Source organism: Pan paniscus, chromosome 4 (genome assembly GCF_029289425.2).
Source record: "Pan paniscus chromosome 4, NHGRI_mPanPan1-v2.0_pri, whole genome shotgun sequence".
Lineage (NCBI taxonomy): Eukaryota > Metazoa > Chordata > Mammalia > Primates > Hominidae > Pan > Pan paniscus.
The window spans coordinates 29063010-29135098 of record NC_073253.2 but is presented as its reverse complement, the minus strand read 5'-3'; the positions used below and the strand labels follow the sequence as shown (position 1 = coordinate 29135098).

The following is a 72089-nucleotide window of genomic DNA, read 5'->3' as shown; positions in this document are numbered from 1 at the left end:
AAATATAGTGATTCTTAAGGTTTCTTTTAAATGTCATATCCTATTAATAAGCTAGTAACATTTTTTTGATATTAAAAAGTATAATTGATTGGTATTATACTTTAAGTTTTAGGGTACATGTGCACAACATGCAGCTTTGTTACATATGTATACATGTGCCATGTTGGTGTGCTGCACCCATTAACTCGTCATTTAACATTAGGTATATCTCCTAATGCTATCCCTCCCCCCTTCCCCCACCCCACAACAGGCCCTGGTGTGTGATGTTCCCCTTCCTGTGTCCAAGTGTTCTCATTGCTCAATTCCCACCTATAAGTGAGAACATGCAGTGTTTGGTTTTTTGTCCTTGCGATAGTTTGCTGAGAATGATGGTTTCCAGCTTCATCCATGTCCCTACAAAGGACATGAACTCATCCTTTTTTATGGCTGCATAGTATTCCATGGTGTATATGTGCCACATTTTCTTAATCCAGTCTATCATTGTTGGACATTTGGGTTGGTATTTGTTATTGTGAATAGTGCTGCAATAAACATATGTGTGCATGTGTCTTTATAGCAGCATGATTTATAATCCTTTGGGTATATACCCAGTAATGGATAGCTGGGTCAAATGGTATTTCTAGTTCTAGATCCCTGAGGAATCGCCACACTGACTTCCATAATGGTTGAACTAGTTTACAGTCCCACCAACAGTGTAAAAGTGTTCCTATGTCTCCACATCCTCTCCAGCACCTGTTGTTTCCTGACTTTTAAATGATCACCATTCTAACTGGCGTGAGATGGTATCTCATTGTGGTTTTGATTTGCATTTCTCTGATGGCCAGTGATGGTGAGCATTTTTTCATGTGTCTGTTGGCTGCATAAATGTCTTCTTTTGAGAAGTGTCTGTTCATATCCTTCGCCCACTTGTTGATGGGGTTGTTTTTTTCTTGTAAATTTGTTTGAGTTCTTTATAGATTCTGGATATTAGCCCTTCGTCAGATGAGTAGATGGCAAAAATTTTCTCCCATTCTGTAGCTTGCCTGTTCACTCTGATGGCAGTTTCTTTTGCTGTGCAGAAGCTCTTTAGTTTAATTAGATCCCATTTGTCAATTTTGGCTTTTGTTGCCATTGCTTTTGGTGTTTTAGACATGAAGTCCTTGCCCATGCCTATGTCCTGAATGATATTGCCTAGGTTTTCTTCCAGGGTTTTTATGGTTTTAGGTCTAACATTTAAGTCTTTAATCCATCTTGAATTAATTTTTGTATAAGGTGTAAGGAAGGGATCCAGTTTCAGCTTTCTACATATGGCTATCCAGTTTCCCAGCACCATAACATTTAATGTATACATGTGTAACATATGAAGTTTAGAAATACTGAGGTAGTGTGTCTGTTGGCTGCATAAATGTCTTCTTTTGAGAAGTGTCTATTCATATCCTTCGCCCACTTTCTGATAGGGTTGTTTGTTTTTTTCTTGTAAATTTGTTTGAGTTCATTGTAGATTCTGGATATTAGCACTTTGTCAGATGAGTAGATTGCAAAAATTTTCTCCCATTCTGTAGGCTGCCTGTTCACTCTGATGGTAGTTTCTTTTGCTGTGCAGAAGCTCTTTAGTTTAATTAGATCCCATTTGTCAATTTTGGCTTTTGTTGCCATTGCTTTTGGTGTTTTAGACATGAAGTCCTTGCCCATGCCTATGTCGTGAATGGTAATGCCTAGGTTTTCTTCTAGGGTTTTTATGGTTTTAGGTCTAACATTTAAGTCTTTAATCCATCTTGAATTAATTTTTGTATAAGGTGTAAGGAAGGGATCCAGTTTCAGCTTTCTACATATGGCTAGCCAGTTTTCCCAGCACCATTTTTTAAATAGGGAATCCTTTCCCCATTTCTTATTTTTATCAGGTTTGTCAAAGATCAGATAGATAGTTGTAGACGTGTGGTATTATTTCTGAGGGCTCTGTTCTGTTCCATTGGTCTATATCTCTGTTTTGGTACCAGTACCATGCTGGTTTGGTTACTGTGAACTTTGAAGTAGTTTTTTTCCAATTCTGTGAAGAAAGTCACTGGTAGCTTGATGGGGATGGCATTGAATCTATAAATTACCTTGGGCAGTATGGCCATTTTCACAATATCGATTCTTCCTATCCATGAGTATGGAAGGTTCTTCCATTTGTTTGTGTCCTCTTTTATTTCGTTGAGCAGTGATTTGTAGTTCTTCTTGAAGAGGTCCTTCACATCCCTTGTAAGTTGGATTCCTAGGTATTTTACTCTCTTTGAAGCAATTGTGAATGGGAGTTCACTCATGATTTGGCTCTCTGTTTGTCTGTTATTGGTGTATAAGAATGGTTGTGATTTTTGCACATTGACTTTGTATCCTGAGACTTTGCTGAAGTTGCTTATCAGCTTGAGGAGATTTTGGGCTGAGACGATGGGGTTTTCTAGATATACAGTCATGTCATCTGCAAACAGGGACAATTTGACTTCCTCTTTTCCTAAATGAATACCCTTTATTTCTTTCTCCTTCCTGATTGCCCTGGCCAGAACTTTCAACACTATGTTGAATAGGAGTGGTGAGAGAGGGCATCCCTGTCTTGTGCCAGTTTTCAAAAGGAATGCTTCCAGTTTTTGCCCATTCAGTATGATATTGGCTTTGGGTTTGTCATAAATAGCTCTTATTCTTTTGAGATACGTCCCATCAATAAGTAATTTATTGAGAGTTTTTAGCATGAAGCGTTGTTGAATTTTGTCGAAGGCCTTTTCTGCATCTATTGACATAATCATGTGGTTTTTGTCTTTGGTTTGGTTTATATGCTGGATTATGTTTATTGATTTGCATATGTTGAACCAGCCTTGCATCCCAGGGATGAACCCCCCTTGATCATGGTGGATAAGCTTTTTGATATGCTGCTGGATTCGGTTTGCCAGTATTTTATTGAGGATTTTTGCATCGGTGTTCATCAGTGATATTGGTCTAAAATTCTCTTTTTTTGTCGTGTCTCTGCCAGGCTTTGGTATCAGGATGATGCTGGCCTCATAAAATGAGTTAGGGAGGGTTCCCTCTTTTTCTATTGATTGGAGTAGTTTCAGAAGGAATGGTACCATCTCCTCCTTGTACCTCTGGTAGAATTCAGCTGTGAATCCATCTGGTCCTGGACTTCTTTTGGTTGGTAAGCTATTAATTATTGCCTCAATTTCAGAGGCTGTCATTGATCTATTCAGAGATTCAACTTCTTCCTGCCTTAGTCTTGGGAGGGTGTATGTGTTCAGGAATTTATCCATTTCTTCTAGATTTTCTAGTTTATTTGCATATAGGTGTTTATAGTATTCTTTGATGGTAGTTTGTATTTCTTTGGGATTGGTGGTGATATCCCCTTTATCATTTTTTATTGCGTCGATTTGATTCTTCTCTCTTTTCCTCTTTATTAGTCTTGCTAGCAGTCTATCAATTTTGTTGATCTTTTCAAAAAACCAACTCCTGGATTCATTGATTTTTTGAATGTTTTTTCGTGTCTATCTCTTTCAGTTCTACTCTGATCTTAGTTATTTCTTGCCTTCTGCTAGCTTTTGAATGTGTTTGCTCTTGTCTCTAGTTATTTTAATTGTGATGTTAGGGTGTCAATTTTAGATCTTTCCTGCTTTCTCTTGTGGGCATTTAGTGCTATAAATTTCCCTCTACACACTGCTTTAAATGTGTCCCAGAGATTCTGGTATGTTGTGTCTTTGTTCTGATTGGTTTCAAAGAACATCTTTATTTCTACCTTCATTTCGTTATGTATCCAGTAGTCATTCAGGAGCAGGTCGTTCAGTTTCCATGTAGTTGAGTGGTTTTAAGTGAATTTCTTAATTCTGAGTTCTAGTTTGATTGCACTGTGGTCTGAGAGACAGTTTGTTATAATTTCTGTTCCTTTACATTTGCTGAGGAGTGCTTTACTTCCAACTATGTGGTCAATTTTGGAATAGGTGCATTGTGGTGCTGAGAAGAATGCATATTCTGTTGATTTGTGGTGGAGAGTTCTGTAGATGTCTATTAGGTCTGCTTGGTGCAGAGCTGAATTCAATTCCTGGATATCCTTGTTAACTTTCTGTCTCGTTGATCTGTCTAATGTTGACAATGGGGTGTTAAAGTCTCCCATTATTATTGTGCGGGAGTCTAAGTCTCTTTGTAGGTCTCTAAGGACTTGCTTTATGAATCTGGGTGCTCCTGTATTGGGTGCATATATATTTAGGATAGTTAGCTCTTCTTGTTGAATTGATCCCTTTACCATTATGTAATGGCCTTCTTTGTCTCTTTTGATCTTTGTTGGTTTAAAGTCTGTTTTATCAGAGACTAGGATTGCAACTCTGCCTTTTTTTGTTTTCCATTTGCTTGGTAGATCTTCCTCCATCCCTTAATTTTGAGCCTATGTGTGTCTCTGCACATGAGATGGGTTTCCTGAATACAGCACACTGATGGGTCTTGACTCTTTATCCAATTTGTCAGTCTGTGTCTTTTAATTGGAGCATTTATCCCATTTACATTTAAGGTTAATATTGTTATGTATGAATTTGATCCTTTCATTATGATGTTAACTGGTTATTTTGCTCGTTTGTTGATGCAGTTTCTTCCTAGCATCGATGGTCTTTACAATTTGGCATGCTTTTGCAGTGGCTGGTACCAGTTGTTCCTTTCCATGTTTAGTGCTTCCTTCAGGAGCTCTTATAGGGCAGGCCTGGTGGTGACAAAGTCTCTCAGCATTTGCTTGTCTGTAAAGGATTTTATTTCTCCTTCACTTATGAAGCTTAGTTTGGCTGGATATGAAATTCTGGGTTGAAAATTCTTTTCTTTAAGAATGTTGAATATTGGCCCCCACTCTCTTCTGGCTTGTAGAGTTTCTGCCAAGAGATCAGCTGTTAGTCTGATAGGCTTCCCTTTGTGGGTAACCCAAGCTTTCTCTCTGGCTGCCCTTAACATTTTTTCCTTCATTTCAACTTTGGTGAATCTGATAATCATGTGGCTTGGAGTTGCTCTTCTCAAGGAGTATCCTTGTGGCGTTCTCTGTAATTCCTGAATTTGAATGTTGGCCTCCCTTGCTAGGTTGGTGAAGTTCTCCTGGATAATATCCTGTAGAGTGTTTTCCAACTTGGTTCCATTCTCCCTGTCACTTTCAGGTACACCAATCAGATGTAGATTTGGTCTTTTCACATAGTCCCATATTTCTTGGAGGCTTTGTTCGTTTCTTTTTATTCTTTTTTCTCTAAACTTATCTTCTCACCTCATTTCATTCATTTGATCTTCAGTCGCTGATAGCCTTTCTTCCAGTTGATCAAATTGGCTACTGAAGCTTGTGCATTCATCATGTAGTTCTTGTGCCATGGTTTTCAGCTCCATCAGGTCCTTTAAGGACTTCTCTGCATTGGTTATTCTAGTTAGCCACTAATCTAATCTTTTTTCAAGATTTTTAACTTCTTTGAGATGGGTTCAAACTTCCTCCTTTAGCTTGGAGAAGTTTGATCATCTGAAGCCTTCTTCTCTCAACTCGTCAAAGTCATTCTCCGTCCAGCTTTGTTCCATTGCTGGTGAGGAGCTGCTTTCCTTTGGAGGAGGAGAGGTGCTCTGATTTTTAGAATTTTCAGTTTTTCTGTCCTGTTTTTTCCCCATCTTGGTGGTTTTATCTACCTTTGGTCTTTGATGATGGTGACGTACAGATGGGGTTTTCGTGCAGATGTCCTTTCTGTTTGTTAGTTTTCCTTCTAACAGTCAGGACCCTCAACTGCAGGTCTGTTGGAGTTGGCTGGAGGTTCACTCCAGACCCTGTTTGCCTGGGTATCAGCAAATGTTGATGTCTGATCGTTCCTCTGGAAGTTTCATCTCAGAGGGGTACCCGGCTGTGTGATGTGTCAGTCTGCCCCTACTTGGGGGTGCCTCCCAGTTAGGCTACTTGGGGGTCAGGGACCCACTTGAGGAGGCAGTCTGTCCATTCTCAGATCTCAAACTCTGTGCTGGGAGAACCACTACTCTCTTCAAAGCTGTCCGACAGGGACATTTAAGTCTGCAGAGGTTTCTGCTGCCTTTTGTTCAGCTATGCCCTGCCCCCAGTGGTGGAGTCTACAGAGGCAGGCAGGCCTTCTTGAGCTGTGGTGGGCTCCACCCAGTTCCAGCTTCCCGGCCCCTTTGTTTACCTTCTCAAGGCTCAGCAATGGTGGGCGTCCCTCCCCCAGCCTCACTGCCACCTTGCAGTTCAATCTCAGACTGCTGTGCTAGCAATGAGTGAGGCTCCGTGGGCGTGGGACCCTCCGAGCCAGGCGCAGGATATAATCTCCTGGTGGGCCGTTTGCTAAGACCATTGGAAAAGCGCAGTATTAGCGTGGGAGTGACCTGATTTTCCAGGTGCCATCTGTCACAGCTTTGCTGGGCTATGAAAGGGAATTCCCTGACCCCTTGCGCTTCCCAGGTGAGGCCATGTCTCACTCTGCTTCGGCTCACACTCAGTGCGCTGTACCCACTGTCCTGCACCCACTGTCCGACAAGCCCCAGTGAAATGAACCCGGTACCTCAGTTGGAAATGCAGAAATCACCCATCTTCCGCATCACTTGCACTGGGAGCTGTAGCCAGGAGCTGTTCCTATTCGGCCATCTTGGAACTGCCTCAGAAGGTTTCTTAGACAGTGGCCTAGGCAGCTTCTACATGGGCCTTTGTGGGAGCTGCCCAAGTTTTGCTCAGTGCTCAGTTTCTGTAATCTGCATCCACACCTGCTCTACCCTTGTTTAGGCTGATCTTGGTCTTTAGAAAGAAACTTGGTCGTAAGTTTATGGTTTCATAGCTTAATTGTCCACAAGAAAGAATGACCTGGATCAAGGATCTTCTCTGATTTTCTTTGGGAAAAGTTTGACATCTGACCTTGGACAACTGCACTCAGATTCTGCGGGGTGACCCTGTGACCTCACGTGCCCTGCACTTCCTTTTCCTGAGAGCTTTCACTGCTCTGGACTCTCCAGAACCACAAGGCAAGGGTTTGGCTGCAGGTGAAGGATGTGAACCAGTCCTGAAAGACCCAGTGGAAAAGGAAAGAATCCCCAGGATGAGGAATGGGAGGAAGGGTGAGAGGCTCTTCTTAGAGAAAGAAAGGTGGCTGGAGGATCAGAGAACTCTGTGTGTGTGTGTGTGTGTGTGTGTGTGTGTGTGTGTGTGTGTGTGTGTGTCCAGGATGAGGTTAGTGGAGTTCCAGAGAGACAGGGTTGCCTTCTGGGGCTGAGAATACGGATTCCTTGGTATTCAGGCTCTGGTCCTCTTCCTCTCCTGGCCCTACTCATCCTGCCTCCCACTCCTCCCTTCCTCCTCATTCTGTCCTTCAGCCTTTTTGTCACCACTCCTCCTTCCTCTTTCTGCTCCCGCTCCCTCATGTCCTGTCACCTCCTTTTCCTTTCACACACAGAGGATGCAGGTCAACACTGGAAAGGGTTGCTGCAGTCTGAGAAACTGAAGGAATGTTTTACACCAGCAGGAGAAGCTATACAGCTATGCAAATAAAGATCATGTGTATTGTTGAAAAAAATAGAACATATATCAATGGAAGAGAAGAGAGAATTCAGAAATAGATCCTTACATATATGTTTAACTAATCATTCTTAGACATGAATATAGTTATATGTATATATATAATCACGTTTTTGATGATTATCTATCTTTACCTCCAAAATAGGGAACATTAAGAGAACTTAAAAAGAAGCCACAATATAGGAGATACTATATTTATATCCAACAAAGGATTTTTTAATAGTATGTATATAAAGCAGTCTGATAATATAAACAGCACAATGAAACGATTTGGCAAAAGAATTGAATAGATACTTCAGAAAAGAAGATACGTGAATGGTCAATTAGCACATGCAAAGATGCTCAACTCTTTAGTCATCTGGGAGATCAGTCAATACAATGATGAGATACCATTACATATCCATGAGAACAATAAAGTTAAAAAGGCTGGAAATACCACATGTTGGTAAGGATATAAAGCACTTGGAAGTCTTACACTTGTGGGAATGAAAAATGGTCCGACTTCTTTGAAAATCTGGATAACAGTTTCTTCTAAGTTTAAACACATACAAATCAGATGGGCAGTCTTTCTGTTATGGGGGGGCGGGGGGGCAGGGAGTGGGGGGGGGTCCTTGCTCCCAGAGCTCCCAAGATGGTGGTGAGCCGCTTCCAAGATGGTGGCAAGCCTTGTGTTCTCTGACCTGGGGTTCTTGGCCTCATGGATTCCAAGGAATGGAATCTTGGGCCATGCAGTGAGTGTTATAGCTCTATTAGAAGCTGTGCGTCATGGAAGAGAACCGTGGAACCCAGTGACTAGTGTTCAGCTCGATTAGGATGAACCCAGGCACTTAGCCATGCAGGAACAATGGCAAGCCTTTAGCCCATTAGGGAGCGGCAATGGGTGCCTTGCTGGATCAGGAGCAAAGCAGATTCCCTGCCAGATCCGGAGGGATGGAAGTCAGTGGTGGGTCTGCGATGGTGGCAAACATCAGTGGTGGACAGTGAGTGAAAGCTCAGCTTGAGCTGTAACAAACACGGACTAGAAGAGTGTGCAGTTGCAAGATTTAATAGAGTGAAAACAGAGCTCCCTACAAAGGGAGGGGATCCAAAGAGGGTAGCTGTTGCTGGCTCGAATGCCTGGGTTTATATCCCGATAATTGTCCCTCCCACTGTGCTCTCAGGCAATAGATGATTGCTTATTTCTTTACCTCCTGTTTTTGCCTAATTAGCATTTTAGGGAGCTCTCTTTACTACCTGATTGGCCGGGTGTGAGCTAAGTTGCCAGCCCCTTGTTTAAAGGTAGATGCGGTCACCTTCACAACTAGGCTTAGGGATTCTTAGTCAGCCTAGGAAACAAGCATGGTGTAGCCACACAAAGGAATACTACTCAGCAATTACAGCGTATTAACTGTTGATGAAAATACTCATACAGATGGATTAATATGATGCATGAAAGAAGGCAGACACAAAAGAACACAGGTCTAATTTCATTTACAGAAAATGGTTAAAAACGCAAACTGACCTAACGTGACACTTGCTCCCTGGGGTGGAGGGTTGAAAGAGTGATGAACTGCAAAGCCTTACAAGAAACTTTGGGCTTATGGAAATTCCCATGTCTTGATTATAGCAGTTGTTCCATTTGTGTATACATTTGTAAATATGCATTTAATTATATATTTTAAAGTGCTGCAGTCTGTTGTACTTAATTTATACCTTTATAACATTGACTTAATAATCTTAATATCTCCATACTAGCAATTACCAGATAGAAAATGAAATTCAATAAAACATAATAGAGATTAATATCAAAAATCATTGCATGCTTAAGAATACATATAATGAAGCAGATACAAACCCCTGAAAGCTATTGGTGAGAGAAATTAAAGAAGAGTAAATAGAGAAATGTATATCATGTTCATGGATTGGAAGACTCAATTTTGTGAGGATATCACATCAACATAATTCTGATTAATAATTCTAGTAGGAGTTTTAAAGAAATGTAAATGCTAATTTAAAAATGTATTTGAAAATCAAATAATCTAGAATAGGCAAGTCGGTCTTGAAAAAGTTGGAAGACTTACTCTGCTCGATTTCAAAACTCATTTTAGAGCTACAATAATTTAAAAGCTATGGTACGGGTGTAAGTATACATAAATAAAGTAAAAGAATACAGATTCAAAAAATACACCCCCTATGTACAGTTATTTAAATTTTTTAGAAACAAAGACACCAATGCCCTTCATTGGGGAAATGAGAGACTTTTCAATAGAAAGTTTCTGAGTGAAATAATATTTGTTGTTTTAAAAAGTTAATAGTAACAGCCACTTTCTACCATACATTGAAATTAACTTAAGACGTGAAAGTTAGAATTAGAAACCTTCTAAAGGAAAAAATACAAACTATTTTCATGAACTTGACATAGGAAAATATTTCTTAGACCAGAAAATATTTCTTAGACTGTAGCACTGACCACAATAAGAAATCAGTTAAATTGTACTTCATTTTTAAAAAGCTTCTGCTTATTATAGGTTAGTGTTTAACAAGGCAAAACCTATCTGGAGACCAAGAATAATTATTTGCAACATATATGCATGTTGCAAATAAATATATTTTTATATATTAATAGAAATATATATATATATATATGTTAGTCTTGAGTGGGTCCAACCTCTATGGTCCCCTCTGTTTGGCATGGGGTGAGGAAGTCCACTCTGGCCTTAGAACAGCATGGACTGCCAGGCATTCTCAGAGAGGGTCTCAACTTCAACGCTTCACATGTACATATATGAAACAATGGACTCATTCAAAATATATAAATAACTCCAATAGATCACAAAGAAAATGATAAACAACCCAGTATATCAATGAGTGGAAAAATTTGAAAAGGTGCTTTACATAAGAAGATGTCCAAATGACCAATAAGCATGTGAAAACCAAAATATCCCTACACATCTGGTAGAACGGCTAAAATTTAAAAGACTGAAAATATTAAGTGTGTGGGAATGTAGACGACTGGAAATAGCCTATGTTTTTCATAGAAATGTAAAATAATATAATCATTTTGCAAAACTCTGTGTCCGTTTTCAGCCTTTCACCAAGAAATTCCATCCCTAGCTATCGATACCGAGGAGAAATGAGTATGTATATTCACAGAAAGAAGTGTATAAGAATATTCAGTTACTTATGCATAAGAGCCAACAAGTAAACCTGTCTACCATCACAAAAATGGATATCAAATTGTGTGATAATTATGCAATAAATAGGATATTACTAGGCCAAAACAAAATGAAATGAAAGAAAAACACAAACAAATTGGTAGCATACTGATATATCCAACTGATTAAGAGAAGTCAAAACAAGAGAAGATACTGAATGATTTCATTGTTATGAAGCATAAAAATAAGCAAAATTAATCAGGTGTGGCTGCTATAGTTTAGATATTTGTCCAATCTCATGTTTAAATTTGATCCCCAATGTTGGAGGTGGGGCTTAATGGGAGGTGTTTGGGTTATGGGAGTGGATCCCCCATGAATAGATTAATCCCCTCCCTGGGAGAAGGTAGTGAGTGAATTCTCATTCTATTAGTTCCTGCAAGAGCTGGTTATTAAAAAGAGTCTTGAGCTTTTCCTCTCTCTTTTGCTTCCTCTTTCACCATATGATCTTTGCACACACTGGTTCCCTTTCATCTTCTGCAGGGTGGGGAAGCAGCCTCAGGCCCTCATTAAGAGCAGTTGTTGGTGCCATTCTTCTTCTGCAGCCTACAGAACTATGAGCGAAATACATCTCTTTTCTTTATAAATGACCCAGCCTCTTGTATTCCTTTATAGCAACACAAAGGGACAAAAGGACTAAGATAGTGACAAAATTTAGAATATATTCTTCATTTGGGGGATGAGTATTGACTGGCAAGGAGCACATCAGAACTTTTTGGCATAGAGGAAAATGTTCCCTTTCTTGATGTGGGTGTTATTATATAAGGTATAGTTATATTAAAAGTCATAAGTCTGTACCCTTAGGTTTTTTGTAGTTTACTCCATGCAAATTATATCTTAGTGAATAGCTGTTAGCATAAAACAAAGTGACAGATGACAAACACTTAAAAAATAAAAATTGACAGAAGATAGGTAACAAATATTCTGCAGATAAATAGGGATCACTTGAGAAAAAAAGAAAAACAAAAACAATGGAATAGAACAAACACAAAAAAGTTTTATTTAAAAAAAGAGTTTGACATTTAAAAGTTTGAAATAATATTAAAGCGACACACTGTTTCCTTGGAAACACAATGCAGAACCACAAACTCTGAGACTTATTATAGCGAAAGTATTGTCATTCAGTTCAATCTAATGGTATAAGGTTAGCTTTGAAGGCCAAAAGAAATTAGTTTCTAATTCTTATTCTTCTCCCCACTAGACTTGTGGCCTAGGGTAATTTTGTAATCTTTCTGAGTCTGTTTTCTCATCAGGAGCAGGACAATTCCTAAGTAATAGATCGTATATAGAAGTAAATATGATCTCATGGCAGTGGACATCAACCATAGTTAATTATTAAGAATATATTTACATTGAGCTCTCCTTTATCTACTTTAAAATTGCAGACAAACAACAATTGACAAAGAATAGATAAAATGTTCTAACATAAACATTCTTCCATTCTTTCTAGGAAGAAGTCACACATACAGTAAAAATAATTAGAGAGGACCCAGTTCATATCGAACAACCTTCCCCAAACCCTGAAACAGGTCTGCTTTCTAACATCAGAGATGAAAGCAGTCTATTTCAGACAGAGGGGCTTGTAGGGGTTGGACCCCCTGCAGGCCTATCTACCTGGAATAGACTAAGAAAGTCTGCTCCAGCCTTAGAACAGCATGGGCTGCCAAGCGTTCCCACAGAGGCTCTCTACTTCAGCTCTAGATGTGCTGAGGAATACGTGCACGTGGGTCGGGTTAAGGCCAGCTGAATCACACGATCAGGGCTGTCATCAGCATCAAAGTCAGTGGAAGGATGCCAGTCCCCAGAGCTCTGTTCCAGGCCACAGGATGCTCCCTGGAGGGGTGGTGGGCATATCAGTACCAATCAGGGGAAATATCAGTAATAGACAAGAGGCATAAATAAACAATGTCTGTCCTCCACTAAAACCCAGGAAAGTTCTCATTCCAAAAGCGATGTCTTGAAGAAAACATAGGTATAAATCTTTGTGATTCTGGATTAGACACTTCTTAAGTAGGCACAAGCAACACCAAAATAGAAAGATAAATGGACTTCATTAAAATAAAAAATCTTTCATGCTTCCAAGGACTCTGTCAAGGAAGTGAAAAGATAATCCATGTAACGGGAGAACTATTTGCAAATCATATACCTAACAAGGGTCTAGTATCTACAGTATATAAAGAATTCATATAAGTGAGCAAAAAAGACAATTTAAAAATGGGAAAAAAGTTTGAATAGACATTTCTGTAAATGATACATACAAATGGCCAACAAGCACATACAGAGAGGTTCAATGTTTTTCCTCATTAGGAAAATGTAAACTTAAATCAAAATGAAATACCACTTCAGACCCACAAGGGTGACTTTAAAAAAAACACAACATATGTTTGGAAAGTTATGGAGAAAATGGAATTCTCATATATTACTAGTGGGAATATGAAATGCTGTAGCCACTGAGATTGGAAAACAGTCTGTCAGTTCCTCAAAAACTTAAACATAAAGTCATATATGATGCAGCAATTGCACTCCTGGGTATATAACCAAGAAAATTAAAATCAAATATTCACTCAAAAACATGTACAAAAATGTTCATAGCAGCATTATTCATAATAGTGAAAAAGTGGAAACATCCCAAACCACCATCAGTTGATGAACAGGTAAACAAAATGTGGTATAACTATAAAATGGAATATCATTTGGCCACAAAAAGGATTGAAGTACTGCTGCATGCTACAACAAGGATGAACCTTGAGAACATTGTGCTAAGTAAGAGATGCAGATGCAAAAGGCAATGTTGCATTATTCCATATACAGGAAATGCCCAGATCAAATATATCTATATATAGAGAAGGTAGATTAGTGTTTGTCAGGGACTGCAAAAACGGGGTAATTGGAGAGTGACTGCCAGTAAGTACAGGAATGCTTTCCAGCATTGCCAAAGTATTCTGAAATTAGGTAGTGGTGATGGTTGCAAAACCTTTGGAATATAGTAAAAGACGCTGAATGGTATGCATAAAAATGGTGACTTTTGTGATATATGAATTATACTTTAGAAGTAATAATAGCAACAGTAATAAAGAGAGGTATCTTTCCACACCTCCATGTCCTGTATTTTTATTAAGAAAGAAAGAAAAAAAAAGGCTTTTTAAGGCCAGGTTCAGTGGCTCACTCCTGTAATCCCAGCAATTTTGGAGGCCTAGGTGGGAGGATGGTTTGAGGCCAGAAGTTTGAGAGCAGCCTGAAAAACATAGCACCACCTCATCTCTACAAAACATTAAAAAACTTAGCCAAGATGGTGATGTGTGCATAGAGTTCCAGCTACTTCTGAAGTTCGGACAGGAGGATCGCTTGAGCCTGGAAGTTTCAGGTAGCAGTGAGCAGTAATCACTACTGCACTTCAGCCTGAGTAACAGAATGAGACCCTGTCTCACACAGAGCCATGTCACATAGTAAGTGGCCAGAATAGGTTGCTGACAGCATGTCTAGAGGAAATGTATTAGATGAAACAAATTAAATTCAAAAACTTTTTTTGAGGTGGGGGGCAGAAATGAGGTACAGGGGAGAGAAACACCTACTTGGAAAGAACCACACAACTGAATTGGAAAACTTGGAATGGGGCTTGTGGGAGGGGGATTCTACCTGAGATCTGGCTCCAGTACTTACAGCAAAGGGAACTTGGGTGGGTTACAGACTCTCTGTGCCTTGGTTTCTTCATCAGCAAAACAGAATCATCCCATAAACTGTAAGGTCCGTGGTATCAGAGGGTCCCCAAACTGACTGCACATCTGAGTCATGTTAACAAACACATTCCAGGCCCCACCTGAGCACGCTGAATCAGAATCCCTGCAAGGAGGACACTGAACCTGTATTTGCACTGACCTTCCAGGTGTTTCTTACTCTGATCAACTTGGGGGTAGGAACCATTGAGCTGCATCACATCATTCCAAAGCCCAAACACAAAAGCAGAACAAGAATATATTCAATGCAGTCTCCAAAGCAGAGAAATCTCTTGGGGGAACCTAGAAGTGAAGGAGACCTGGCTTGCTGGGCTCCATCTTAACTTTATCCTGACTACGGCAGAGACACGAGCCCTTCGGGACACATGTCTGAGGCAGTGACAGTCCAACTTTGGAACAGTGGAAGCCCTAGTTTCAAATTCAAGCTTGCTTTGAGTAGAAATTAAGTTTACATCTTTTTGTACAGCAACAAGGCCAGTCTTCTGCAAGCTGCTTACCTTACAAGGAAAAAAAACAAAATCCTACTACTAAGAATTCAAACTTCAGCAGACATGGGTAAGGAAGTCTTATAAATCTGTTCTAGCCACCTAAAAATAAACCAGAAATTTAGCAAGTTCTTTCACATTCAGGACAGTTGTGTTCACTAGATCAGAGGCACTGAGACATGAAGAAAAGACCCGCTAAAAAGGGAAAGCCTTCCTTCCTGCCCTAGGACATCCCTGCCAACTTCAGGGAGGTGGGAACCCAGCTGCGCTCTCTACAGTGTGGGTTACTTTTGTGTCTGGAAGGCGTCTGACATCCTGCGACCTGGACCCATTTCAAGGAGCTTTGGGAAGAGCCCAGATCACTGATGGAATTGGACAGTGCGTGGAAATAGTTCAGCAGGACGAGGGTAAGTGCAGGATCACGGCCAGGTCATTCTGAGAGACAATGAGCGGCACTGATGGGGTCAGACAAAGATTAAAAACAAAAGTTTGTGCTTCGACTTCAGAAACTCAAATCAATAACTAATTTGCTCTTGTAAGTAATAAGCAGCATTTTTCTATCTACATGAGAATTTAGTCTCAAAACAGAAATCAGAAAAAATATCAAGTCCAGGGCATAAAACCTAAACCGGTGCTTAGATTTATTCATTCTAAATAGAGCTAAGAGTAAAATCTTCTCCATAAAATATAAATTGTATCTATACATAAAATATATATTGTATCTGAGTTCAGGGTGTGATGAGTGTGACCATGGACTACCCAGCATTCATGTGAAAGTGAAGGAAGAGGACTGGATGAATCCCAGTGGAAAGCGTGCCTCTCAGCAGCCTGCACCATCCTCCACCTACACTGTGTAATGACAGTGCTTTGAGATGTAGCAAAGGCTATAAATTTATCTATTCTCTGGTGTCTCAGAGACCTGACATTCTGTGTCAGAATGAAAAGTTATAAAAAGGCAAAAGTCTTAATGAGAATCATTGGTACTCAATAGAATAGTGAATTAAATACAGCCAAGGGAAGACCCAAGTCTCATATTTCTCTTGTATATTCCAAAGTTCCAGTGAAATTCCAGGTAATAGAGGTTATTTCCCACACTGTTAAAGCAAGGTTGTAGACACTTCTGAATTTCGGTCCCAGTGCTGAAGGAGGGCACACCTCTGTCCTGGAAAATGACACAGGAATGAATGCTCTTCCCATGACTCATTCTGGTCATTCTTCCAGCATCACAGAAACCAAAAAATAGAAATATAGCCAAATACATGATTTGCTATCCCTCTTCTTCAGGTTTCTTACCTGTTTCTTGTGGATAATAACATTGCCTTAAGGATTATGATGAAAATATGATATCCAAGTATGTGTACAGTTTTGAACAAAATGCCTAGTATGAATTTGTCAATAAATAATTATGTGACTATTTACTGAATTACATGGATTCTATAAATAATTACTGAATAATTATTGTGATTCCTTTTATTGGCAGTGCTCAAAATGCATCCCTGTGTGACCTCAAGTAAACCAGTAACTTTGTGAACCTACAGTTTTATCATTTTTAAAATGAAGAAACTAGACAGATTTTCATTCTGACACAGAATGTCAGGTCTCTGAGACACCAGAGAATAGATAAATTTATAGCCTTTGCTACACCTCAAAGCACTGTCATTACACAGTGTAGGTGGAGGATGGTGCGGGATGCTGTGAGGTGCGCTTTCCACTGGGATTGATCCAGTCCTCCTCCTTCACTTCCACATGAATGCTGCGTAGCCCGTGGTCACACTGATCACACCCTCAACTCAGGCAAGTCAAGCAGCCACACTTAGGAGACCTGGGCTACAGGACAATCTCCCAAGTCCTAGCCTCCCAAAACCTAGTTGAAGATGGAAGCTGCGAAAGTGAGGAGGTGGTTTGAGGGAGCACGCTCCCCTACTCATCCCTCTCATCTCAAACTCACCTTCTACTGCACAGGAACACTGAGGATCACCAACCACCCCTGACCATGAGCTTGATCTTGCCAGGTTCTGTTAGTGGAATGCAACCACACATCAACAGTGTTAGAAGCAACTCAATATATATATATCTCCAACAATATTCCCTGAGAAGCATTCAATGCCCTGTTCTTTTCAATGTACGGGAAAACTAAAAACAACAAAACACCATCGGGTTTACAAGACTTCCCAAGATACATGGTCACACATGTTTTCAGGGATATATACAAATGATTCTGATCACTTGATATCTTGAAAAGAGCTATTTTGGGACCAGAATGATATTCGTAAGTGACAAGTATGAAATGAGCGTTCAGTGACATTAAAAAAGCAAACCAACCCACACATAGAGGAAGAGCTTTGGACGTAGGGATGTGAAACTGGTCTTAAGTGTAATGAAAAGCCAAGATACTGCCCCAGTAAGAGAAAAGAAATCAACATAACAATGGGATGCAGCAAGAATACTGAGACAGGGTAGAAAATATTTTTTAAAAGTGAATTATTCCTTCATTTTCAGTCGATACAGAAAAAACTGCAGAAGACCCAGAGGGATATCATAGCAGACTAAAAGTTTGCTATCTTTCACTTGTGGAAAAGCATTAAGATCATTTTACCTTAAAAAGAAGGTGAGGTGACTTCATGACTACCACTAAGAAAATATAACCTTCTGGAAAACTATCCCTACCTTGATGATTTTATATACACAAGAGATGAACAATGAGGAATATGCTTATATGTATTGAGAAAGAGGTGGGCCTGTAGCATTGTCACAAGGGTGCACAAATACTGAGAGTGACTGCTGAAGAAATGGTCCCCATCAGTGACCCTCAGGTGAGACCGGGGGCCTAGTGTTTCAGCACAGCCTGGGCAATTGGAATGCAGGGATCCTAAGATTCCATGACACCCCCACCTTCTAATTCTGTTATTGCAACTGCAGACCGTTACCTGGCACACTGGCTGCTACCTCCCTCACTCTTGTCAGAGTCGGAGCTACAGGCAGTGCCTTCAGCTCTGAGCTCAGGCATCCTGGTCCCTGTTTTTGCAGTTAAGGACTCTAAAGTGTTGTGACGTGTTCATCAAGTTTTTCTCAACCGTAAGTTAACAATTCCAGTAATTGTCATCTCTCAGTCCTGATTAAACCTAATTGATTTCACTAGTTTTTGACCCATCATGTGTTTGGGTTTCTTCTCCCCAGTCCCTGGCTCTACCTTTTCTGCCACAAACGTCAGCATGGTGGTATCTGCCGACCCTTTGTCCAGCGAGAGGGCAGAGATGAACATCCTAGAAATCAACCAGGAATTGCGCTCCCAGCTGGCAGAGAGCAATCAGCAGTTCCGAGACCTCAAAGAGAAATTCCTTATATCTCAAGCTACTGCCTACTCCCTGGCCAACCATCTGAAGAAATACAGTAAGTTCTATAGATTCACAATGATGAATGTGATGAATGATCACCTGTGTTCTGAGAAACTGAACGGTCTTTTCATCGAAATTAATTTCTTCCTTCCCATACTTCTAGGAAAATAGAAGTGGATGTTTTAACCTCATTTTGTTAAACATGGAAAACAGAGGCACAAAGTATTTAGCAACTTTTCCACATTGGCAGTCTGGTGTGAGGTGGAACTAGAGTTAAAATCCTACTTATTGTCTTCTGACACAGGCACAGAACCACCTGTTTTCCTCAGTAAGAGGCTAAATCATGTGTATGAGAATCCTCTCTGTACCATGTAAGATTCTACAGACAAGTAACGTCTAGTCTGTTGGTCTAAATGTTTGGGACTAATGAACTTCCATTCAGTTCAAGCTTCTTTGAGGCCCAATAGGCAAAGCTCCATCCAGGGGACCCTGGGGGAAAAATGGCAACTGTACAGAGTACCCACTCTAAGGAGCTTAAAGAGGAGACTGCTCCTAACAGAAACTGTGATATCTGTGACACCCTTCAAAGCAGGGAGTGTCCCGGTGAGAGGGAAGTGCTGCTTCCTGGGGCACAGGCTCTTATTCCTGAAGAGGAAGAAAGATGGCACATAAGACATTGTGGAGGTAGCAGTGTAGTGTGCAGAGCAGGGACCCTGGGCCAGTCTCCTGGGCTCCATCCAAGTTGCCTATCTTCTCTGTGCCTCAGTTTCCTCATCTGCTCATTGAGTACTATAATAATACCTATCTCTGTAAATTACTGCAATGAATTACATGACCTATTTCTTGTAAATTTCCTAGAACAGTTCTTGGAACAGAGTAAACACTATCTATTAGTTCTTCATTCTACTATTTCTAACTTAATTCAAACTTTATTAGTATTTGGGCATATTTCTATTATAGCCTCACGGTCTTGTGCCTCATATTTTATGCAATCATATCCAGATATGATTTTTTAAATGTTTGACATATTTACACTTGAAATTCCCAGTACAAGGGAAACTTTGGGTCCCATAATCCTAGGGCCTTCCTGACTGTATAGAAAATCACTACTTCATGGACCAGTCCAGTGTTTTACAGGAGAGGCTGCAAGGCTTGGGAAAGTGGCCCAGGATTCAGAGTCAGACCTCAGGGGCTGTGAATTCTGACTCCACCTTCTTCCAGGTGAATCATCTTGTCAAGTTACTTGATGTGCCCTTGCGTTTCTTTCTCCCTATCCCTGAGTTGGGGAGTATCAGATGCCAGAAAGTTGGGAGGTTGATAAATAAAGATGTGGAAATGCCTGCCTGGAGCCTGGTACTGGAGCTGCTTTCGTCCTTGGGATGGATGGTGCCACCTGCCCTATAGGCAGTGACCCCAGCAGCATGTCCCACCTTCCACTGAGGCAGGCGTGTCTGTCTTTTCTCAGAGTGTGAAGAGTACAAAGACATCATAGACTCTGTGCTGACGGATGAACTGCAGTTCATGGAGAAGCTGGCAGAGAAGCTCAGGCAAGCTGAGGAGCTCAGGTGAGCGGGCCCCGTTGGGGGCAGGCAGATGGTCAGGGGTGTGAATCTCTGAAGTGCAGCAACTCAGCTGGGAGAACTAAGAGCTGAGCTGGGCCAGGACAACGGCAGGCATTTACATGGCAGGCACGTGTAACACAAATATTTATAAAACAGAGAACAGTCATCTTAGTAAGTTATGGGTTGTAGTTGTTTCTTAAGCCTTGTTTTCTCTTCTTAAAACCACTAATTGTTGAGGTAAAATTTGCATAACACAAAATAAACCAAAAAAAGTGAACCACTCAGAAGCATTTAGGATACTCAGAATGGTGTGCGATCACCACCACCTTTACTCTTAGTCAGAATCACCTCTTGACTGACTGTGGCGTTTCATTTGTTCAATCAATATTGCCTTCTTAACCCTGTCATTCTTTTCTTCTTTCATCTTTCCAATTCACCCCATCTGCACCTGGCCACATTTCTGTGCATGGCTTTGTATCTAGTCACTGCAAGATGCGCTATGTGAATTTTCACATAGAGATGCTCATGGCCAAAGTGAGGAACTGAAAGGACATCCTTGTGGAACTGATTTAGGAAGACACTAACTTTTGTTTACAGAAGAAAAAGATGAATGGAACATCTGCGAGGATCTTACAGAAGCACTCTCTCATATATCAGAAGGCTGTGTGTGTGTGTGTGTATATACGTGTGTGTGTGTATGTTTGTATATGTGTGTGTGTGTGTGTGTGTGTGTATATATATGTATATATGTATATTCTTCTTTCTCTTGGCCACAGACATTTCCCCAAACATGTTCTGACCTTCTGCTTGGGGGTCTCCTTGAGGACATTCTCACAGAAACCTCTGTTGCAGTATTAGAACTGATCACTCATCTCTTTCCATTATTAAATGTTCTCTACTATCTCACCTTAGGCAGTATAAAGCCCTGGTTCACTCTCAGGCAAAAGAGCTGACCCAGTTACGGGAGAAGTTACGGGAAGGGAGAGATGCCTCCCGCTGGCTGAACAAGCATCTCAAAACCCTCCTCACTCCTGATGACCCTGACAAGTCCCAGGGTCAGGACCTCCGAGAGCAGCTGGCTGAGGGGCACAGGCTGGCAGAGCACCTTGTTCACAAGCTGAGCCCAGGTAAGGTGGCCATGGGCCCTGATGACACACAGCTTCAGGCTTATGAAAGTCCCCAGACCTCCACACCTCCACAATGACAATTTTATGGGTAGTGTTTCTTTCCAGTAAACTTTTGTGGCCATGACATGATCAGAATTTCTTGGGTGGGAGCAGAGATGGGAAACCCATGGGGTGGAGGTTACAGAATGGCAAATGTATCCTCCTTTCTTGATGGAATGTGGTCTTTAGAGCAACAGGCAGCATCCGTCCAGTTTTAAAGAACAGGAAGGAGGCTGTGACAGGAAGCAGCTTTTAGAGTGAAAGGAGCCCTGGACTAAGAATGAATGTTCCCAGGATCTATCTTCAGCAATGTCTTTAGCAACTGTGGGCAACTGATTAATTTATCCTTCCTGGGTTTCTGTCTCTAAATCTGTAAAAGCAAACAAATTGTCTCTTGCATTCAAATGTGGGAACACTTATGACTATGTTTCACAATGAGATAAAGCCCCTTGCTGTGTGGTGTTGGAGAAGGCACTTGATGTGGTGGCATTTGGTGGTAGGAAGTGGTTTAGACTGGAGCACTCCCCATGGAGAGATTGTCCCCGGTTAACACAGTGGAAGCCACTTGGAGGGCCCATGAAGTCCCTAATGTATGGAATACTGTGGGACAAGGTTGTTTGTCCTGTTTGAAGAGAAAGATATAGGTTCTAAATGCGAACTGTGACAGGATACAAAGCCTGTGCGTGGGAATCAGATCTGTGGCAGGATTGGGGAGACAGCTGCTGAAGTTCAGAGAGTGCCTGGACAAGCCTCCAGTGATATGAAGAGGAAAAGGTCTTTTCAATATTTGGCCACACCTTGATGGTGACCCTCCAGATCAGAAACGCATTGCCTCATGGATCAGGAAAACATGGCAGGGCATTTTTTTAGAGATAAAACATGAGAGCTTTCAGTACAGTGTGGACTTATACATATAGATGTTCATGTCCCTGTGCACATAGGGCTCACTGTGCTTGCAGTGGGTGAAATGGGAAATATTTCAATGGACACATCTGTATTTGCAGCAAATGATGAAGATGAAGATGAGGATGAAGACGACAAAGACGAGGAGGTTGAGAAAGTACAGGAATCACCTGCCCCCAGGTAACAATTGAATAATCAGGAGCGGGTAATGGGTGGTAAAATATGAAAAAGGTCTCAGAAAGAATAAAAGGGAGGTGAAGGTAGTCACAGATTCCAGATGCAGGATAAAGAAAGCTGCAGAGTGCACTGATTACATGTGCTCACCCAACAAGGAAATAGCCCCATTAACGTGCTTGTCCATTGTCTTCTTGGTGCCTGTAAGCATGATCCTAGATGAACTCACCATCCCTAGGGACTTCCTGCACACACAGAGGGGACCTGTTCTCCCCTGCAGTGAAAGCCAGGATGAGATGTAAAGCTGCTTTCTACACTGTTGTCTTTAGGTTCTTTTTAGGAAAGATAAATAGCAGAGAGGCAACAAGCAGAGGAAATAGGAAGCACCTAGCAAAGTTGAACACAAAGTATAGTACCTAGACAAAAAAAAATTACATTTCATGTCACAATATTAAAATTTTAAAAAAATCTAGAAGGCACACCATCTCTGAAGTCTACAATGGCTCAAACGCCTGTAAAGCCGTGGCCACAGGATGTTAACTAAAACCCAGCTTAGACACACCATGTGGCAGCTGTTTTTGGTTCTCTGTGTGTGCTGTCAAGACTGTACCATACAGAGACATCTGAGTCTTCGTCCTCCTCAGCTCCTATCTGCCCAGTGCAATGATCACTAGCTGCTGTCTTCCTCTCTGGTTCCCATGGCAGCCACGCTCTGTTGCAGACAGAAAAGGATTGCCTGTTCCCTCTTAAAAGGAACCTCTCCTTTGCATTCTGGGACCACTCTCTTAAGCCTTCTTTCACAACCACCTAGGACTTCTTGGGGTGCAATGCCTTTTAGATTAATCTTCTGTCATCTCTATCCCACTGGGCTCATCAGGGAGGTGCAGAAGACTGAAGAAAAGGAAGTCCCTCAGGACTCACTGGAGGAATGTGCTGTCACTTGTTCAAATAGTCACAACCCTTCTAACTCCAACCAGCCTCACAGGAGCACCAAAATCACATTTGAGGAACACGAAGTTGACTCTGCTCTCGTTGTAGAGAGTGAACACCCTCATGATGAAGAGGAGGAAGCTCTAAACATTCTCCCAGGTAGCCTCTCTATTCTTTGTCCCTCCTAGCTCTGTCTAGGCTGAGGAAGATCAATTCTGAGGACAGACTGTATACATACATATTGGTTTTAATCACAAAGTATAATGGAGCCGGGGGTGGTGGCTCACACCTATAATCCCAGCACTTTGGGAGGCCCAGGCGGGTGAATCACTTGAGTTCAGGAGTTCAAGACCAGCTTGGGAAATGTGATGAAACCCATCTTTACAAAAAACATGAAAAACTAGCCAGGCATGGTGGTGCGTGCCTGTCATCCCAACTACCCAGGCAGCAGAGGCGGGAGAATCAACTGAGCCCAGGAAGTAGAGGCTACAGTGAGCCACAATTGCACTCCAGCCTGAGTGACAGAGTGAGGCTGTGTCTCAAAAAAAGAAAAAGAAAGAGAGAGAGAGAGGAGAGAGAGAGAGAAAGAGAGGAAAGAAAGAAAAAGAAAGAAAGGAAAGAAAGAAAGAAAGAAAGAGAAAGAAAGAAAGAAAGGGAGAGAAGGAAAAGAAAAAGAAAGAAAGAGAGGAACTATGATGGAATATTAAACACAGTTATTTGAGGGTCAGAGAACATTCCTCTCCTCCTAGGCCCATGGCATGGACTTTGTCTTCCTGGCCCCAATATTAGCATACTGGACCACAGGCGGGTGTGACAAAGTCATAGCCACCTGTGTACAGGAGGTATCTGTCAGGCCTCCTGGCTCGGTTCCTATGTGTCTTGTCACATGCAATAATGATTTGTGTCCCTGAACAATGTCCGTGGAGTTTCTATGCCTGTCACAGGCCACTGACAGTCTTGCCTATGCATTTGGAGATGTTTCTCTGGATTCACTGTTCTCAGCCCCAGGCTTGGTCTCCTTTAGGTCAGCTTGTCCCAGCTAAGCAGTCACCTTGAAAGCAGGACATAAACACTTCTACCTTTATCTTGCTTATAAGTTTCCCTAAACGAGGCTGGGCCCTGAGTTCTTCACCCCATGAGTGGTCAATGTTTCTGTGTAGCACTGCAGACTCTTTTTTATGCAAGGATTGTTAGAATGTATCCATCAGTTCAGTCTCCTATACAAATTTCTCTAACCATTCGTTGACCATGATATATGATGAGATAAATCAGTATTGCAACAACACTTCTGGAGAGTGGTTAGGGCAATTTTTGAAAATCTTGGGGAAAAAGTTTTGTTTAATTGTTTGCACAGACTTAGGTCAGAGGATAGGTGATTATGATCTACCAGATGAGGGAGATTTTGTCCTATGGGTCTGGAAAGCAGGCACATCTACTTCTGAAAATAAGTCAGAATGATCCTGTCAAAATGTCACATTCTTACACTGAGGATATTTATGTTCTTGTGCTATGACTGGACACTTATTTGCTCTTGTGTGATTTCCTTACTGTGACCTGCTCTTCTGAATTTGTTTACAGAAAATCAAAATGATCATGAGGAAGAGGAGGGGAAAGTTCCAGTGCCCCCCAGGTAACTGTGGATTTGTGGGCTGTTAGTTCAATAGTGACATCTGGACACCACAGATCAAGGGAAAATAGGAAGTGACGAATAGAACTGTCTCATCCATTCATCCAAAGGCAAATTACCCCTTTAACAATGTTGTCTTCTTTTTTGTGGTACTTGAATAGGTTTCAATTTCTTAATCCCTCTCAAGCATAGGAACCGACAATCACTTGAATCAGGTGAACTGACCAACCTCACGGATTTCCTGATCTCACCTGTGGTCTCCCATGTGGCTAATCCAGGGTGAGATGCATATATGCTTTCTGTATGTTTTGTGACAGCATGTTGGCAAGTATTTGAATGCAATCGAGAAAATTAAAAATAAAAATTTCATATTATGTCAAAATATTGAAAAAAAAAGGGAGACCTTAAAAACACAGGATCTGTGTGTTGGGAATGCCTCAAGAGCTGTGTTCACTTGGATGCTGCATGTAATGTCAACCCAATTTGTGTAAAGGAAGTGAAGTCCCAGGTTAGTTCTCAGTGCTGCAAGTCATGATGCTTGATGCTAGTTTACAGGGAGAGTCTGGGTCCTCCTGCAGCCGCTCGTTTGTGGCAAGTGCACTGAGCACCTGCTGCTCATGTTTGCTCTGTCTCCAGGACAGTCATACTCCACCCCACATTTAGAAGGATAGATTTTTCTCTCTTGGAGGAGACCCCCCTTTGCTTTCTGTGACCACTCCCTTTGTGTCCTATCAAATCACCTGAGATACTATGGTGTTGAATCTGTCTTGGTCTAACCTTCTGTCGTTCTATCCTACCTGGCTCATCAGAAAGCTGCAGGATTCTGAAGAGAAGGGGGTCCTGCAGGACTTGCCAGAGAAATGTGTTTTGTCTCATTCTAGACACCATGACAAGTCCAACTCTTACCTGCATCGTGAAGTCTCTTCCTTGGCATTGGATGAACAGAAAGTTTGCTCCGCTCAGGATGTTGCCAGGGATTACTCCAATTCCAAATGGGATGAAACCCCACTTGGCTTCCTCAGTAGGCTCCCTATTCTTTGCTCCCTATTCTCCCCACAATTTGTCCATAATGGTGGATGTCATACCTTCAGGAAGACTCTATGCTTATATACTGGTTAGAACCAGGCTCTAGGATTGAGTTTGAAGGAAGGCATCCTATAAGTCAGAGTTTTCCTCCATTCTAGTCCAAAACCACACATTGTCTTTCATCATTGCCCCATTGGCAAATCACTGTACCCAAGGTTGACCTGACAAATTCATACCCACCTCTGCAGCCTGGGTGCAGGATGTATCCACCAGTCCTCCTGATTTAGATTTAATCTGTCATCTCACATGAAATCTAATTTTCCCTCCCAAACAACCTGAGTTTCTCTGCCTGTCCAAGGCCACTGGCAGCCTTATCTATATTCTTGGAGCTGTCATTTCCCTCGTTAACTTCTCTCAGGCTAGACTCCCTCCCCTTTTAGTAGGCTTGTCTTAGCTAAGAAGTCTCTGAGTACCAGAACATGAACACCACTATTAAATTTTGTATGTTTCTCTGAAAGGAGGCTGGGCCCTGGAACTCCCTGCCATATGAAAGGCCAATGTTTCCATGTAGCATTAGAGATTCTTTTGATTTAATCTGTCCCTCTAAATGCAAATTCTACAAAAACACTGACAACAGCTTATCAGAAGGAAACATGCTGAATACTGCAGTAACCTGCTAGGAAGCATTAAAGTAGATCCCCAGGATCTGTTAGTAAACAGGATATGGTTAACAGTTTGCTGTGACTCAAGACAGAAGGGACTGTGATGATGACCTGTCAGATCAGGGAGATTTGCTCCATGACTCAGGAAAGCAAACCTAGTGACTTCTCACAAGGCTCACCCTGAGACCTCCTGGAAAGTTTCTCTCACAATAGCCTGTTATCGCACTGCGTATATCTATGCCCCTATGTAGATTTGGACACAAGGTTGTGCATGTGTGAATGTGATCAAGCTCATCTGGCTGGTCTTCTCTTTATTTATTTACAGAAAAGCAAAATGATCTTGAAGAGGTGAAAGGACAAGAAACAGTTGCTCCCAGGTAACTGAGAAAAATCAGGGGCTGTCTATTCAGGGGTGATATCTGTGAAACTCATCTCCACAGAAAACCAGAAAGTCCTGAATATACCTAATTCATCCTTTCAGCCAACCGGAAATGATCCTTTTTAACCATGTTTTACATTTTCATTGTGAAACTTTTAATGTTTGCCATTTCTTATTAACTTCTCAAGTTCAGTACATAAAACCACTTGACCTTGTGAACAACTAATCAGTCACACAGATTTCCTTAAAGTAAGTATCTTCTTCTTATGGTGTCAACCAGCCTGAGATGCATATCTGCTTTCTGCTGGTTTTGCATTAGCACAGTGGTGAGCATTTCAAGGCAAGGAAATTAGGTAGAAAAAATTATTGTTATACCATGCACAATATTAAGAGGATTTGATGACATGCGATTTTGGGGATATGATTATGCCTCAAAACCTATGTTTACTTGGCCACTACACATAAAATTTAACATCATTTAAAAGAAAGGAATGAAACCACTGCTATGGGACATGATATTCAGTAAGTCACGACTCTACCATACAGAGAGACTCAGTCTCCTTCCTCAGAAAATCATAATCTGGCTGCTTTGCTGAGCACCTGATGCTTCTCTCTCTCTCATCTCTCTCTTTCCCTCTCTCTGTATTGCAACATACCCATGGCAACCACACTGTGACCACCAAGAAGAGGAGAATATTTAACTCTTTAATGGGTTGACCTATTTGTTTTCTGCGATCACTCCCTCATGCCTCACGTGAAATCCAGCTAGGGCTCTGAAACTCCTTGGATTAATCTTTAGTCCTTCTTACCCTACAGGCTCAGCAGGGGACCACTGAGAGTGGACAAGCATGAAATCCCCCAGGAGTCACTGGATGGATGTTGCTTGACTCCTTCCATCCTTCCTGACCTGACTCCCTCCTACCACCCTTATTGGAGCACTTTGTACTCTTTTGAAGACAAGCAAGTCAGCTTGGCTCTTGTAGACAGTGAGTACTCCATTGTGAACATGATAAATCTCCAATTGGTGTCCCAGGTAGACTCCATAATCCTTGCACTTCACATCCCTGGCTGGACTGAGATGTGTCATTGGTGTGGGCATGACTCACAGACACAGGATGATTTGCATCAGCATCAAAAATCAAGTTGGAAGCACAGACAGGGGTGGGTCAGTGAGCTTTGCTCTCTTCCTCATCTCAGACCATGACTGTGTCACCCTGCACCCACTGTCACGACATTGACAAATTCACACCAACCTATGCAGCACGTGCCCAACAGGTGTCTGTCAGGCCTCTTAATCTGAATAAGATTTGTCTTGCCAGCTATTGTGTTCCTTACAAGTTCCTTTCCCCAACCATGTCCTATGAGATTCTATGCCTGCCCAACGCCTGTGGCATTTTTGTCTACTTTTCATTAAAGATATTACCCAGGTTTCAAAGAACCCAGCCTCATTCTCTATGTCTTTGATGTTACCCTGTTTTAGCTGAGCAGTCCATTACCTTTTGTTATGTTTCTAGAAACAAGATTGGGCCTTGTCACTCCTAGATGTCACGAATAGCCAATGTCTCTTTGTATCACCAAAGATTCATTTTCATTCAAGGGTCTGTAGATTCCCTCCTACATTCTAGTTTCAGTGTCTAAAATCCTTGTAACCACGAGCAACGTGAGTATTTGATGATTGAAAGCTGAATATTGCAGTTTTCCTTCCAGAAAGCAGCTGGGGTATTTGCCTTCAACTGGTGTGAAAAATTTGCATAACTGTTTGCACAAAATCAGGACAGATGATGTTGGGATAATGATCTACCAGAACAGGGAGATTGCATTCCTAGGCTCAGGGAAGAAAAGCAAGGCATCTCTCTCATGACAGGACCTCAGGCCTCCTGGAATATTTCTCTCACAGTGTCCTGTTCTCCCACTGAGGAAACTGACATTTCTATGTTAGGATTGCACAGTGGATTGTTTATGTGTGTAGGAGAACCTGCTTAATCTGTCTGTCCCTTTGTGAATTTATTTACAGAAATTAAAAAGGATCAAGAGGAGGTAGAAGACCAAAGCCCAGCATGCCCCAGGTAACTCTGAGGAATCATGGACAGTTAATTCAGTGTTGATATCTGGAGTCTCAGATGCAGGGAAAATCAGAGTGTGTTGAATATACCTGTTCCATCTGTTCAGCCAACCATGAAATGCCATATTCATAAGGTTGACTCTTTTCATTGTACACCTGTATTTCTAGTTCCTCCTTATTAATTCCTTTCAATTCGTCTAATCTGCATTCAGTTGACTCTGTTGAACTGATCACTCACAGACATTTTCTGCAGTCCCCTTTTCTGTCCTTTTTGCTTAAAGTGAAGTTGAGTTGCACATCTGATGTCTGCCTCTTTGGCATTACCATGTTTGCAAGTATTCGATAGCAGGGAAGTGAATGAAAATAAATCATGCCATGCTACAATGTTGAGAACAAGAGCTGTTGAGGATACAGGAACTCTGTGAAGACTCAAGAACCTGTATTCATTTGGCCACTGATGCTAATTTCAACAAAATGTATGCAAAAGTGCCGAATGCACTGTGTCCTGGCAGTTCCCCACAGGGATCACTCCATCTGCTTCCTCCCCAGCTCATTGCTTGCCCAGTGCACTGAGCCTGTCATGCTCTGTCTCCTACTCGAGACAGGGAAGGATGGTTGCATCTCTCTCAGGGGAATGTACTTTGCTTCCTCTGGGCCTTCCTAAGGGCCTCCCTATAGAACCAGCTGGGTGTTCGTTCTCTCTGGTGTTTATCTTCTGTCTTCTTTACCCCAGGCTCAGCCAGGAGCTGCCAGAGGTGAAGGAGCAGGAAGTCCCAGAGGACTCCGTGAATGAAGTTTACTTGACTCCCTCAGTTCACCATGACGTGTCTGACTGCCACCAGCCTTATAGCAGTACCTTGTCCACATTGGAGGATCAGCTTGCCTGCTCTGCTCTGGATGTAGCCTGTGAGTACTTCACCCTGGAGGTCACAAAGCTCCACTGTCCTCCCAGGCAGCCTCTGTATGTTTTGTTTCCTGCAACTTGTGCAGCTGAGACAGACCATCTCTGCAGCAGGCTCTATACACTGAGCTTGTTTTGAATCTGGCTCTTGGATCCAGTTTTAAGCACAGACATCCACTGGGTAGAACTTCCTCTTCTCCTGTTCCAAGTGCCTCCTCTGTCACCTGGCTCCTTCTCACAGGAGCAGGCTTTGGCTATCAAAACAGGCCAGAGAAGGGAGTGGTGAGGGCTTATGGCAAATTCTTGGCCACAGTAGCTCAGCTGGAGAAATTTATGTAACAGACCTCCTTCTTTAAGATAGGGCATCTCTCTTTTCTGAAATTATCTTGCTAATTCCATGTCTTTATTTTTTCTCTGGCCATCCACATATGTTGGGAGTTTTGAGCAATTATTTGGAGGCCTGTTTCATGATTCCTGTGTCCCAAGCTAGATTCTCTTCTTCAGGGATCCCCAGCCCTGGGGCCATGGGCCATTATGGGTCCATGACCTGTTAGGAACTGGGCCGCAGAGCAGGAGGTGAGCGGTGGGAGAGCATTTCAGCCTGGATTCCACCTCCTGTCAGATCAGCAGTGGCATTAGATTCTCACAGGAGCTCGAACTCTATTGTGAATTGTCCATGCCAGCAATCTAGATTTGTTTTCCTTACGAGAATCTAATGCCTGATGATCTGTCACTGTCTCCCAGTAACTGTCACCCCCAGGTGAGACCATCTAGTTGCAGGAAAACAATCTTAGGGCTCCCACTGATTCTACATTATGGTGAGTTGTATAATTATTTCATTATATATTCCAATATAATATTTATAGAAATGAAGTGCACAGTAAATGTAATGTGCTTGAATCATCCCAAAACCATCCCCCCCAACCTGGTGTCTGAAAAATAGTCTTCCATGAAACCAGTCCCTGGTGCCAAAAAGGTTTGGGACTGTGGCTGTACTTCCTCTGGGGTGTCTTCCCTCCACTGACGCAGTCCAGCGACCCTTCCTTTATGTGTGGCCAGGCTTGCATCCTCTGCAGAGCTCCAGTGGTTTTCTCCATGTGTGGGTTTGTAGTGTCAATCAAGTTTTGGTCTCAGTGCTCTATTCTCATGAAAACCATCGACAACTAGTGTCCCTCATGAGGCTCTGGCCTAACCGATGGGCAAAGCAGAGTGGTTCCTGTCCCCATGATGTCCAGAAAACCCTTCTTCTGAGCAATTGCCCCTTGAGATAGAAGCTTCACAGGATGTGTAAAAAGAAAATCCAATTTTCATTTCTTCTTGCTCATTCTGTTTTTTTTTCACTTCAATTCTGGGAATTTCATGTGGATTGTTGGGGGTTTTACCCATTACATTATCTTCTAGTAAGAGCAAGTAACTCTGTGAGGTCCCCCAGTATATTGGATTATGTTGTAATGAGATTAGCAAAAATGCCAGGTGTGTTGACTCATGCCTGTAATTCCAGCACTTTGGGAGGCTAAGGAGGTGGATCGCATGAGCTCAGGAGTTTGAGACCAGTGTGGGTAACATGGTGAAACCATATCTGTAAAAAAAAAAATTAGCAGAGGATGGGGGTACACACCTGTAGTCCCAGCTTTTTGGGAGGCTGAGGTGGAAGGATCACCTGAGCCTGGTTAGTTAAGGCTGCAGTGAGCCACGATTGCACCACTGCACTCCAGCCTGAGCAACAAAGTGAGACCCTGTGTCACACACACATAAAGAAAGAAACTAGCAACAAAAATGTTGGCCTCTATTCTATTTTGGTCAGTAAGTGCCTTTCATACTGGGACCAGCCCCTTTCCCATTTTGCATTTCTCCCTGAGTTTCAAAAAAGCAAATGCCTTTCTAGCATCACAGTGATTCATGAAACAATTAAAATACACACTGACCTTGCACCTGCTGTAGGCCCTGCCCCTTTGCAAGCAAGCTCTGTCCTGCTATAAACCATTCAGGGATCAAGGGACACTCCCAAGTGGGCAGTGGCATCTCCATGTTGGAGCTGAGAACAATGAGGCATTTTTAAGAAAACTTAGAAAACCTTGGAGAGAATGAAGATGTGGAGAGGGGAGGAGAGAGAAGAGCCCCACAGCAACGTGGATCCGGTCTGCAGGCCCCGTCCCCATCCTGAGCCCGACCTGGACTGGCGTGAGGTCATTGGAAGTCTTTTCTTAGTCCACTCAGAATGTGTATTCCTCTCCCTGTGGAAATGGAAATAATTTGTTTAAGGGGTGCCACCCGAACCCCACTGGAGGAGTGGGTAATGTGAGGATCATGTCCTGTGTTGCCTTCCTAAGGAACCGCACGTGCTGATCTGTAGCACTTGTGGCCCCTGAATTTGCAGGAAGGGACTGGTCCCTCTCCTACATTGCCTATGTCTGCTGACACCCACTATATGGCAAGAGGATGGATATGTGTGGGTAGGGGGTCAAACCATTATAGTCAATGGGAAATTCAAAATGTCCCCGAACCCAGAAAAGTTTGCCTCACTTAGTGTTTGGTCTGTAGCATCCCAGCCCCCTTTTTCGTGGTTCTTTCTCAAAGCCTCGCAGCTCTAACTCTTGACCCGTTCTTACACCCCTGTGTGTGGAGAAAAATAACCACTCCTCTCCTGTGCTCCGAGGCCTCTCTAGAACTTTCCCTCTGGGCACAGGAAAGAGATGAATAATAACAGAATAATCGGGATGGTCTTGTTAGACAATCCAAAGCCCTCTGGGCTGAAGCAGAGGTTTTTCACCTCAAGGACACCCCAGCCTGGGCCCCTACCATGTCAGCGTCCCCAGGCACAGGCAGGAGAGGTGACGTTGCCTGCATTTACATGATGTCTGTCTGTGTGGTGTGGGTCACTGGGTGGCTTTACTGAGAGCAGGGACATCAGGGATGGGTGTTCTGGGATTACTTAACAAAGGGAAAACTGAGATTGTTCCTACTGAAGCCCCTTCTCCTTTCAGCCCCCACCGAGGCGGCCTGTCCCCAAGGGACTTGGAGTGGAGACTTGAGCCACCACCGGTCAGAGGTTCAAATTTCACAGGCACAGCTGGAACCAAGCACCCTGGTGCCCAATTGTCTGTGACTACAGCTGGATCAAGGGTTCCACTGTGGGAACGGCTTGCCCCAGCGGGGCCTTTCCTCCATGACCTGCAGCTTCTCAGCCAATGCTGATTCTGGGAACCAATGGCCCTTCCAAGGTAGGGAAGGAAACGGCGTCATGAAGCTCTAATCCAGGTGTTGGTGGTCACGACGGTGCTGTGGGTGGAGGAGAGAATGGGGCGTCCCATGCTTCCTCAGGGTCAAGTTGAAATCCATGGTGCTCCAACCCAGTGAGGTGAGCAAAGGCCTGGAGCTTAGGACCAAATCTGCTCTCAGGACCTGGGTTTGCCACTTTCTGCTTGTTGACTTTGACCAAGGTTTTTGTCTTTTTGCTATTTATATCTCTGTTCCCTCATCTAAGATACCTGAAGAATAATATCTACCTGCAATCATAATTTCCAAAGGGTCTGATTCCATAAGAATTGCCCAATAAACCTATGAGTAGGTGTTATCTAATCCTTTTATCTTTCTGCTAAATTTACACTTAGCAAGTGACTTCACGGACGATGTCTCCTCTGAGGTAGAGCAGTTATGAAGATCTCTGCTTTCTAGGGCCCCTCTTCCTTTCCTTTCTCACACAGACTCTTCTGCCAGTTTTCTTCCTCTCCTTCCCCATCCCTCATGAAGCCAATTTTCCCCTGTCAGGCACTTTCAATAACAACCTATGAGGCACATTGAGTAACAGTGTAAATCCTGGGCCCACACTCAGTCTCCTGACATGTCCAGCTTCTTCTGCTGTTTTTACTGCTTTTTTTGAAATAAAAGGGCAACTTTCACATGGAAAGTGTTCACATCAGTCTCTTTTATGAAATTCCATTTAGTTCACATTCTCCACTCATGTCCGTGGCCATGTCCTCTGTTTCCGTCTCACAGGCATCCATTTCTGCTCAGATTACCTTAAAATCCTGGGTCGTGTTCATTCTCACTCTCCATCCCACTCAATATCTCCTCCTGGAGCCCCTGGGGCTGCCTGGTGCTCATCTGTCAGGCGATGCCCTCAGCTGAGGAATGAGGGAACCCCTGTCCTCAGGGGGAGGGAGGGTTGCGTGAGATAATGAGCACCATCTGGGCCAGTGGAGAGGACACATGGAAGGTGCTCAGGGAGTGTCGGGGGATGCGCAGTCCCTGACACGTGCCATGATAACTTATTTAGACTGATTTCTTAGCACTGAACTCTCTTTTGCTTCTCTGTGGATTCTCACACCCCCAGCCAAGACTCACCCCACTGGCTCAGACACACTCCCTCTTGCTCACTTTCCCTGGAGTCCAGAGCCTGAACCAGGCTCCAGGTAAGAGGACAGAGTGAACGCCTTTTGTTTCATTAACACTTTCCTTCACCTGGTGATTTCTCCCTGCTGTCTACCAGGTCATTTGTTTCTCCCATACTTATTCTTTCTCATTCTTCTCATGTCTCCAATTATTTTTCCAATTTCGATGGACCAGAATAGTGACTCTACTGTTACATTCAATCCCTCCCAAATCCCTATTTTTTTTTCTTTAATGTGTACAGATATATGCATTTGTATAATTTGTCCTATTATGTGTGACTATGTATATCTGGTGTGTATGTTATATAGGGTGTATATATATATGCAGTAGATCATATAATGATGCAACTTTTGTAAATTCTCTAGGTTTAGTCTTCCTGGTTCTTTTCTCTCATCAGTTGCTGTCACCTATGTCTGGTCTCACCTCTGTGCCACATGGGCTGCCACCCTGCCAGGCCCTTCCATTCCCATCTCCTGTTTGAACCCAGTTCTGATTTAACTTTGATTTTTGTAATCTCTTCTCTCCCCAAAGCATAGCCTACATACAGTGTTATTTCCTTACCTTTGCCTTATCTACCTGGAAGCTATTTGTGTTTCTGAATCCTAAGTTTCTTGAATATTTTTGTGAATTGGCAGTGCCTTTGGCTCCTGGCAATCTTGTCGTTACTGAGTAATGTAGGAAAGATCAACAAAAAAGAAAGTATTAAAGTGACTCTATCGGCTTCCCCTCGCCCTTTGGACTTTCTTTTCCAAGGCCAGTTTCCTGATTTGATGTCCTCTGGGTGGAAGAGAAAGTTACGGTAAGATCATGGATGGCAGCGGATCCCATTGGCTGTGGTTTTCTTTTCAGAGCTGGTTTTAGAGCCCTCTCTGGGGATGAAGAACCCTCCCCAGCTGGAAGATGATGCACTTGAAGGCTCAGCAAGCAACACACAAGGGCGTCAAGTCACTGGCCGGATTCATGCCTCCCTTGTCCTGATACTGAAGATCATCAAAAGAAGACTCCCATTCAGCAAGTGGAGACTGGCATTCAGATTCGCTGGCCCGCATGCTTAGAGTGCAGAGGTAATCACATCTATGGCTGATAGCTGCACTCACTTATTTCTCTGTCTATGGTGACAGCTCATTCTCTCACTGCTTTTTCTCTCCCATTTGTTCTCTCCAACAGCTGCTCTAACCTCTGTCTGGTCTTAGCTCTGTGTCCCATGGGCTCCCACCCTGACTGGCCCTTTCTGTACCCATCTCCTCTTTACTCTCTGAACTCTGCTCTATTCCCTTTTCTACTGTCTTGAGAGTCCCTCTCATGGCCACAGGAGAGCCAAGCCTCCTTGTCCCCATCCAAGTGCATAGTTTAAGCTGCTGAACACAGGGTTGTTTGCCCGGAATCACACACTCCTTTGGGAAATTTACCTTTCCTTGCTGCATCCCCAACTCCATTGCCTCTTTTTGCAGAAATCATTGCTTTAATACATCATTTACACGAAGATTTTCCTCTTGAGTCTTCTTTTGAGCAACACAACTAATTCAACTCTTAATCATCACTTGTTCCTCTGAATGAGAAGTGTTAAAACTAAGCACTAAGAGCCCCCCTAGGAAACTAAACTAGAACCAGGGTCACAGGTGGGAGTTCCCTACTGGCCTGGAGTCAGGTTTGTCTTTAGCCCCAGATGTGCAGCCTAGTGCCAACATGGATGGAGTTGCCAGGGTCTCAGTGTTCTCACCTCATGGACTCACTTGAGCTGATGTTAACTGGGGAACATTTATGACATTCTAAAGGGACATCACTCCAAAAGTACATGCAGAGGGCAGGACTTGAAAACTGCATACCTCATGAGGTACATCATTCTAACCTCTCTCCTTTTTATTCTCATTTCCACTTTTCAAGTCCAGTTAAGGGTCTGAAATGCAAGTCAGATGAATCTTGAGGCCATTGTATATGAGAGAGCATTTTATGAATTAACTTTGAGAAAAGTGACTCCAGGACCAGCTTTATGCATACACTGGATGACAAGAATCTGTCTACAGGACAGTCTTTGCTTTGGTGCAGCCCAATTGATAAGACAGAGATTTAACTGAAATTGTCAGAGAGAAGGCTAAAATCCATGGAACCACTGGGAACAAAGCCAGTCATGAGATAAATGGGGAAAGGAAAGAAAATGATGGGAAATTGGGCTGGTCCATTTAGTATCTCTAAATCCTGCTGCCATGTAATAAGCACCTGGTGAGATTTCAATTAAGATGAATGCCTTCAACTTACACTTAGAGATTCTCACTTACATGGCCTGGGGTGTGGTCTGAGCATCTGTAGTTTCAAAATGCTCCCATGTGATTCTAATATGTGGCTAAAGATGAGAAGGACCCCTGGTCTACTATGACCTCAGGTTACCAACATGGAAGTGCCACATATGTGTGGCTACTCCACAGAAAAGGCTGAGCCTCTATCAGACTTTGATGGGATCTGTAGTCCCCTCTCAATAGTACTCTTCGTATAGCATAGAAAAAAATCAAGAAGAAAAACAAGAAAATTAATAGATGAGACTTTTAGCCTCTGCTTGAAGCACACTTGCTGAATTTTGAATACAAGATAAGTAAGAGTCATGATATTAACACCTAATGTATGGAAATAATACCTGCCATATTACATATAGTGGAATTTAGTATTTTCTTTTGCATTTTAAAATAAAACTTCCAGTTTACATTTCCCCACACCCATTTTATAGCCCACCAATGGTCTCACCACTGCAATGTGAAAATTTTACTTTTGGTCAGTTATTGTCCTTCTGCAAAATCCCTAAAGAGAACTCATTGGTCCCCCTGTCCTGACGAGCATACAATAACAAATTAAGACTGAAATGCTGCAAGAGATTGTATATGAATACTTCTTCATGCCTCTCTTCACACTGGCATAAAATATTAAAAAGAAACCTTTCTCATAATGTACTTGGGGAAAACAATAAGTGGGACGGGAGACTGTAGTAAAACACAAACTAATCCTTTTCACTTTGTACTTCAGAGTTTTCTTGGTCTAGATATTGAGAATATTTCTAGAAATGCCTTAAGGTGGAACCGGATGTGGAATCAACTTCAGGGCATTAGGGAAAATAAGTTGGGCCATGGTTACAGTCCCTGTTCTCACTTTGCTAACTCCATTTTGAGTCTCTTTTTTAAACTCCCTTTCTTTCCTGATGACCTTTGGACAAAAACTTATAATTATATATATTTTTTTATTTTTTTAACCAACCAAAGAAACAGCAGCAACATCATATTTATCTGTAAAACCTTATTCCTGTCCTAGCCAAGGTGACCCAACCACCACTCATGACTGTTGAGACCTCCAGATTGGAGCCTTTCCTCTCGCTTTCTCCAATCTTTATTGAAAGGCCTTAGTGGGTGGATTCTAATTCCTGGGTTGTCAATAGCAAGTCATGTGGCCTTAGTTCAATCTTACCCCTGTGGCGTCACTACTCCTCTGTTGTAAAATGTGGACCTGGACGTGGATGTTGTCTGAGGTTTCTGCTGCTTCTCATATCCAGGGTTCTTCCCATGGCCCTCCCACTCCTCCCTAGAAGACTAGGACATGGAGTTGTAAGGGGGTGGGTTTCTCTGCAGAGGCTCCTGTCCTTCTGCTCCCCTCTGTTTCTTGGCATGCATGATTGAAGCTGAGTACATGCTCACTGGGAGGAAAAGCCATCACTCTGCTCCAGACAGAGGGGATCAGGAGGAAAGGGGATGATGTTGCCCACTGCTGGTTGGGCATAGGTGGGGTCTTTATATCCTGCACCCCAGGCTGACTGGAAGTTCAGGAGTGTTTTCTTCTCACTTGTGGATGGTGCTTCCCCCTTCCGACAGCCCAGGACTCACCCTTCAGCTCAATCTCCCAGCAGGAGATCCCAGTGAGATATCACTGCTTAGCAATCCCTCCAGACTCAGCCATCAGGTGGACCTGACAAAAATGCTCATTTGATTTTTTTTCTCTCTCTCCCCTACAGATACCAAATACTGCCGGAAGGATGCAAAGGATGATAGGATGAAAGAATGTCACAAAAAGCAGCTTTTCCACTTGATAAAAACAACTAAAACAGCAAAGCAAGTTCAAGTCCAAACACAATACTGCAGGGGTCCTTCACTGAGGATTGAATTTCAGACACAGAATACTCTTGATGACTTCAAGCCACTATGCTCCTTTGATTTGAGAAGCCACATTCCATCCCCCTCCAATTGTGATCAATACCTAGGGAGACCAATGCCCAGATGGACAAATAGCATTGACAGGCGTTAGCCCTGTTTCTCAATTCCCATCGTGTAGAGAACAGGAGTCCGCAGCTGCTGGCAGGAGACAGCATGTCAGCTGGGACTCTGCCAGGGCAGAGTATGAGCAATGCCATGTTCTTGCTGAAAACGCTTAGCCTGAGTTTCATAGGAGGTAACCCTCAGATAACTGCAGAATGTATAACATTGAACAGGACAACTGACCTGTCTCCTTCAAACAGTCCATGTCACCACCAAGAACACAACAAAAAGGAGAAGAGACATTTTGAGTTCAAAAAGAGTAAAAAGCCTATGCAGTTTATGCTTTTTTAGTCATTTTGAACCCAAAACATCTCCTCATCTTTTTATTGTTGTCATTGATGGTGGTGACATGGACTTGTTTGTAGAGGACAGGTCAGCTGTCTGGCTCAATGGTCTACATTCTGAAGTTATCTGAAAATGTCGTCATGATTAAATCCAGCCTAAACATTTTGCCAGGAACTCTGCAGAGTCCATGCTGTAGCTTCCTACCTCAGTCCATCTGCAGGCAGAGAAGGCCCAGTGTGTCCATCCCCAATGCGGTGATACTAGGATGGTCACTTGGTTAAGGAGGGGTCTAGGAGCTCTGTCCCTTGTAAAGACATCTTATTTGTAAGTAATTTGGAAAGTGGTGTGAAATAGTATAAATATCCTGTATTCTAATGATCTTCTTCAGAACATTTTATCACCAATTAATCACCCCGCCTGTGTCAGTTATTATATTTATGTTTGCTCAATGAAAATTTTCTATCTCAAAATCTTACCTTATACTTGCTTTTGCTGGCATTCTTCGTAAAAAAGATTATTCCCTGCCCAAATTTTAACTTTCATCCAAAATTAATTTTAATTTCTTTTTGCTGGCATTCTGTTGTGAAAAAGAATATTCTCTGCCCCAATTATAACTTTCATCCAAAATTAATTTTAGTCCATCAGTTAAAATTTTAAGTTTTAAATCTGTTTAATTAAAACATTTCTTGCCTCTCACTCTGGACTATTGGATTTTTTACATATAATGTTTTAAGCTTTTATTATTATGATTGATTTTGGTGGATAAGAATTTAGATTAATAAAAACATTCTTATTTCCTTGTTTATATTCAAAACTCTTCCATGTTCTAGTCTATGTTTACCGTATGTGGTAGATTGTATTTCCTGTATTTCTTTGTTGATGTTATTTGTTTTCTTTTTGTGTTTGTGTAAGTGTGTGTGCTTTTTGTTTGTTATTTAGGAAGAGTTGTATAGCTCCCATTTAACATTGCACTGAAAAGGTTTTAACGTCACTAATCCCCTTTTAACTTGACACATTTCTACTGTTTGGTTTATACATTTTAAATTATTTCTTTGAATGTCAAATTTTTACCACTATGACAATCAAAGACATCATTTTCCTCTTCTCTAACCTCATTACCTACCATTTCTTATTTTTTATTTTAACCCAAACATAAAGTGACAGCCTATGTGACACCTTGGTTTTTGGTTGAGATCTACATTTAAATATGTTGATGCACATGAGCTGTTCAAAAGTGTGTCCTAAGCATCACTTGTTGAGTGGAATTTATCCTTAACAGAGTCCTCATGAGGGAATCAGATCTCGCTGAGTTTTACATACTTAATCATAAACTTTTCCCAATGTCTTGATACATGGATTGCATCACTGGATATAAGGTACTTGCCAAAAATGACTTTTGCTTGGGATTTTAGGAAATATTGTCTGGCTTTGGGGGACAGGCCTGTGTGCTCGCAGTCTGGGATTCTATTTTGTTCAACCAGGACCTTTAATTTCTGCCAGTTACTTCATTCATTCTCTTCACCACAAGTCTCCAGAGGATGCTCCCTTTGTCCAGGCCTCCCCATCTCCCAGCGATTCTGCCCTTTGAAGATTGGCCCCTCTGGTCCTCTGCACTGTGAAGCCCCTGCCTTTCAATTCCCCAGTAGCAGGGTTCTGACCCACCAGGTCTCAGGCCAGATCTGTGTTTCTCCACACTCTCTTTCTGAGAAAGGTTTTACCTGTGTTTTGTCATTAACAGGCCCTCGCTGCTGTGCTGGCCTCTATTTGCATGGTGTTTCCTGCTCCCTGTGCTGTTATGTGGCTCCCAGACCTGGCTAAATAAAATCACTTGGGGTCCCCAGTGTTCCCTAGCCCTGGTTGGGGGCAGGATTATGGGTGGTATTTTCGACTCTGTGTTAATCCCTAGGGCTTTGAAGTGTATGTGGAGAAATTCAGCTATGATTCGATCCTACTTCTTCAAATGCAGAAACTCAGCAGTATAAAAAAGGAGACAGAATCCTATACTAGAAAATCCCCATAATCACTGGCCAGCTTCAACAATTATCATCGAATGGCTGAGCTTTACAAAATCCAATCCTTCCTACCTACCTATGAAGTGTGTGTGTGTGTCTATATGTATATATTAATATATATGTATGTATATGTATATGGCATGTGTGTGTGTGTGTGTGTGTGTGTGTGTGTGTGTGTATACACACAGTTTAGACATGAGATTCTGGAGGCTGAAATTCCCAAGATGGAAAGGGGGATACCCAGGAAAGTATTTCCTTCTTATTAGGCCTTTTACTTCTCCTCTGGCCTTTGGTTGATTGGTTGGGGCCCACTCACCTTAGGGAGGGCAATCTGCTTCATGTAGACTGCCTATTCCTGTGTTAATGTCATCCAGAACCCACCTCCAGTACAAACACAGAATAACATAGGAACGAATGTCCTGGCACCCTGGGGCTCGGTCACAGTGACACACAACCATCACACAAGTTCTTTGTCATATTACGATTTTCACATTCTTCTCTCAATCTGTAGGATGTCTTTTTATTCTATGAATAGTGTCCTGTGCTGACCAAGAATTTTTAATTTGTATAAAGTTGAATTTACCAATGTTTTAATAGTTTTGTTGATGTGATAACTAAGAATACTTAGCCTAACTCCACATCATGAAGATTTTCTCTTATGTTTTCTACTGTAAGTTCTCTAGTTTTGCAGTTTACATTTAGTTCTGTAATTAATTTTGATTTAATTGTTGTGCATGTATGGAGGTTTAAGTGGATTTTTAAAATTGTTGTTTAGTTTTTTCCTTCAACTTTTAAGTTCAGGGGTACATGTGGAGGATGTGCAGGTGTGTTACATAGATGAACATGTGCCATGTGGTTTGCTGCACAGATCATCTCATCACTTAGGTGTTAAGCCCAACATCTATTAGCTACTATTCCCAATGCTCTCCCTCCCCCCTCCCCCATCCCTCACTTCTGACAGGCCCCAGTGTATGTTGTTCCTCCCATGTGTCCATGTGATATCATCGTTCAGCTACCACTTATAAGTGAGAACATGTGGTGTTTGGTTTTCTGTTCCTGCATTAGTTTGCTGAGGATAATGGCTTCTAACTTTAACTGTGTCCCTGCAAAAGACATGATCTCGTTCCTTTTTATGGCTGCATAGTATTCCATGGTGTATATGTACCACATTTTCTTTATCCAGTCTATCATTGATGGGCAATGAAAACCATAAACCCCAAATATCCCAGAAAAATAGTGTATCCTAAGGACAAGAAACATGAAGAAAACTACACCAAGGAACACCATACTCAAATTGATCAAAACCAGTGATGAACAGAAAATCCTAAGAGGAATAAAAGGAGAAAAAAACACACTGCATACAGAGGAGTAAATGTAAGGATGACATTCAATTTCTTATCAGAACCATTACAAACTAGAAGTTTGCAATAGTTTTTAATACTGAAAAAAAACACAAGCAATCAAAACTGACATCTGAATAGACTTCTAAAACTAAAGAGATTGAATTAGCAATCAAAAAAATTATATGCCAACAAAAGCCTGGGCCCAGACGGATTCACTGCTAAATCCTACCAAATATCTAAAGAAGAGTTGATAACAACTTTTCACAAACTCTTCCTAAAATACAGGAGAGAACACTTCCCAGCTTATTCTATGAGGCCAGTATTACTCCAACACTGAAACCAAAGACATCACAAGAAAACTACAAATGAGTATCGTCTTTAAATACGGACACAAAATCCTCAACAAAATATTAGCAAACTGAATCCGGTAACATCTGCAAAAATTATACATCATGACCAAGTGGGATTTATCCCAGGGATAGAAGGTAGTTTAACATCTGAAAACCAACTAAGGTAGCATCAGTAGAAAATAAACCAAAACTAATGTGATAATCTCAATAGACATGGGAAAGGCATACGGCAAAATTCAGTATTCTTTCAACAAACAAGGAATAGAAGGGAACTTCCTCAACCTGATAGAGGACATCTGTGAGAAAACTTCAGCTAACATCATGTTTAGTGGTGACAGACTGAATGCTTTCACCTTTAGATTAGGAATAATACAAAGATGTCCACTCTTACCACTTGTATTCAATGTTGTACTGGAGATAGTAGCCAGGACAATTAGGTAAGAGAATGAAATAAAAGGTATCCAGATTGGAACAGAAGAAGTTAAACTACCTTTATTTGCAGATGTTATGTTCTTATATGTAGAAAACCTCAAGGAACATACTAAAATACTACTAGAATTAATAAATTCATCAGGGTTACAGGACATGAGGTCAGTACTTAACAATAAATTGTATTTCAGATTTTCAGATTAGGGATACTCAACTTATACACTTAAGTCTCTGGACAGTGAAATCATGAGTATTTTTTCTTCTGTGATCTCCTACATTTTCTATATGGTAAATACGTGCCAGTTTCATAATCAGAAATGAAATTACAAAGATCATTTAAAAATAGCAAAAGAAATTGGTATGAAGGAGATAAATGTAAGGTCGCTGAAAAAAATCATTCTAATTTAACCCAGTTAGCTAATGTAGTTTCTTTGTTTTTAAGATTAATTGCTTAGACAGCATGTAATCAGAATAAAACAGGTGTATTTTAATCTATTTTTAAAATTTAGTAATTTTATAATAGTTGATTTTCTTAGTCACCACTACTTTCATAAATAACCTTTGTTCTTCAAGGTGGAGCATGGTAATATTTCCATGCAAGCAAAATGTTGTTTATATTGCTGTTCATTGATGCATCCTGTCGGGTCGCAAAAGGCTACCTGGAAGTTTGTGAAAGATGTTTGGTGGGTAGCAGGAAGTTGTGAGGCTTAACAAATAAATTTGGCTAAATAAAATTCTGATGGGTGCACATAGTAGCCAGTACTCCAATTCATTCATGTGCATTCTGGATTACTGCAGCCACGTCATAATTAGGGTGGTAATGACTTAATAAACCAAATAATTGAATGGGCTGGTGGCTCACACCTGTAATCCCAGCATTTTGGGAAGCCAAGGCGGGCGGATCACTTCAGGACAGGAGTTTGAGACCAGCCTGGCCAACATAGTGAAACCCAGTCTCTACTAAAAATACAAAAATTAACTGGGCGCGGTGACGCATACCTGTAATTCCCACTACTTGGGAGGCTGAGGCATGAGAATCACTTGAGTCCAGGAGGCAGAGGTGGCAATGTGCCAAGATTGCTCCATCGCACTCCAGCCTGGGCGACAGAGCAAGATTCTGTCTTGAAAAAAATAATACTGATAATCCAAATCGTTTTTTAGATTCAGCGATACAAATGAAGAACAATGGTCTTCATTTCTCTACTTCTATTTTTGGTAGCACTGTTATTGTTTTTAGACCAATATACCTTTTTTTAAATTAAAAAAGATTGTTTTAGAGTCGGTGTCTCACTCTGTCACCCAGCCTGGAATGCAGAGATGTGATCGTGACTCACTGCAGCCTCAAACTCCTGGGCTCAAATGATCCTGTCACCTCAGCCTCCTGAGGAGCTGGGACTACCAGGCATATGCCACCAAATCTGGCCAGCTTATGCTTATTTTTAAACATTTTTTCTTAAGAGAAGACATAATGGCATTTAGTGTGATAGTATATTCTAAACAATTTATGATGATGATTTTTGTCCTCAAACACATGTTATTACTTCCAGTATAATTCTTCTGTCTGCAGAAGAGTGAGGACAAAAGGTATTGCTCTCTTCTGCCAATAATAGTATTCTTGAGTTAAAGGAGTGCTTTAGAGTGTAGTGTGTGTATCTCATGATTCTTTCAATATTCTTTGGAGGATGGCAGAGCAGGCATTATGAATTTGGTCTTGTACATAAGGAAACTGGAACTTAGAGATTTTCAGTTAATTTGCTAGAAGATGAAGATGTCTAAGAGAAGGAAATGTGAACTAAGATGATATTTAGAAAGGACAAGGTGGTTGGAACCAGACAAACATGGATATGAGTCATGATTCTGTCATTTGGGAAAGTCACTCAATCTCACTGATAATCACTTTTCACATACGTAAAAAAAGGTATTAAGTCCAACTTTGAGGAAATGTTATAAGACTTAAATAAGAATAATACATGTTAAGCATCTAGAATTTAGGATGTTTCTTTAACAGCTATCTCCATTCATTTCTCTTAAATATCTTTATGTTTAGGAGACAGTTGTAGCTGAATATTTTAAGTCTGGAAACAAGCATGACTGGCAGATGCAATTATAGACAATTTTAACTGTGATTCCCGGGGTCACTTTGAATTTCTTCTGTGGGATAAATTCTTCCCTTGCTCTAGATGAAAGGGCAACTCCTACAACTTACCACTTCCAGTCAATGAAAGCTTCTTCCAAAAAGGAATTTATATGTTAGACCCAGAGTGGTCATCAAAACTTTAACCTCAATTTCAAGCTAAAACTTCTTCTCCCTGCACTCAGGCCAGCTCAGACCAAAAGCCTGCAGTGGAGAAAGTGGATGTGTTTGCCTTTTTCTTTTTTCTCCGTCTAGGATTCTTCCTTCTCTAGCTCGCTAACCACATCAGAGTCACAATAGGATAGCGAGGAGAGGAAGCGGGCAGTTAGCAGGTTCTTACTTGACACTAATACAGTTGTGAGTAGCCCTATGTTCTCTGCCCTGAGAACTTTTAAAGCCCTCTCTTTCTCTTATGGGTCTGTTTTGTGAGTTATGTGGAGACTCCCTACCCCACCTGTTACTATGGATCTCTCATGTAGTTGCTTAGTGGGGATCATGTACTCTCCCACTGGCTGGTCACTTATGTCTCCTTTTTCAGGTGCTAGACATCTGATGGTGCCTCAACAATTTTTCCCCTGCTGAAATCTGTATTTCTTCCAGAAGTCCCTTTCAGAAAAAGATCTAAGACAACCCCACCCTGGCTGTCTTGCACAGCTTGCATCTGGTACAGGAGAAAAATTCACATATTCTTTGTTTCAACAAACTCTGAGCAAGTAACTTGCCCAAGGCAGCAACTTCTCTTTCACTTTATTGTGAGAACTGTTAGCTGACATTTCTTAATTATATTTGCTGTGTCCTCAAAACCCATGACACTTGCATCAAACTTTGTGTCTGTCATGAAGAGGGGATAAGAAATGCGGTGTATACATGCAATAGAATATGATTCCGCTTTTAAAAAGAAAGGAATTCTGACATGTTACAAATGAATGAAACTTGAGGACATTATGCTAAATAAAATATGCCTGTCACAAAATGACCAATGTATGATTTACTTATATGAGGTACTTAGAGTAGTGAAATTCATAAATAGAGTAGAATGGTGGTTGCCAGGGGCTTCCAGGAGGGAGGAATAAGAAGTTACTCTTAATGGGTACAAAGTTTCCATTTTGTAAGATGAAGAGTTCTGGAGTTTGGTTGCACTAGTTTGAATGTACTTTATGCCACTGAACTGTACACTTAAAAACGGTTAAGACAGTAAATGTTATGTTATGTGCATTTTACCACAATTAAGAAATAAGGCCAGGCATGGTGGCTCATGCCTGTAATCCAGGCAGTTTGGAAACCCAAGGAGGGAGGATTCCTTGAACCCAGGAGTTTGAGATCAGACGGGGCAAAATAGTGAGACCCAGTGTTTACAAAAAAAAAATTAAAAATTAGTTGAGCATCGTGGTGTACGTCTGTAGTCCTAGCTACTCGGGAGGCTGAGGCAGGAGGATCACTTGAGCCCAGGAGTTTGAGGCTGCAGTGAGCCATGATTATGCCATTGCACTTCAACCTGGGCAACCCCATCTCAATAAAATAAAGCAAGAAAAGAAAAGAAAACTAACTTTAACCATCTCAGTCCATTTTTGCAGCTTAAAGTCACATTATACACTTCAGGCTTAAACAGATGACTGAGTCATGGATAAATCATTCACAGGAATCATAAAAGTCCTGATTCAATATGAACCTTTAATTTTATTATTGGTCGAAGGATGCTAATGTAATCAATTTTGCAATATATAATATAATTTTAAAAGATAAATGTATTACATTTCTTTTGTTGTTGTTTTCTCGTTATATTGTAGTGCACAGTGAGTGAATATGGACAGAGAATATTTTTTAAAACAAAAAAAGTGTTACACTCAGGTTTTAAATCATATTTTAGTTCTGTATCATTTGTTGGTGTATTTCAAGGATCTATAACTGTAGTGATGTACTTTCAAAAAGTAAAGATCCACTTATTTTTCTTTCCTCTTAACCTCCTCCTGCCTGCATTCACCTTTCAGCTTTCATAATCTATCCGAGAGCCATTCTTCTGCTTTAAATTACAGCACCCTCTACTGAGCTGTTAGCAACATTACATTGTGGCCGTTTTTCTTTCTTTTTTTTTTTTTTTTTTTGACACAATAAATTTTATTGTTTCCATAATAATAGGCTCTGGACAAAGACAATGGAGACAATGACAACACATTTAAACTCCTATAACAAATTAATCTGTTACAAATTTCCAGTGGCTCAATATATTAAAATGCAAAATATATAAAGAGAAAAACAAGAAATATAAATATTGAGATTTTTGCAGTACAATGAAATGTCCTTTAAATAAAGTTTGTTGTAATTGTGTATGTAATTCTGACAGTAATGCAAAACACAAAATCACACATTTTCCCTAACTTCCCACGATCTGGATCTGGGGATTGCAATATTACAGAAATATGCAAAAGTAAGTTTAGTGCTCAGAGATAAATAATTTTCCTTATTTCAATGCATCAATGTGCAAAAATTTCAGTTCAAAAAAGCCAATCACTGCTATATGCAGATAAATAAAACGGATTTGACAACACTTTTATAATCAAACCCAACACTATAAAAAATAATGTGTGCGCGTGCATGTACATGTGTGTGCATGTGTGTATACAATGCCCATTTTAGAAAAAAGGTGTCTTGATGAAAATGATTTTGAAAATAGTCACTGATACACATTATATACATAACCTTTTATATAAAAAATTAAACTATTTTCAATGAAATTCCATGTTCACATCCTATCTGAAAACTGTAATAGAATCATAAATAGGTCTACTAATGGTTTCTCTCTGAAATCATGGCTAAGGCACTTCTCTTTCCAAGGGTTTTCTTTTATATCCACCTGATATCACTAATACTAATGTAGTCAAGTATACAGATGCAACCTGACATGCCTATGCATTATTACCTGGAGCTCTGTTCACTGTTATAATGGGAGAATTTACAGTTTCTACAAAGAATATTTTTCTTTTTAAAATTATACTGGTTTCTGTATTCCAAATTAAGCACTTACTTAAGACATTAAGTTTTTCCATTAGTGGTTGCCTTTCTTTCAGAAGCAAAATATAATTTTCAAAATAGTATCTTGAAAATGCACTACAGAGATGAACTCTCTGCAAATCCAATTGCTCTCAAACTATTTGAAACTTATTACAATTATACATTACTGCAAAGATACAAGTAGTCATGAGTTTGAAGATACAGTCAGACTTTAATGTAAAGGACATTCAGTTTTTGGGTATATTTAGCAGAAAAGCACGAAAGAAAATAGCAAAAAGTTCTACTTTAAAAATGAGTAATAGACACTTTAAAATAAGAAATGTGCATTTAAAATTTTTCTCTGCAGAGTGTGTTAGCTGTTAAAATGAATGTTAGGGGAGCAATTTTTAGAGATTCTTAGGTTAATTGTTATCGATATGACCCAAATTTCTTCTAGCTATAAAACCCTTTAAGTGTGATAAAATTATTTCCTGTATCCCCTGACTAGATGATATGCTGTAGGAAGACTGAGAATTTCGTTGGTTTTCCTTACTGCTGCATCCCCTATATGAAGATCTGTGTACGGCACATAGCAGACACTCAATAAATATTTAATAGTTGAATGAACAAAGTATGTGGGAAGAAATGTCTATTCACACCTGCTTTGCACTTTAAAAGCACAAAAGACCTTATTACGGAACCACTTGTGATTAGTCCTTTTATTTCCATCTTACTTACAGCCCTTTTCTTCTTAGAACTTTGATCACCATTATTATAATATGGTACCGAACTCTTCAGTGTTTGGATCTCTTCTTGTAAAACTTTATATATGTAAGATGAGTGGGGGGAAGTAGTTTACATAAGATAATTCATGTAACTGGCCTTCTCTTTAAATAATTCTATGTAAACTTTTTATTTTTATTATTCTGGTTTATAAATGGTGCCTTTTTGCCATGTTCTCACATGGTAGAAGGGGCTAGGGCATTAATCCCAATCATGAGGGATTCACCCTCATAGTCTATCACCCTCAAAGCCCTCACTCCTAATACTATCACCTTGGGGGTTAGAATTTCAACATATGAATTTGAGGGAGACATGAACATTCAAACCATAGCTATATTATAATAAATGATTTAATATTTCTCAGTCTCCCTATCTGGAAACAGAGATTAGAAGTTCAATGTAATACATTTCTACCATTATACTGTTGCTTTACTCCCTCCTCTCTATTTGAATTTACTCTACAAACTCCTTTACTATTGTTTTGCCACTTCTCTTTGGCTGTGAAAGTTCCAAATAGGAAATATTCTCTCTCATCTTTTAATGACAATTGTCCATTAGAGTTGTTAGTAGCTTTGCCCTAACAGATCACCTATCAGCTGCAGGGGCTTTGACTCATGAATGGTTAGTGCCATAGAGATTAGCAATAAAGGTGGAATAGGAAATAAAGGTGACAATGAATACAGGTTGATAAGCCCACATCTCCAGTGATTTGTAATTTATTGGCTAGGACCCAGAATTTAAAATATCCGATAGAGAGAAGTGCCAGTTCAGAATGTCAGCAGTCAGATAAATGTGGTCTCTTTAACTGACAAGATTTAAAACAAAAATATGTAATGTAATATACTTTCACATATTACACAAAAATTTAATGGTATAATGCAATAAAACATTTGTTTTGTATTATTTGTACAAACAATCCATGATTATTATTAGTTTCATCTTCCTTACCTACTGCCACCATTTACTCAGTTTCAGTTAATATAAGATGATATTTTCTAAAAGACAAAATTCTGAATTGAAATGCAAGATGATTACCTATTAGAGACTTAAAGAACTATCAGATTATCCGTAAACAATTTTGTCATTTTGTTTTTAAAAAGTTAATTGTTGAGCTCTGCCTTCAATTACATTGTCAAATACATAGGCAGTGAGTAGAAGTCATACAAAAATAAATCAAAATCTGTTTTTCTCCTTGCTTTAATGAAGAGCAGTGACAGTTACATAATCCTAATCTATGAAGAATTTATCTACATAAGCCAAATATGAACCATACATAGGTACAGAGAGAGAGAGAGAGACATGACAAGAGTCCATTTTTATAATGATATAGCACTAGTAAGCTTGAAGAATTTACTTATTTCACCAAAGAAAACTTGTGGGTTTTTTTCCTCCAAAATTAACAAAAAGAAACACTGATAGGGAGAAATACAGCATTTATGTTGCCGTGTATCTTGGGGAACACTGCAGTTTTAGTAACTGGATGCTGTCTTCAGTTTATCATCTTCAAAGCATTTTAACTTTCCTTAAACAGGATTTTCTATAAAGAATTCTACTTCAAATGTACGCTTAGCTTGATTTATTCTATATAGCTTAGAGTTTTCCAAGCAATGCTTGAATATAAATCCAATCAAATTCCCAATAGAATGTAAGAATGCACAAATGAAATACAATTCAAATGATATGACTCAAATATTGGGGCCCAAGATTAACATAATTTTTACTATATAGTTGCATCTATATCCCTAATAAAGTATATATAAACATATTTGATCTGGCCAGGTGCAGTGGCTCACGCCTGTAATCTCAGCACTTTGGGAGGCAAAGGCGGGTGGATCACGAGGTCAGGAGATCCAGACCATCCTGCTTAACACGGTGAAACCCTGTCTCTACTAAAAATACAAAAAATTAGCCAGACGTGGTGGCACACGCCGGTAGTCCCAGCTACTCGGGAGGCTGAGGCAGTAGAATCGCTTGAATCCGGGACGCGGAGGTTGCAGTGAGCAGAGATCGCGTCACTGCACTCCAGCCTGGGCGACAGAGTGAGACTCCGCGCTCCCACCCAAAAAAATCTATAATTCAAATACCTAATATTTGAAGATAAAATATTTGGAAAATATTAAGAAAAATTCATTCAGGTTTTCCAGAATGAACTCTAATTATCAAAAAGTGCCAATAGATGTTAGAAATTACTGTTATCTTTATAAGCAGAATACAAAATATAAGCATTACATGTAGTTCTGTGAATTTAAAGCAAAATATACAGCATATAGATTGATTCCGTACCTAGAATACAATTTCAATAGAAACATTTCTAACATTTTCCCTAATAACTTGGACAGAGTGTTTGACTTTTTTTGTTGTTTTTGTTTTCAGTAATGAATGAATGAAAAGAAAAGCACATGAAAATATGCTGAAAAATATACATAGCAAATTCTAATAATCTTATTAGACAGAAATTTTATGATATCCTGGTCTATGTGTGTTATTCCTCTATGTTTCTGCAGCTGGTACAGTGCTTTGAACATAAAAAATAATTTAATATATATTTATGAAGTGAATGAACAATTATGTTTTAGTATCTACTGTATATTCAATACTGTAATAAATGACATGAAGGCTACAGAAACATGTGGTCTTCAGAGTGTCCAAATCCTTCTAAAAGTTGTGAAATGAAGCAAATGTGGGGTGGGGGAGGTGCTTTTAAGTCGATATTTCTAAATCCACAGAACCAAAGTAATCTGCTTTTTTAAAATGTTGAGAATTTTATGTCATAAAGGGACAAATTGAATATCAGTACCTGAAAAAGGAAAAGGTAGAACTTGACAGTAACCTAATCAAATGGAAAGAAATACCTAGGGGCTTTAATCATAAGGTAGCTGGGACAGGATTTTGGTGAATCATGGCAAACCAGTCACAGAAGGAAGTGTTGACAGTACCCATTCTCTGAGCTTTCTAGTGGGAGGTGGCTCTTCTAAGAAACCTCCAATATCCTGACCTGATTTTTAAGATCAGTTTTCATGTGAAGAAACATAGATTATAAACATGGAGGATTTGGTGTCCCATTGGTAAGACCATTCATACAGTAAGATGGATGAATCAGGCTATTTTAGCATTTTGTCTTTTTAAATATCTGATTTTTCTCTCAGTTTTCTAATATTATGCTCAAAATCCCCTGATTATTACATAGCTCCTTATATAGATTTTCTAAAGGAGAATAATATATTTGTCATAATTTATGTAGACCCAGAGTATGCCTCTTATTTAGTAGTAATTTATCACTGGAAATTAATAAGTAATTTGATGATTATTTTATTTCCTCATGGAAAGAAAATGAGCTAACAAGAAGATAGGGCTATTCTCTATCTTCTATGAAAGTCTATGAAAGATACATATGTCATTATTAATTTTACAAAGCAATTTCATAACCTAGGTCATTACGAGTTTACCTCTAAGAAGTAGATTTTGTTGATATGTACTGAGAAGTCAAGGATCTGAACCTGTAATATGGAAAGACTGCCCTTGGACCTTGGAAAATGCACCAGATACTAAATGCCACTCACTAGACTGTTGGGAAATAGATTTTCCCAGGGGTACTTGACATTACTGCATAATGTTCCTTTTAAACAACAACTAAGAAATCTGGAACTGAAGCCAAATTATGGTGAAAACAAGAATCAAAATTATTTGCCATTAGTAGCCTGTACTATCACTGTTGCTTCTTGTTGTTTTGTAACATTGGCTTCTTACATAAAGAATTCATCAGCAGCAACCTTTAAATCTGATGATCTAATGAAGTGAGAAAAGACAATGGCCTATAAAGAGCAAATGGCACCTGGAGGTAATAGAGGGTGCTGCCTCCCTCTCTCCTCTACATGCTGCCACTGCACTAGAATTGGCAGAGGCTAGACATGTTATAATGTCTGCATAGACTGGTTTACAGTAATATTTATCCTCTTTTGCCTCACTTAACCATGCCTTTTCAAACAAGTGTTACTTTTACTTTTCCTCTCAGAAAAATCCCCATTATGTTATTTTTAAATGTGTATTCTACAATTGGCATTAAAATCAGACAGACTGGATGGGTGTGGTCGCTCAAGCCTGTAATCTCATCACTTTGGGAGGCTGAGGCAGGTGGATCACTTGAGTCCAGGAGTTTGAGACCAGCCTGGCCAACATAGCGAGACCACATGTCTACAGAAAACACAAAAATTAGCGGAGTGTGTTAGTGTGTGCCTGTAGTTCCAGCTACTCAGGAGGCTGAGGCACAAGAACTGCTTGAGCCCAGGAGGCAGAAACTGCAGTGAGCTGAGACTGGGCCACTGCACTCCAGCCTGGACAGTAGAGTGAGACCTTGTCTCAAAAAACGTAAAAAAAAAAAAAAAAAAAATAGGCAGATGTTAATTCCAATATCATTTTGGCCATAATTTAGTGTGTAACCAGAGGAAAGCTGAGGATCCTAATAGCCTTCACTCTACTGAATGAAAACAGTATCTGCTATGCCAGTGAGGGATCACCAGGCTTTTTTGAAGGTCCTCTTAGTGATTGGCTAGGTTCTTTCTGTGGTTACTACTACATATGGAACAGGAACATCTTTCTAGATAGAGATATTTAGTCAAATTCAAAAGTATAAATTATAATAGAACTTATATTTTGAGTGGAAAAATTGTTTAAAATTATGAATTATAACCTTTAAAGTTGAGGAAATACTTTCCCTACTCTAGACAATTTCTAGTTTGAAGCAGTTTCTTTTTTATTTTTAAATAATATAAGTCCTCTTATATCCATGTGCTTAATAAGGTATTTGGGTTTCTGTGCTACATAGTGACCAGAAAGTTTTCTAAGCACGGTTAGGGAAGTTATTGTTTTTCCTTTTTGTTTTGTTTTTTACAATATTTTTAAATAAGCAGTTTGCAAATTTGCCTCTAGATTCTTCACATCTATAAAACTTAATGAGTCTCTCATAAATTACAGACCTCATGACTCACAAAAGGTATAATTAATAATTTTATTTGTTGAGTGGAACATGTGAACATAACTTCTCAATTTAAAAATAATTCTATATAATATAGCCCTGGGGTTTAAATTCACCACTATTTTTCATGAATTACTTTAGTAAAACATTCTTTTCCTAGAGTTGATTTCAAAATATTATTCGTCCACTCTATGTTAGGACCATATTGATGTACTAGTAGATGGAAACGGTATTGGGAAAGTCGCCAGTGAAATAAATGACTAAAGACAGAGCTTAAAAGTATGACATATACAAATTGAAGACTAGATTGATGTTCTTTTTAGTCCACAAATCAATTCAATATAATCGCTTGCCTAAGAAAATATTTCATTTGACTAAGTTTGCAGTGATATTTTTAACCCAACTTTTCTCGAAGACACAGCTTATGTGGCCTAAAGAATTGCCAGCACATAAAAAAATCTCCAACATAAAACGATAGTCAGAGGGGAAGGTCAGTTGGAATGGAATGAAGAGTGTCTGTCCACTTGAAATGGCAGTCTTTTATTGCTATCTGCTGCAGATAGGCTTAAAGATTTTACAAGATCAGATCCGTGAAAGTGATCAATCTCTAAGAAGTAGAGCCATTAAAGGGTGTTAAGATAGCAAAATCAAAGCAAACACAAGTACATTTCTTACTTCTTAGTACCTTGAACCCTGGATGGGACTGCTTCAAAAAAGCAGGTCTTAGAAAACAGATCCACAGTGAAGTAGCTCAGTGTTAAATTCTGAACATTGTCCTGACATATTTGGTAAAGATAATAAAATCATAATAATTAGTATCAGTAGCTAACATCTTCAGCTGCTGATATTGTTTGGCTGTGTCCCCACCCAAATCTCGACTTGAATTGTATCTCCCAGAATTCCCACGTGTTGTGGGAGGGTCCCAGGGGCAGGTAACTGAATCATGGAGGCTGTCTTTCCTATGCTTTTCTCATGACAGTGAATAAGTATCATGAGATATGATGGGTTTATCATGGGTTTCCGCTTTTCTTTTTCCTCATTTTCTCTTGCCACTGCCATGTAAGAAGTGCATTTTCCCTCCCACCATGATTCTGAGTCCTCCCTAGCCATGTGGAACTATAAGTCCAATTAAACCTCTTTTTCTTCCCAGTCTCAGGTATATCTTTATCAGCAGCATGAAAATGGGCTAATACAGTAAATTGGTACCAGTAGAGTGGGCATTGCTGAAAAGATATCCAAAAATGTGGAAGCAACTTTGGAACTGGGTAACAGGCAGAGATTGGAACAGTTTGAAGGGCTGAGAAGAAGACAGGAAAATGTGGGAAAGTTTGGAACTTCCTAGAGGTTTGTTGAATGGCTTTGCTCAAAATGCTGATAGTGATATGGACAATAAGGTCTAGACTGAGGTGGTCTCAGATGGAGATGAGGAACTTGTTGGGAACTGGAGCAAAGGTGACTCTTGTTATATTTTAGCAGAGACTGGTGGCATTTTGCCCCCGTCTTAGAGATTTGTGGAACATTAAACTTCAGAGGGATGATTTAGGGTATCTGACAGAAGAAAGTTCTAAGCAGCAAAGCATTCAATAGATGACTTGGGTGCTGTTAAAGGTATTCAGTGTTATAAAGGAAGCAGAGCATAAACATTTGGAAAATTTGCAGTCTGACTATGCAATAGAAAAGAAAAACCCATTTTCTGGGAAGAAATTCAAACTGGCTGCAGAAATTTGTATAAGTAGCAATGAGCCTAATGTTAATCCCCAAGACCATGGGGAAAATCTCTCCAGGCCATGTCAGAGACCTTCACTGCAGCATCTCCCATCACAGGCCTGGAGGCCCAAAAGGAAAAAGTGTTTTTGTGAGCCAGGCCCAGGGTCCCCATGCTGTGTGCAGCCTAGGGACTTGGTGCCCTGTGTCCTAACTGCAGCAGCCATGGCTAAAAGGGGCCAACATACAGCTTGGGCTATGGCTTCAGAGGGCGGAAGCACTAAGCCTTAGTAGCCTCCAGCTGGTGTTGAGTCTGCAGGTGCACAGAAGCCAAGAATTGAGGTTTGGGAACCTCCGCCTAGATTTCAGGAGATGTATGGAAATGCCTGGGTGACCGGAAAAAAAGTCTGCTGCAGGGGTGGGGCCCTCATGGAGAACCTCTGCTAAGGCAGTGTGGAAGGGAAATGTGGTGTCAGAGCTCCCACACAGAGTCCCTACTGGGGCACTGCCTAGTGGATCTGTGAGAAGAGGGCCATCCTCCTCCAGACCCCAGAATGGGGTCTACCAGCTTATACCATATCCCTGGAAAAGCTGCAGACTCCTCCAGCCCATGAAATCAGCTTGGAGGGAGGCTATTCCCTGCAAAGTCACAGAGGCAGAGCTGCCCAAGACCATGGAAATCCACCTCTTGCATCAGACTGACCTGGATGTGAGACCTGGAGTCAAAGGAGATCATTCTGGAACTTTAAAATATGACTGCTCTGCTGGATTTTGGACTTGAATGGGCCCTGTAACCCTTTCATTTTGGTCAATTTCTTCCATTTGGGATGGCTGTATTTACCCAATACCTGTACCCCCATCGTATCTAGGAAGTAACTAGTTTGCTTTTGATTTTACAGGCTCATAGGCAGAAGGGACTTATTTTGTCTCAGATGAGACTTTGGAATGTGGACTTCGGGTTAATGCTGAAATTACTTAAGACTTTGGGGGACTGTTGGGAAGGTATGATTGGTTTTGAAATGTGAGGATATGAAATTTGGTGTGGCCAGGGGCAGAATGATATGAGTTGGCAGTGTCCCCACCCAAGTCTCAACTTGAATTGTATCTCTCAGAATTCCCACATGTTGTGGGAGGGACCCCAGGGGAGGTAATTGAATCATGGGGACCAGTCTTTCCGGTGGTATTCTTATGATAGTGAATAAGTCTTATGAAACCTGATGGGCTTATCAGGGGTTTCTGCTTTTGCTTCCTCCTCATTTTCCCTTGCAGCTGCCATGTAAGAAGTGCCTTTCACCTCCTGCCATGATTCTGAGGCCTCTCCAGCCATGTGGAACTGTTAAGTCCAATAAACCTCTTTTTCTTGTCACTCTCAGGTATTTCTTCATCAGCAGCATAAAAACAGACTAATATAGATACATTAAAAAAATCTCAAGCCTTTCTTAATGGACACAAAAGTTATGCTATTGATATAAAAAGCAATAACTGAGAATGCAACTTTCTTGGTTCCTTTTACTTCTTGGTTCTCACTGCTGTTCCTGACAACAAATTTCAAGATAACATGATGTAATGGCAATTCTAAAAAACTGAGATTTCCCAAGTGGTTTTACTGAAAACCCCCCCAGAAGAAGTTTAAAAAAAAAAGTCTTGAATAAATTTCTTCACAACTTATTGCAAAGAAAATCCTCAAGATTTACAACATTAACATATTAAGTCTCAGAGTGTGTTATTTTGTTTTTTTAATTTTTCAAATATGTTTTATTTTAGAACCATAATTTTCATGAACACATATTGGCCTCCATTGGCATTATGATTTCTAGAAATGTCAAAGCTACAGCAATGAGCATCCAATAGAATAATGCCCCAAAGCCAAGGGAAGAGAACATTCAGGTTTACTTCTTGAGACCCTCAGCTTCAATCCCTCTCTCACCCACAAAATAATATATAGCAATATAACATACTGAATCTGAAGAATTAGGTTATATATGAGAAACTGAAATGTACTAATCTAAACTAAACGTAAGCTAATCTAAATTAGTAAAAAACATTACTCAGAGAAAATTAAAGATTTTTTTAAATGTAAAATATATGTCCAGTGTATGTTTTATCACTAGATATGATGAAGGAATAATTAAAATTTTAGTATCTCATATTTTATGTACAATATCAATGGAACATACTGGGAAAATTATCTGTGTTATAAAAGTTAATCCTGCTATTTGGACTATTTGCCAAGACACCACCTCTGATTTTATATTCAGGGACGGAAACAGACAACAGGCATTTTATTTAATTATTCCCATTGTACTGTGCACTGGAGGAAAAATCAAATGCATTAGCTTTGTAATATCTCACAAGGACAAGGCAAGGCAAGAAACACCTGTTTTTATATGCATATTTCATGGTTGCTGAAAGTTGAAATTTACTTTTTGAAATATGTACAAAGATAGGAGTAGGAAATGCATTTTTAAACGGCACAGTCAGCATTCAATATCTTAAAACCATTACAGCCTAGAGATTTAATATTGCTCGCAAAATTAGTCCAGATAAGAAGTATCAGTTTTATTTGTATATAAAGAAGACGTATTTAAATAATGCTAGTAAACCAGGATGAATCACGAACATTTTTCTATAACATTTTAAGTAGTAAAGAGTAGTGAAGAGTACACAGAACTACAAATTCATTGTATTTCAGGGATCATTTTTTATCTAAAGAAACCATGAAGGGACTATCAAGATTACACTTGTTGATACTACCAAAGTGGAATTTAGTAGAAAACAAGAAAATGTCATAGTATATTTCCGCTAGGCTTCTTAAAAATTGAAACAATCTTGTCTATACTATATTCCTATTCTTTTTATTTTGTATAAAGTATTTATTTTAAGAAATGTTTCAAGAGATGACCATCAATAATCAATGAGCAATAGCTCTATGTAAGGTATTAACCAGGACCTGGATTTTCAGCATTTCTGTCAAAGACTTGAACTTAAAAATAAAATAAAATATATTTTATCTATTTAATTGATTTCCCATGTAAACATCAACAATCTCTAGGAAAAAATAATAAAGTTAAGTAGTTAATTTTAAAATAAAGAATTAAAAAACTAGAATGCAAAATATAACTTAATGGGCCAAGCACGGTGGCTTATACCTGTAATCCCAGTACTTTGGGAGGGCAAGGCAGGAAGATTGCTTGAGCCCAGGAGTTCAACACCAGCCTGGACAACATGGTGAAACCCCATCTCAACTAAACATACAAAAAAAAAAGAAAAAATTACCTGAGCAGAGTCATATGCCCCTGTAGTCCCAGCTACTAGTGAGGCTGAAGTGGGAGAATTACCTGAGTCCAGGAAGTCAAGGCTACAGTGAGCTATGATGGCACCATTGCACTCCAGCTTGAATGACAGAGTGAGACCATGTCTCAAAAAAACCCAAACAAACATATGAATTGAATAAATTAGTAAACTATTAACTTACAGCTTTGCCAAATGTGATAGTCTCACAGCTTTCCCAAATGTGATAGTCTCAAAGCCCAGATAAATGGTATCAATAAGTTATAAAGATAAACATTCCATGATCGTCTAGTTGCATGTAATAGCTATTAGTATCATACAGCATAGATGAAATAGTATATTTTTATTTCAGTAACAATATCTAACAGATATTAGAAAAAGTTTAATTAATTACATCATAAACTTCTCATAGAAATAAAAAAATGATTACCTTGTGTGAGAGCTTCATCACAAAGGTAAGTGAATGAGGTCAGAGCTATTAGCTATTTGCAGAATAGATAATAAGAAGAGTAGTTTAATACATAAGTCCAGTTAATATTGAATATTATCAGTCTTTTGAGATTTTATGAACGGATGGTAAATTTTCACTTTACTTGTTACCTAATTCTCTAAGAAATCTCATGTAAGGAATCAATGTTGATGTAATTATGTTAGTCCTCAGTATTAATAATATATTCTTATTCAAATAATTAAATGTTAGTGTATAGTTAGTGACCTTTATATTGCACAGGATTGGTTTAAGAAAAATCAATATTGTGAAAGTTTTATGTATCTGACTTCAAACTAGCATCTCTTTGCCCACTTAGATAATATGATATTTTCATAATATCATTTTGCAGATAAAATCTGACTTGCTAAGAATAATTGCATCAATTAGTCCCCTTTTCACCTTTCTGGAAGGGCCATTGCTTCACCTGCTTTTTCAATTATCTGATAGCTCTTTGTAATGCATGAAAAGCAATTGAAGCTGATCAATGCCAGAACTAATCATATACAAGACCATGAATAGAGAAGATTGTTAAAGAGGAAAAATCTATTGAATCATTTTAGAAAATATGAAAAAGGCTCAATTACATACCTAATTTTATTCCCATGTCTATTTCTTTCAAGTGGTTCAATAGATGCATGGAGTACTGCAGATTTTGAGGGTTTCTTTGCTTTCTTTCTATTTTTTTTTTTTCTGAGACAGAGTCTCACTCTGCTGCCCAGGCTGGAGTGCAGTTGCACCATCTCGGCTCACTGCATCCTCTGCCTCCCAGGTTCAAGCGATTCTCCTGCCTCAGCCTCCTGAGTAGCTGGATTACAGGCGCATGACACCATGCCCAGTTAATTTTTTTTGTTTGCTTTTTTAGTAGAGATGGGGTTTCACCATGTTGGTTAGGATGATCTCGAACTCCTGACCTTGTCATCCACCCGCCTCAGCCTCCCAAAGTGCTGGGATTACAGGTGTGAGCCACCGCGCCTGGCCAGGTTTCTTTAAATGACCATCATCCACTCATCTACTTATATATCTTTTCAAACTTGTACTTTTCATTCAAGAAAGATGATGTGCTAACATTGATGCTTCATAACTAGACGATTAACATTTCAATATTTTAAAATTGAGACATTCTCTGATATTCTTTTCATTTCAGTTATTCAGTGTAATAGACATGTTTCCAGAGAATGAAGATTGATGAAGTATTCATAACTTTCAGAACTTTTCAAATTCTATCTATGCTTTGTACATTCCCTTAACAGTTGAAGAAGTGTTAAGCAATTAGCTAACACTTCTTGAATTTTGAAAAAAATATTCAATGTCCATGCTCATGTCAGTGTATCATAAATACCAACAATTAGCAGAATCATGGATTTTTTTGCCAATATCTTATAATTACAGTTGTTCTACATCAAATTATCTGCTTAGCTAATATATTCAGATTATCCTTTAAATATAGAAGAATTTCATTTTTATATTGTTAGTCTATGAATTTATCTTCATACCTCCATATCCCTCTGAATGATCACAATTAAAAACTTTTGCTACAAAATGATAGCATTAAGAAAATGAAATGAGCAGTCACAGACTAGAAACAGATGCAAACTTACTGATAAAAGTCTTATACCCAGAATATATGGTAATGTGATTTGAATATTTGTCCCTTCCAAATCTCATCTTGAAATGTGATCCTCAATGTTGGAGGTGGGGCCTGGTAGAAGGTATTTCATTCATGGTGTCAGATACCTCAGGAATTGATTACTGCCCTCTTCATGGTAATGAGTAATTACTCACTGAGTTCACACAATATCTGGTCGTTTAAAATGTCTGGCTCCTCCTCCTTCCTCTCCTTCCTCTCCTTCTTCCTCCTCCTCCTCACTCTTCTCCTCCTCCTCCGCCTTCTTCTTCTTCTTCTTCTTCCTCTTCTTCTTCTTTTCTCTCTCTCTCTCTCCATGTGATATGCCTGTTCTTGCTTCACTTTATGCCATGAGTAAAAGCTCCCTGAATCCTCAACAGAAGCAGAGCAGATGCTGGTGCCATGCTTCCTATACAGCCTACAGAACTGTGAGCCAATTAAACCACTTCCTTATACATTACCCAGCCTCAGATACTTCTTTATAGTGTCTAGTAATACAAAAATGGCCTCACACAGAAAATTGGTATTGAGGAGTGTGGCGTTGCTATAAAGATATCTAAAAATGTAGAAGCAGCTTTAGAACTGAGTAATGGGCAGAGGTTGGATGAGCTCCTCATGCTATATTACTGATGCTAATTTCTGCAACAAAATACTACTAAATGCAATGACATGAACACACCTCAAAAACATAATGCTAAGTGAAAGAAATTAAATTCAAAAGACTGCATATTATATGATTATAAATCTATTACATTTATTGAATAGGCAAAACCATACAGACAGAAAGCACATCAGTAGTTCACTGGGACCAAGAATGTGGGCAGGATAGGCTGAAGATGAGCATGAGGGGCATTGTTTGCATAAAAGAAATGCTTGTGGTTGCTCGTACCTATAATCCCAGCTACTTGTCAGGCTGACAGGGAGAATCACTTGAGGCTAGGAATTTGAGACTAGCCTGGGCAACATAGTAAGACCCTGTATCTAAAAAAAAAAAGCACTAAAATTGGATTACAGTGTTGATTGTGCAACTGTATAAATTTACTAAACTGTATAAGTTTAATAAAATATAAAATGGGTAAATTTTGTAGCACATAAATTATACCTGATTAAAACCTATTTCTTTTAAAGTCCTATTTAAATAATATAACAACTATTAATATAATTAAACACAACACTTTTATTAAAAAATCTAGATTGAAGAGAATTCTGATCTAAATTTCAATAATATTTTAGTTAGAAAAGCAAATGAGAGCCAGTGTGTGTAATGATTAAATACATAAATTCTATAGCCTGCTTGCCTGATTTCAGATAAAGGTTGATCATCCTTAAACCAAAAATCCAAAATCATAAATGCTTTAAAATCTGAAACTTTTTCTGTGCCAGCATGATGCCACAAGTGGAAAATTCCAACACCTGACCTCATATGAGGTGTCACAGTTAAAATGCAGTCAAATTCATTCCAAGTATATTTTGTAACCACATGGAATGGAACTAGAAATCAGTAACAGGAAGAAAATGGGAAAATACACAAATCCATGGAAACTAAAAAACAATCTCTTGAAGAACCACTGAATCACTGTGGAAATCAAAAAAAGAATTTAGAGTATCTTAAGAGAAACAAAAATAAAAACAGCAACCCAAATCTATGGAAAGCAGCAAAAGCAGTAATCAGAGAGAAGTTTATAGCAATAAGTGGCTATATTTAAAAGAGAGATTCCAATTAAGCAAACTAAACTTGATTTAACTTTAAGGAACTAGAAAAAGAACAAACTAAGTCCAAAGTGAATAGAAGAGATAATGACCATCAGAGAAAAAATAGATCAAATAGAGAAAAAAGTATTTTTAAAAAGCACAGAAAAAAAACACAACTGGGTGTGTTTTTTTAAGATAAACAAAATAAACAAATACTTACCCAGATTAAATTTTAAAACAAGGAAGATGACACTCAAATACATAAAATAAAAAACATATTACAGTGGACATCTCAGAAATAAAAAGTAATAAAGGACTATTATGAACAATTATATGCCAAAAAGTTTGATAACATAGAATAAATGGATAAAATTCTAAAATCATACAAACTATCAAAACTGAATCAGGGAAAAATAGAAAGCCTGAATAGAAAAATAACAAATTAGGAGGTTGAATAAGCATTCATTCAAAATATCCTGAAAACAACAAAAAGCCTGGGACCTAACAGCCTCACAGCAAACATTCAAAAAATGAATATCAAGTCTCCTTAACTCTCCTAAAAAGTAAAATAAGAGGTAATACAAACACATTTTATGAGGCCAACACCACCCTGATATCAAAGTCAGTCAAGACACCACAAGAAAAGAAACTATAGGCTAATATTTGTGAGAAATATTGTTGCAAATATTTCATGTAAAATTGATAACATTCAAAGGATTATACATCATTATCAAGTAAGATGCAAGGATGCAAATCAATCAACATGATACAACACATTAATGAAATGAAAGAAAAACCACATGGTCACCTTAATTGATGCAGGAAAAGTATTGGACAAATTTCAACACCCATTTGTGAATTAAAATGTCAACAAAATAAGTATAAAAGAATCTTATTTCAACACAAAGGCTGCGTATGAAAAGCCCATAGTTAACATTATAATCAATGGGAGAGAACTGAAAGCTTTCCCTGGAAGATTGGTACAATGCAAGGATGCCCACTCTCACCACTTCCTTTCAACATAGTATTAGAAATCCTAGCCCAATTATGAAAGTGAAAGAAATAAAAAGCATTCAAATCAGAAAGTAAGATGTAAAAATGTCTCTGTTTGATGATAACATGATCATATATAAAGAAAACCATAAAGACTCCAAAAATAAAACAAAAGAAAAACCTGTTAGAATTTAAAAATGAATTTAGTAAACTCACAAGATACAAAATCAACACACAAAAATTAGTGGTGATTCTATACACAAACAACAAACTTTCCCAAAATCAAATTAAGAAAATAACTCTGTTCACAGTAGTAACAGAAGTAATGAAATACTTAGGAATAAGCTTAACCAAAAAGGTGAAAGACTTGTACACTGAAAAATATAAAACATTGATATAAAGGAAATTAAAGAAAACACAAATAAATCAAAAGACATCCCATGTTCAGGCACTGCAAGAATTAAGATTGTTAAAATGTCCATACTGCCCAAAGTAATCAACAAATTTAGTTCAATCCCTATCAAAACCCACATGGTATTCTTTTGAGAAATAACAACAACAACAAAAAAGCTAAAATTCATATGGAATCATAAAAGACTTCAAATAGCAAAAGTAACCTTGAGCAAGAACAACAAACCTGAAGGCATCATACTTTCTGATTTCAAGCTGTATTACCAAACTATAGCAATAAAAGTGTTTTAGCATTTAGACCAATGTTTTGACACTTAGACCGATGTAATAAAATAGAAAGCCCAGAAATAAACTCAAGCATATACAGCCAAATAATGTTTTATAACAGTGCCAAGAACACAAGTAAGAAAGGAGAGTCTATTCAATAAATTGTGTTAGAAAAACAGGATATCTACATGCAGAAAAATGAAACTGGATCCTTACACCATATACAAAAATCAACTCAAAATGGATTAAAAACCTAAACATAAGACCAGAAAAGGTAAAACTACTAGAAGAAATCATAGATGCAAAGCTCCATGACATTGGTCTGGCAATGATTTTTTGGATATGACCCCAAAGCACAGGCAACAGAAGCAAAAATGGACAAATAAGATTATATCAAACTATAAAGCTTCTGCACAGCCAACATCCAACAAAGTGAAGAGAAATGGGAGAATATATGTGCAAACCGTACATCTAGTAAAAGTTACTATCCAAAATATTTAAAGAACTCAAACAACTCATTAGGAAGAAAACATACCCCAATTTAAAAATGGACAAAAAACCTTAATAGACATTTCTCAAAAGAAGACACAAAATGGTCAAAAATTATAGGAAAAAATGCTCAACCTCACTAATCATTAGGGAAATGAAAATTAAAGTAACATGAGATACCACCTCACACCTGTTAGAATGTCTATCAAAAAGCTGATAGATAACACATGCTGTCAAGGATGTGGAGAAAAGGGAAAACTCTTATATTATGTTGGTGGGAATGTAAATTATTGTAGTCATTACGAAAATTAGTATGGAGGTTCCTCAGAAAATGAAAAATAGAATTACCGTATAAACCAGCAATCCCACTACTAGGTATGTATCCAAGGGAATTGAAATCAATATGTCAAAGAGCTATCTGCACTCACATGTTCACTGCAGCATTATCATGATAACCAAGATATGGAATCAACCTGTGTTCATCAACAGATGAATAGATAAAGAAAATGTGGTACATGTACAAAATGAAATACTGTTCAGCCTTAAAACAGAAATAAATTATTTTATTTGCAACAACAAGGATGAACCTGTAGGACACCATGTTACATGAAATAAGCCAGGAGCAGAAAGATAAACACCATGTGATCTTACATATGTGGAATCTAAAAAAGTTGAACTCAGAAAAGTGGAGAGTAGAATGGCAGTTATCAGGGTCTAGGGTAAAGGTGGAGCGGGCAGGGTTGGGAAGGTGTTTATCAAAGGATACAAGATATCAGTTAGAGAGCAGAAGTAAGTTCAAGAGATCTATTGTACAACATGGTTACTATAGTCAATAACTAAGTACTGTATTCTTGAAAATTGCTAAGAGCAGATTTTAAGTGTTCTCATTACAATAAATGACAAATGTGTGATGTAAAACATATATTAATTAGCTCAATTGAGCCATTTCATAATGTCTACAGATTTCAATACATAATGTTGTACATGATAAATATATACATTTTGTCAATTAAAATATTTTAAAAAGTAAATTATATTTTGTTACACATGCATATAAACATATAAAAGTGCAGATTGGCAATATCATTATGGTTACCTCTAGATGTTAATTTTTTCCCTCACTTTAAAAAATTTTTTTCCACAAATATGTTGTACCTGCTTAAATATAAATTAAATTAAAACTGGCAATATTAGTATTTTAAATATATTATGCCAAACACTGAAAATATAACAAACATTCATCCTGATCTTTTGTCAAAAATAAATCTAATAAAAAAATAAGCTGCACCCCTCACATTTGGTGTTATAAATCAAAAAATCATAATGGCAGATACTTTTCTTTCTTTTCCATTGTCTCTTTTGCTTTGCAAAGACTGAAGGTTTAGTATTCTCTCTAAAAATCAATACATAAAGTCTTTTCTTCCATTATTTACACATGGTAATTCTTCAACAAATTAACAGTTTCCAAGTAATTTCTGCTGCTTAAAAATTGCAGTTGAGTTTAAATGTGTTTTGAGAAATATGTGTTCTATTTATTAAAGAAGAAAATATAATAAATCTTTGCTTGAAACTTTTATGCATTTCTAAAACACTTGCAAATATTATTTCTTCTTTTCCTTTTTAGTGTCAGAAACTGTATTTTTTAAAGGATGCATTATTCACATTACCATTCATTCCTCAAATCCACTCGGTCAACCAGAGGAAAAATACATTAAACAAATTATTATTTTCACTGTGGGGGAAGGAGATGTTCTTTAGTTCCAATAACTCTGGCTAAATCAAAAATGGCAAAGTATGTTTCTCAGTTTTCATGATGGAGAACTATGGGGTCGAAAACTAAATTTTGGCTGGCAGTATATCCTCTTTCGTGTCACATTTGTAACCAACAGAACTATAGGTACTCACTATGAGTCTAAACTTTATAGCATTTTTCTTATTTCCTATATATGGTACATGCATTTTACAGTCTGTCTCATTCTATACACTACGAATTTAAAGTAGAAATTTCAATCTCAAAAGTTGAATTGTTCATTACCTTAAGCTTTTATTCAGGATAATTTTAGAATATTTAATTTTCTTACTAATTACAAGATTGGTATTACTATAAATCTCACTCCTTACACATAAAAAAGGCAAAGAAAGCCTGTCTCATTATCTGTGTGTGTTTTTTTTCAAACTATAACATTGGTTAATAAAGATAAAAATTTGAGGCTGTCTCAAAAATAATTAATATTTGCTTCTATGCAAAAGCAGCAAGAATTGTCTTTATTTCATCTTCCCAAAGGCAGTTTGTGCACATGTGTGTACAGAAAAACAAACAAACAAACAATATCAAAAAAAACCTGATCTAGAGAAAGGTTTGGCTTTTGTCCTCATCTCCTGGAACTCATCTCTAGGCCTTTGGAATGCTCCACCTGTTAGAGTGTTTTGCTTTACCTGAAAGCCTTGGGCCACAGCAAGAGTCTAACAATGTGACTTATAGTGGAACTTTGGCCCATATTGTATCTGCTCTACCTCCAGAGGGTCTGGAGGCTAAAGGTCAGCCACAGAGTTAGTCAACTATATCTGTGTAATTGAGCCTCAATAGGCCTCTGTGCACCAAGGCTTGGATAAGCTTCTTTGGCTGCAAGTACTTCATGCATATTGTCACACTTTACTATCAGGAATGTTAGGATTGTCCCTGACCCCACTGGAAAAAGACAACTAAAAGCAAAACTTTCATAGACACTGTTCCATGCATCTCTATCCTTGGTTGATTTTAATCTGTATGTTTCCACTGTGATAAACTGTAACCATGAATAAAATAGCCTTCACTGAGTTCTATTAGTCCTTCTTGTGAATTATTGCAACTAAAGGTGGTCTCAGGAATCGTTAAACTTGCAGGTAGTATCAGAAGTGACAGTGATCTTCTGGACTGCTCACTAACTTTACAGTGTGATAAGATGAAGATTGTGTACACATCATCCAATGAAATAATAGTGTGATTTATTTTAATCTACAAAGAAAGAACTAATTTATCAATTCTGGAAATTTTTATCTCTGCGGTTTTGTTTTTTGTGCTATATAGACACACTTGAAATCATATGATACGGTAAATACCTTCTAAATACATATGATCCTTCCTGTTGAGGAATGAATAGTAAACAGTTTTCTAAAAATGATGTTTTAGAATGCTTAGACAAAGAATTAGGTATGTGGGTAATTAATATATAATATCAGAGAAATTTTAAAAAGAAAAAAGAAATGACACAAATCTATATCAATACCTCTATCTATAATAAAACTTATAATTAATTACAATAACAATATTGTAGTCTTTAAATTTTGGATTTTGAAATTGTCAATAGCAAAAGAAAAAAATGTTATGTTTAAGATTGTGTTTACATGAACAAACAGTGGCTGAAAATGTATTAAGTGGACAATAGCATATTTTCCTGTAAAAATGTGACATTTGGCTTTACTTATATACTCATATTACCACATGTACACATATTATTTAAAATTTGCAATTATCAAACAAATATTTTATCCAATATCTGTGTGTGTAATACTTGCTATCTCCCAGGCCCAAAGCTAGTTGTGGAAGGTACAGTTTGGAACAGGACAACTATTCTTGATCTAAGACCTTTATTCCAATGCAGACTAGTAAATTGAACGTTACAATGCAGCATGAAAATTTAACAGTAGGATTATGTAGAATGGGCACCATAGGAATGCATTGGAAGAACTTAAAATCCAATCTGGAATCCAGTTAGAGAAGTCTTCTGAGAGGATATTCCATTTAAGAGTAGAATGGATTGAGGGTACAGAGGGAGGCAGAGAGAGGAGCTGTTATCATGAGTCTGTGGGTAAGTCATAAACCAGCATTATGGAAACCGCAGTTATTGAGGCTACAAGTAGTGTGAGAAGGTGAGTAAGCTGAGATAAAGGTGACATGATTAGCAGAGGCAAAATTTAGGAAGGGTTTGGTTTTGTTTTTTATCCTTGAGGCAAAGGCAATAATTACATGTTTAAGAACTCTCAGCTTCCACAGAAAGAGTGAATTTCGGGGTTGAAAAATTAAAAGGGAGTTAAAGAAGCTGCTATATTTATTAATCCAGGTAAGAGAGAAAAGACTATTTAGGCTTTGATTACTTACAATTTTATTTTGACATATGTTATTATTTTAATTTATATAACCTCTTGGGATCTATTGTGATTAGAAAATATTCATTTTTTTCTTTCAAATTTTAGAGTCTAAAAAGTCTAAAAGAGTTCTACACATCAAATCATTTCACTCTTTTTATTAAGTCTAACCAAATCTTCCACCACAATAATAAGATTAAGTGCCCAAACTTAAATTCTGATTAGTAGGGCCCTCATGTTCCTCTCTAAATTCTGAAAAATAGCATGGTTCCTCTGATTTATTCCAATGTCAGAATCTTCCAGAAAATGTGTTACTAGGTAGATTCCACACTGCTAATATATATTTTTCCTTTTGACATCTTACCTTAAAAATTTTATAAGTATTTTTCCTAAAATTTTATTTTGAAAATTAAAAAGAAAAACTTTCTTTTTTCTTTGCTACCCACTTATCCATCAGTTTTAAAATTTATCTGAGCACATTCTCTTCTTCTAAAATTTTATTAAAAGCCTCCCTCGCAAAACCAAAATACCTTTTTTCCAAAAATGTGTTTTTCTCATTTTCATAAAATAAATGTCATAGCATAGGTTTTTTTTTTTTTCTTAAAAGCTTCTTCTTTTTTTATTGAGATGGAGTCACAATCTGTTGCCCAGGTGGTGATCTCAGCTCACTGCAACCTCTGCCTCTCGGGTTCAAGTGATTCTCCTACCTCAGCCTCCAGAGTAGCTGGGGTAACAGGTGCCTGCCACCACATCTGGCTAATTTTTGTATTTTTAGTAGAGATCGTGTTTCACCATGTTGGCCAGGCTGGTCTTGAACTCCTGACCTCAAGTGATCCGCCCGCCTCAACCTCCCAAAATGCTGGGATTACAGGTGTGAGCCACTGCTCCTAGCCCTTAAAAGCTTTTAATTTGCTAGTCATTTATTCCTCATGTCATTAATTTACAAAATAGCATTATTACTCATTATTTGCAAGCTATGAGCTAAACACAGTAGAAATTAGAAAAGTATTACTGTAGAGTGGTTTAAAATTAGGAAGTTCTATATAACATAACACAGACATATATGTAGTATAGATGTAAATGATGCATATGCAATACCTACACAAAGATTGACCAAACTATGGTAAATCATGAGGTTCAAATTGGTGGTAAATACAGAGAAATTCAGAAAACAGCAAGTCTGCTTTTAACCAAAATAATAGTGGAGAAGGTCAGATTTGATATTTCTGGCAAAAATAACATTTTAATTTTTAGGGTAATTTGCAGATTTACTTGGAGCATTGGGCTTTTACTCCAAAAAAACTTCAGTTCCTGAGAAGAAAAAAATGTGCCTTTACACATCAAAATAACACACATAAAACTCCTCCCAATCCTAAATCCATTCAACCAAGTTAATGGAGAATGTATCCTCACACAATGACTGTAAGCATCTTGCTATTTGTGCCTTTAGCACTCTTCTTTAGTCACAACCTGTTTACTTCTTGGTGAAGAATTAATTGCTTGGGTCCCAAAGAAGAGTATATACATGCCTTTAAAAAAAAAAAAGGCAGTGATAATTCCACGGTCCATGAAACAACTCCCAATCAAGTTGCTTTTTGCATTGCTCCTGCAAAAAATAACTTTGGTAGGTTTTGTTTGAACTCAGATATAACCACAGCTGTGTTTCCTTCTTCTTGCCCTTACTTGTGCCTTAGTAATTATTCCACCAGGTACCCTGGTCCTTCTCTTGATCATCCCTATGAATTCCCAGAATCTTTCAGGCACTCTGCATTGAAACCTCCAAATTGACATTTTCTTTCTAATGCATCACTCTCCTAATATTCAATCTGTCTCAAAGTCTTGAAGAGTCTTTCACTGTAGTATGTGTCTCAATGTCACCATCATCCACTCCCTATTACTTCTGTAATTAAGACAAGTTTTCCTAAATTTAATCACTATTTAATCTTTTTGTCATTCACAGGACATAACAATGTCTTGTATATATGAGATATTGCATAAATATTTTTAAATTTAAATGTTCAAAAGTATTTGTAAATTTACTCTACACACACAGTTTTGTGTTTTTAACCTCAAATATCCTTATCCTATACCTTAGATAAAATGACATATAGTTTAAAAAGACAAAAAATTTGGAGTGAGAATAGACATAATCTTGATCCAGTACCTTGGAAGTGGCCATCTCTATTTCCTCACTTGGTAAGAAAGTGAGAAAGACGAGAGAAGGAGAAAGAGAAGCAAAGAGAATGGGGAGAAGGAAGGGAGAGAGAAAGAAAGAAATCATAAATCATAGTATTATAAAAAATGACAAAGATTGCAAATTATCTACTCAAATTTCTTTTTTCTTTCATAACAGGATGTTAGGTAATGTTCCCAGCTGAATAAAATGACATTTCATTTCTCAGCCTGCCTTGCAGTTACTTACGGCCATGTGGCCAATTTCTGCTTAACATTTTTGTGTGAAAGAAATGTTTGTGTGGAAATCCTGGGAAGTACACTAAAGGGATAAGACTCATCTCAGCTTCTACTGAGATTTTTCCCTACCTGGCTCCCTCCCCTCCTACTGCCCAGAAGGAGCATGAACATGTGTCAGGCTGGAGCTCAACAGCCCTCTAGACAGTGAGGTAACATACAGCATGAAAGCCTGAAAGCTGCACACACCATGCAGAAAAAAAGATAAAATGAGATTTGGTCCCAATAACTTTGCAGAGCCACCATGCCAGACCTTACTACGTAATCATTAATTTTTTGATGTAAAGAGTTAATTACTTATGTATTTAACACATTATTTTACTTATTATCTCATTTATTTACTTATGTACTGCTATAGTTTGAGTGTGTCCCCCAAATTTCATGTGTTGAAAATTTAATCCCCAAATTTATGTTTTGATAGTATTTGGAGGTGGTGCCTTTGAGAGGTAATTAGGATTAGATAAGGTCATCAGGTGAGGCCTTCATGATGAGACTAGTGGCTCTATAACAAGAGGAAGAGAGATTTGAGTTGACATGCTCTTGCCTTCCTGTCATGTGATGCCCTCTGCCATGTCATGACACAAGAAAAAAGACCCTCACCAGATGTAGCCCCTTAACCTTGGATTTCCCAGCCTCCAGAGCTGTAAAGAACTAAGCTTTTTTTCTTTATAAATTGCCCAGTCTTAGATATTCTGTTATAGCAACAGAAAACCAACCAAGACAGAAAATTGAGAGTGAAAAGTTGGGCTATTGCTAATAACAAATACCTAAAAAATGTAAGAGTGTCTTTGGAGCTGGATAATGAGTAGAGGCTAGATGAATATGGAGGAGCGGCTATAAAATGCCTATGTTGCCCTGAATGGAGTGTTAACAGTGATTCTCATGAGGGCGTGGAAGAAGAGAAGAC

General features: G+C 39.1%; 1 protein-coding gene across 1 annotated transcript; it reads left to right on the top strand.

The window, feature by feature from the left end:
• Positions 1 to 17840: 17840 nt before the first annotated feature.
• On the top strand, positions 17841 to 39312 carry LOC100983912 (neuroblastoma breakpoint family member 6). Its single transcript, XM_055113088.2, has 15 exons — positions 17841 to 17998; positions 18101 to 18313; positions 19724 to 19823; positions 20733 to 20947; positions 21991 to 22069; positions 22941 to 23152; positions 24572 to 24623; positions 25502 to 25641; positions 26634 to 26685; positions 27504 to 27673; positions 28702 to 28753; positions 29483 to 29655; positions 32635 to 32871; positions 34892 to 35106; positions 38031 to 39312. The coding sequence occupies exons 2-13, from the start codon at positions 18136 to 18138 to the stop codon at positions 32754 to 32756; spliced, it is 1545 nt and encodes a 514-aa protein (XP_054969063.1). The 5' UTR covers positions 17841 to 17998; positions 18101 to 18135; the 3' UTR covers positions 32757 to 32871; positions 34892 to 35106; positions 38031 to 39312.
• Positions 39313 to 72089: the final 32777 nt, after the last annotated feature.

Excerpts from the sequence above, each read along its gene's own strand:
- LOC100983912 (XM_055113088.2), top strand. The coding sequence starts at position 18,136 with ATGGTGGTATCTGCCGACCCTTTGTCCAGCGAGAGGGCAGAGATGAAC. Across the intron at positions 25,642-26,633 it reads AACCCCACTTGGCTTCCTCA|AAAAGCAAAATGATCTTGAA; the intron begins GTAGGCTCCCTA and ends ATTTATTTACAG. Across the intron at positions 26,686-27,503 it reads CAAGAAACAGTTGCTCCCAG|GCTCAGCAGGGGACCACTGA; the intron begins GTAACTGAGAAA and ends CTTACCCTACAG.